The sequence below is a fragment of the Triticum urartu genome, chromosome 7A (genome assembly GCF_056163025.1).
Source record: "Triticum urartu cultivar PI428250 chromosome 7A, HENAU_Tu73, whole genome shotgun sequence".
Taxonomy (NCBI): Eukaryota; Viridiplantae; Streptophyta; class Magnoliopsida; order Poales; family Poaceae; genus Triticum; species Triticum urartu.
This window is the reverse complement of record NC_141879.1, coordinates 403821953-403894041: the sequence shown is the minus strand read 5'-3', so window position 1 is coordinate 403894041 and position 72089 is coordinate 403821953. Positions and strand designations below refer to the sequence as shown.

The following is a 72089-nucleotide window of genomic DNA, read 5'->3' as shown; positions in this document are numbered from 1 at the left end:
CAGCTTTCCATGCCTCCGGAGGTGGAGGTGGTGGTGGCGGATCAGGATTCAGAGTCGTGCGTGTTGGAGGAGCCATCCTGGAGAGGGTGACATCCGTTAGCATCTTGACAGACAAATATTCAAGTTGAATCAAATGGATCGAAATTGCAACATATAGTCTTCACATCCGAACAAAATGAACGAACGCATTCCCATCGACATGGTCACACTTCCATAAATTGAGAAGCCACTTAGACAGAGGTAGAAGAATAAAACAACAAGGTACGGACAAGAACAAATACTTGGTGAGGATTACCCAATCATAAACCAAATATTTGCGGAAGAAATACTAGAGCTACAGGAATTCCCACCTATGAAACTCCCGAACCTTTCCGGTTATGCAATCAGGTGTTGGGGATAGAGGGGAAGCATAATATCTCACCCAAAGCTAGCAAATCCTACATCCAGCTGTATCCATCCTTCAACACATAACCAGGAAACCTTCGGAAATCATTTACCTCAACCTTCGAAAAGCATCCGTTATACGAGTTATGGCAATACTCCCGAACTCCCGCCCCAGTACTGGGTGGCGTCGAGGTTATCTCACCAACAACTGCATAAAAGAGATTTTCGATGTCGGCGAAACTCAGGTATTCCAGAATCTTAACGATAAAATTGTGACGACAACACCTCGGAGCTCAACTCCCCGGGACACTGCCACAACCCCAAAATGTCAGGAGGCACCAAGAACAATGTTCTCGTCACAAAACCATTGGAACGATTCCAAGATACCCGCGTGATCCTAAAAAATAATTAGTGAAATTTGAGAAGAGAAGAGTCAAAACTCTACGTCAGGATGCCTCACCAGAGCGACGAAGGGACTGAGGAGTAAAAAGAAGTCCTACTCTCCGATATATATATAAATCCTAAATGACTCAAAACATTTTTTCTAGACTCAACAACGCCAACGATTCGATCAAGCAGGGGGCTCCTAAGGTCGAGGAAGGCTCTGATACCAACTTGTAACGCCCTCGATGCGGCTATATCTCCCACGTGTCGAAGCACGACTTAGAGGCATAACCGCATTGAAAGCAATGTCGCAAGTGAGGTAATCTTCACAACAACCCATGTAATACATAAAGGGGAAAGAGATACATAGTTGGCTTACACTGGCCATGTCACACAAGTACTTAAATAACATCACATTCATCCAAATACACTCAAGGTCCGACTACGGAACCAAAATAAAGATAAACCCCAAATGCAACATAGTCCGTGATCGCCCCAACTGGGCACCACTACTGATCATCTGGGAAAGACACGTAGTAACGACGAGAGTCTTCATCGAACTCCCACTTGAGCTCAGTTGAATCACCTGGAATGGTATCATCGGTCCCTGCATCTAGTTTTGGAAGGAATCTATGAGTCACGGGGACTCAGCAATCTCGCACCCTCGCTATCAAGACTATTTAAGCTTATAGGTATGGTAAAAGGTATGATGTGGAGCTGCAGCAAGCGACTAGCATATATGGTGGCTAAACATACGCAAATGAGAGCGAGAAGAGAAGGCAAAGGCACGGTCGAACAACTATGATCAAGAAGTGATCCTAGAACCACCTACGTCAAGCATTACTCCAACACCGTGTTCGCTTCCCGGACTCCGCCGAGAAGAGACCATCACGGTTACACACGCGGTTGGTGCATTTTAATTAAGTTAAGTTTCAGGTTATCTACAACCGGGCATTAACAAATTCCCATCTGCCCATAACCGTGGGCACGGCTTCCGAAAGTTCAAATCCCTGCAGGGGAGTCCCAACTTAGCCCATCACAAGCTCTCACGGTCAATGAAGGATGGTGCGCCCCATGCCTCGTGGGCCCCATGGGACTCCACCGACCTCAACCCCAACTCCATATATTCACTTTGGGGGAGAAAAAAAATCAGAGAAAAGGACTCATTGCATTTTACGATACAGAGCTACCTCCAAGCCCTAATCTTCCTCGGGAGGGTTGATCTGGAGTCCGTTCGGGGCTCCAGAGAGGGGAATCCGTCGCCATCGTCATCATCAACCATCCTCCATCACCAATTTCATCATGCTCACCGCCGTGTGTGAGTAATCTCGTCGTAGGCTTGCTGGACGGTGATGGGTTGGATGAGATTTACCATGTAATCGAGTTATTTTGTGAGGGTTTGATCCCTAGTATTCATTATGTTCTAAGATTGATGTTGCTATGACTTTGCTATGCTTAATGCTTGTCACTAGGGCCCGAGTGCCATGATTTCAGATCTGAACCTATTATCTTTTCATGAATATATGTGAGTTCTTGATCCTATCTTGCAAGTCAATAGTCACCTACTATGTGTTATGATCCGGCAACCCCGAAGTGTCAATAATCGGGACCACTCCCGGTGATGACCGTAGTTTGAGGAGTTCATGTATTCACTAAGTGTTAATGCTTTGGTCCGGTACTCTATTAAGAGGAGGCCTTAATATCCCTTAGTTTCCAGTAGGACCCCGCTGCCACGGGAGGGTAGGACAAAAGATGTCATGCAAGTTCTTTTCCATAAGCATGTATGACTATATTCGGAATACATGCCTACATTACATTGATGAACTAGAGCTAGTTCTGTGTCACCCTATGTTACAACTATTGCATGAGGAATCGCATCCTACATAATTATCCATCGTTGATCCATTGCCTATGAGCTTTTCACATATTGATCTTTGCTTAGTTACTTTTCCATTGCCACTATTACGATTGCTACAAAAACTACTACTATTACTTTTGTCACTGTTACTGTTACTTCCATACTACTTTGCTAATAAATACTTTGCTGCAGATATTAAGTTTTTCAGGTGTGGTTGAATTGACAACTCAACTGCTAATACTTGAGAATATTCTTTGGCTCCCCTTGTGTCGAATCAATAAATTTGGGTTGAATACTCTACCCTTGAAAACTGTTGCGATCCCCTATACTTGTGGGTTATCAATGTCCCACTCAGGGGAGGCGAAGACCCTATCGAGGACTAAGAGAGTCGGCTCCACTTGGCGGTTGGTCCAAGTGAACCTGGCCCTGACTCGATCGAGCTCATGAAGCCCCATGACTGTGATGCAATCATTAAACATCTGCATCCGGGGGAAGTTAACCAAATTATTGCTCTTGTCTTCTTCCGTCCGGATGAGGTTGAAGTCGCCGCCCACCACAACCGGTAGCTGGGCGGCCGCCACCTTCCTACAGAGTTCAGCGGGGAAGGCCTCAGAACGGCGGTGATTGGTCGGGCCATAAACCGCAATGATCTCCCATTTGAAGTTTAGGGCCCGCTCGAAAATCTCCATGCTAACGAAGAACTCGCCCCGGTCCATGCTTCCCACCTCAAAGGTGGCATCCTTCACCCCTAGGAGGATGCCACCCGAGTGGCCCGTACTCCCACTAGAAGGGAGCCAGTGCCAAGCAAATAGGTCAGAGCTCAAATGCTCGAGCCCCGACAGGGAGAACTCCGTACGCATTGTTTCTTGTATGGCCACAATGTCAATTCGTTCGGTCCGCATGTACTCTATCAGTTGGCGGCGTCGGCCATCTTGGCCGAAACCGCGGATGTTCCAGAAGAGGGTCCGCATCACGAATCCGCCAGGGGGCTGCTTGACCCCAATACTCGTGAAGCGCTCTGGGCACAGAGGGCCGCGGTGCGGGAGCGGGTGCGGCCCCAGATCTCAACCGGATTGGCCGTCGTACGCGGCGGGACGCTCGGGTAGCCCCGGGAGGGGCGCCCGAGGAGGTCGGAAGGCATGCACGGGCCTCGGCAAGGCACCCATCGAGAATTTACCGTGCACGGATAACCTCGATCTGAACTAGCGGGGAGGGCAACCTCTCCCCGGAACACTATGGTTGAGTCCGCCGCCACCTTAGCGAGGTGGCCAAGCAGATCCGACTCCAAGGTGGATAATGAGCATGTAGTAGAGGTGGTTGGGATGGATGGGGTACCTGGCTCGAGGTTTCGGGCAGCAGCCCGGAGCTCCGCCTGCTCGAGGATAGGCAGAGTAGGGCTACCCACCGGTCTACCCGCCTCGATCCGAGCACTGCGGTGAGAAGAAGTCACCGGGGTCGAGGTCGATCTGCCCCGCCTGGAGTAGGCCGTGGTCCGAGGGGGAGGTGGGGTGGCCACAGGGGTGGTCATCACCACCAACAGCCCATCAGAGGCAGTGTACAAAGGCACCAGAGGCGGGGCAGGTGGCGCCGTGCAGCGGAGCTCAGAGGGGGCCAGGGGAGCCGGTGTCCCAGCGGCATCCAGGGGCAGATCGGGCATCCCCTGGACCGGAATGGTCGGCTTGTAGGGAGGCGCAGGGAGGGATGGGACCAGGTCCGGCCCCATCTCCCCCAGAGTCTCCTCCATAGGTGTGTCTGTTGAGGGTGAGGGCGGAGCAAGCGGATCCAGGTCGGCCTCGGCGAAGAGGGAGGTGAAGGTGCCAAGGGCGGTACCGTCGGGGAAGTGAGGCGATGACACCGGGAAGACCAAAAGGCTTGCGTCCGAAGCGTCGAGGCCGTCATCGGGCAACGGGGTAGCCGTGGTGTGGGATTAGCCGGCCCCAGAATCGCCCCTGACAGTCGAAGCGGGAGGCTGGTCATGGGGGGACTGTCCTCGGAGTCATCATCGTCCCCCTCTGAGCCGGAGTGGTGGTCGTGGCGGGAGTCACGGTCGCTGTGGTGGCCCCCCGCGCCACCCCCATCAGGGCCACCCCCCAAGAAGCTGTCGTCGGGGATGCGAGGGTGGCCAATGTGGTTGGGCGGCTCGGGGGAGATGCAGAGGTCAAAGCCATGGTCGTTGAAGAACACTCGGATCGTGGCACGGAGCTTGGATGAGTCAAGGGATTTGACCTTGACCTGGAACTCCTCCTCCTTGCGGAGAGAAAGCTCATCCACCGTGACCACCTTGCCGAGGATGCGAGACATGTTCCGAATGACCCGCTCCGAGCGGGCGATGTCGGGGAGGCCGCCGATGAGGATCCAGGCCGTGTCCAGGACAGCGACCGCCAGGGGGTCCCGCACTGACACGGAAATGTCCACCACTAGCTTGTTGAGGGCTGGGGTCATGCCGCCGCTGCGGGTGCCGTAGTCGTGGCTAACCATGTCGGGGAACATGATCGAGAACTGGCCTCCTGCCAGCAGGGTGACCTGCCAATCCCAGGTGCAGTGGTAGAGGTGGTTGAGCTCGGCCTCGATCATCTCAAGCGAGGCAACCCCATCCCGCACGGTGACAATCGCTAGGAGCGATGGTGAGGGGGGACGAATGTCAGGCACCTCGATGTGGAAGTAGTCGAGGCCCTCTATCCCATGCCCGTACATCATCAACTCCTCCGCAACCGAGCGGTCAGGGTAAAGGAATGCCGGGTGGTCAGGGTCCGAGCACACGTAGCAGCACTGAGGGCGCGTACATGCCACCTGGGAGTGCCCGGAGAGGCCGCAGTTGAAGCGCTTGACGAGGTCGGAGATGCGGTCATCGGGGAGCAAAGCGGTCGTGGTAGAGGCCGCCGGGTCACGGGTGGAGCCATTGGCCAGGGTGGCGCCATTGGCACGCCCCAGGCCGCGCTTCTTCTTTCGCTTGCCCCCTGGACGGCCCCTACCCACACCATTGCCGGCGGGGGGGAGCTCGGTTCCCCCCGCGGGGGCTGGTACCGGTGCGCCGGGCCGACGGAGGGGGGGAGCCTGCTGGGCGGGGTGTTGGAGGCAATCAGGGGACCGTGACCGGCCGCTGCGAGCCGGGGAGCGGCTGGATTCCCGACGGCGAGCCAGGGATGGGGGCCGGCAGCGCTGGTTGTGCCAGTCCAAGGTCGGAGGTGGCGAGCGGGATCGGGACCGCCCTCGGCGGTCAGCCCGACCGGGAGTGCGGCGAGGTGGGGAGCGATGGTCTTCACGGGGAGGAGTCCGACGGTCCCCGCGGGCAGAGAGGTGCCGGCGGAGGTCCGCCTCATGCCAGAGCAAGTCGGGGGAGGGACGGACGGGGTCGCGGCGTTCGTCAGTGTAGAGGTCGTCGGATCGGCGATCGTCAGCGTGACGCTTGGGCGCAGCCCCGCGTCATTCTAGTCCCGCGGCATACCGGCCGGCGGCGGTTGTGCAGGGTGGAGCGAGGGGCGCTGGCGGCAGGGAGGGGCGCGCAAGGGTTAGGGTCAGGGTTGGGGTGGGAGGGATTGGATTGGGGGGATGGAAGCCATTCGGGGGCCATATTGGTCGAACAGGCGGGTAGGCCGGCCCACCGGAGGACCGGCCTAGATTGGGCCGGCATGCGAGCCGTGCGGCCCAGGCCCAGCGGCAACGTGGCCCGCTGCCATGCGGCCCAGCCAGCGATGTGGGGCGGCAACACCTAGGGTTTCCCCCAATGCTGCGGCCACCGCCGCGGCCGGGGCCGGCGCCGGCGCATGTGCCACGGTGAGCCAGGGGGGGCGCAGGGGACGGCCAGTGGAGAACCGCAGGGAGGATGATCCAAACGACGCGATGAAAGTTTGAAACGGGGATGTGCGGACGATCACGGGAGAGCACACCGGCGTCGAGGACGAAGCGGGCAGGGGCAGGGAGGGGCAGCAGAACACCAGGAGCACCAGGCACGGCCCAGGTCGGACCGCCCCGCGATGCCCCACGCCGGAGCGCGGCGGCGGCGAGCGGTCCTGGACCCAAAGGTGGCCCTTTGGCGCGGCGTCGGCGGGAGGGGGGTCGGGGCCAGCTGGTGAGCTTGCTGGGGGGGACGGACAGCCACGCAGAGGCGAGTCCTCCATCACCGAGCGAGGCATAGCGCGGCGAGCCATCGACTCTCGACAGATGATGGGACGGCCAGCGGCGGCGGCCTCCGCGACGTCGTCCCAGCGCAGCGGCGACTCCTCCATGTCGAGGGCGGCGGCGAGCGGGGTGGCCGGGGCCACGGCGGGTGGCTCTGGGGCGGCAGGGGAAGGCGCAGCGACGACGGCGTCCAGAGCAGGGCACGTCGGAGGCAGAGGCGGCGGCGACAAGGTCGCGGGCGGCGCGGCTCCATTGGGGTCGCGGGAGCAGGCCTCCATCTCTGCTAGTTGTTATCCCCCAATCAAGATTTCCTGAAGCTTTTTGTTGCTCCCCCAGTCTATGGGGATTTTGTTGAACTATTGTACTACTGATTTGTCATCTCCATGAGTCAAGGTATGACTGGGTAGAGGCAGGGAGGATGAGAAGGAGACAAGTAGGAGGAAGAGAGATTCTCGCCAGCTCGCTCACTCGTGGAAGTTCTTGTTTCATGAAGATCTAATCTGGAGGTCTGTTTTGGAGAGCTGCCAGAGGGGGATTCCATTGCCAGAGCCTTATTCATCAACCTTGCAGCCTCCATGATGTGTGAGTAGTTCCATTAGGACTCTCTTTTGCAATACAATGTTCCCGTGAGCTTTATCACATGATCGGGATCAATTCGATGTAATCGATGGTGTGTTTGTTGGGACATGATGAATTGCCACTTTATGATCACATCCTACAATGAAATCAATTGAATATTTTGAGGTTTTCTTGCTTTATAATTAAATAGCTTTGCATGCGAGATGCATCCTGGATAATGATTTTAGGATGGAGTATTAGTAGTAGATGCAGTTGGATTAACAGTCTACTTATTACAGACGTAATTCCTATATGATATTATGCCATGAATGATCATATAGTGATAAATATTGCAATTTGGTTGATTGCCTCACTGTAATTTGTTTATCATGTCATTTATCTGTTTTTGTGAGAGATGCCACTAGTGAACCTATGCCCCCTGGGTCTATTTTTCATTACTATATTCTTCTACACAACCGCCATTATTTCGCCATGCAATTTTGCTACTATCTATCTGATGTAGGGTGGAACCCTATACGGTCGATCTTTCACGAAAGGAGCGGATCCCGCGATGAACACGAAGAACACAAGGGGAAAACACAAAAGGAAACACAAGAGAATCACTCAAACCAACGAGATTAGGTCACACATATGCTAGATCCTTGAAACACAAAGAGATACACGATCCGAATCCAACAAAGGACGATACATAGGTAACCGGTTCTTCTCCGAGAGGAGGTCTTGAGGTCTTCCCGTTAGGGGTCTTGAATCCAAGTGGATCTTCTCCGAAGAGGTGATGGTCCCTCGCGATGGAGTAGATCCGGATGGATGAGCGAAGCTCTATCTCACATATGAGCTAACACAATGCTAACCCAAACTAGGAGGAGTAGGAGGTCTATTTATAGTCTTAGTGCAAATGGGATCAAAGTGAAGGGGTACATGGGCCTCGGGCCCGAAAATGTGCGCAAACAGGTACCGGACGTTCGGAGGGTTACGGTCGTCCGGTGGCTCGTGGGCGTCCGGACGTCTGGTAGTCGCCGGACTTCCGCTGGTTCTGGCTCGGTCAAGGTGGCACCAGATTTTCGGAGATGGCCGGTCGTCCGGTCGCATTGGACATTCGCTGTTTTGGCTCGGGTGTGAGGACGTCGGTCGTTCGGTCCGGGCCGGACGTCCGCTCGATGTAGCTTGCGTTGTCTGGGGCCTGGGTAGGCTGGGGCTTTAGGTGCCGGATGGACCTTCTGTTGGGGATATTACTGCTGGGCATAAACCGGCCTATCTGGGCCGGGTCAACTTCATCAGTAGTTCAAGAGTGCTAAAGCCCAAGAAGACAGGTGAGGGCCTAAGGCCCATAGTCGGTTTAAGACTTGTAGCTGTAAACCGGTATTTGTATATAAACTTGTATTGTGAGTTAGGAATAAGGAGAGACCAACCCGGATACGAATATGGACCGGTGTTGGGACTTTGTGAACAGACGGGTGTCACCCGTGTATATAAGGGGACGACCCGGCGGCAATTCAAGGACGACAGACAACAACTCGAGACTTAGGTGAAGCTTGTTTGCTCCCTAGTCATCGAAACCCCATCAATTCCATCACAACTAGGCTTAGGCTTTTACCTTCATCGAAGGGGCCAAACTAGTATAAACTCTCTTGCGTCCCTGTGTCCGCTTTAACCCCTTCAAGCTAACCCGTCGCGATGGCTCCACGACTAAGTCCTTTCTCTAGGACATCTGCCATGACAAAACCACGACAGTTGGCGCCCACCGTGGGGCAATCGCACGATGGTTTCAGGTTCTTGGAGGGCCGCTTTGAAGGACTCGAGGGCTACGCTGTAGGCCGGATGACTAAGAGTCGTCGCGGCAAGCTCTACATCGACGAGCAGGCTGGGGCCCCGAGGCTGGCTCAGTTGAGTACGGGTACCGGGTCCCCTTTGGTGGCATTCACGTTTTCATTGGCAAGATTGGTGAACCGGGCCCTGAGCCGGACAACTGCACCAACCTCATTGAGATGGCTCAGCGTGCGCGATCCGCCCGGGTTAAACCGGCCATGAAGCGTGCCTTCGTGGGAGTCATCCATGGAGCAAGTTATGAGGATGGATCGGAATCTCGCGGCGAGACCGTCGTTTGTTCTGATGACGAGTCATCGACCGGGGAAACCGAATCTCTTTATCAGCTACAAGATGGCCAAATTGGGGGCTGTTCCGATGGCGACAGTATTCCGGACCCCTCTGATCTGCCCAACCGAGTTGGAATATTCATGGCCGGTACACAAGCAGCGCTTCATTCTTCGACCGCTGTGGCAACAACCTCCGGTTCAGCAGCGGCGACGGCTGCTGGGGCAGGAGGCCCTGTGCGCCCGCCGGCTCAAGTTCTATCAGAGCTATTTGATGCATTGGTTGTGCTTATGGCGGAAGCTAATCCGGCGGATCAGGACGTCCACAACACGGAGATTGCAAAGATAAAGGAACAGATCACCCATGCCAAGGTGGATCTGGCGGCTAAGGACACCACGATGGCCACAGAGCGGGCCGCTTTAGACGCACAAGCCTACAGGCTCATGTTGGACCAGAGCGCATCGCAGGAAGTCATGAGGAGGAAGTACCGATCCCGTTTGCCTCTGGTTTTCGAGGCCAGAGACCTTTTCAACACCCCAGGAGCAGGAACCAGCAATCCGCTGGAGGGAAACCGGACGGAAGCTCCTGGGACCGGTGCACCGGCTCAGCCTCGTCAGATGGACCCGCCTCGTCAAAACGCCATTATACCTCAGGTTGTTTTAACACCTCCGGGTCACTACTCCAACCCAATGGACAATCTCGTCGCCGCTGCTGCACGGCTGGAGGCCATTCCAATTGAAGGTGACTCGCCGCAGGCAGTAGAAACGCGACGGGTCAAGGAGCTTCTGAGGACAGCTTTGGTCCAACAGGAAGCATACTCGTACAGCCGCGACCGGATCCACTCAACCCCCCGTCCAAGCCGGAGTTATAGCAGACATATGGATGAACCGGCAGTGTCGAGTAATGAACGACGTGGAGCACCCCGTGGCAACAACCCGACGGGTGGTGCTGATAACGCTCAGGAAGTGGTGGACCGGGCCCGAGCGCGCAGGGAAGCCGCGTTAGCCGCACAGCATCAGGCTCGGCAGCTCACGCCGGTTCGTCCAACTATCTCGATCGAACCTGGTGTTACTTCTAGTTCTTTGGGGTGCCTTGCCTTGTCCCCGCTTTACGCAATGTGCGCCTGCCCAAGGATTTCAAAGGCCCGCGCAAAGTACCAAATTACACGGCGGATCAACCTCCAGAGACATGGGTGGAGAGCTATGAGATGGCCATGGAGATGCTTGATGTGGATGACGCGGCGTGTGCAAAATACTTCACCATGATGCTTGAAGGAACGGCCCGTACTTGGTTAAAAAGCTTGCCGGCTAATTCTATCAGTTCATGGGCCCAATTACGAGCCCGGTTTATCAGCAATTTCAAGGATACATGTAAACAGCCTATGTCGATAGTGGACTTAGCTGCCTGCGTCCAGGAGGAAGGAGAATCAATGACTCATTGGGTGCGCCAGGTTTCACAAGTGTTGCATTCATCAGACCGCATCAACGCTGACACTGTTGTATTAACCCTAGAAGGCAACTGCCGGTTTGGGCCCCTAAAGCTGAAGTTGGGACGGATGAAGCGTCATTGCACTGACATGGGAACCCTCATGGCTGCTTTGGTAAAGTATGCTGATTCTGATAGTACCAAGGATCCCGAATCTGATGATGACAAGGCAGGGAAGGGAAAGAGGAACAGCAACTCCAAAGGTCAGCAGCATCACTGGGCAGGCAATGGTGGTGGAGGCAAGCGTAAAGCGGATGGTAACATGGACTTTGTGGCTAATACCAACACGCAGGACAATGGCCAGCAATGCAATGGTAAACCGAAAAATCGCAATGGGGCGCCCAATCCTAACCCGGACCGCCTGAACTATCTACTGAGCCAGCCTTGTCCAAGACATGGGACGAAGGAGGCGCCAGCAAACCACCTTTGGAAGGATTGCTTCATTATGCAGGAGTTCAAGAATTCTAATGCTTTCCGGTATGATCACGGCTCCGGCGGTGGCTCAGGGTCCGGGCCGGGTTACGGTGGAGGAAATTCCGGTTTAGGATTTAATGGTAATCCGGGCGGACATAATAATCAAAATAGTCAGAACAACCAGGGTGGTTACAACCAACAGCAGCAACAGTCAGGTTACCAGAGCAACCCAAAGCAGTTGAGTAGTGGGCAGTACCATGTCTTCACCACTAGCTTGGACAAGCGAGACCGGAAGGTTCAGAGGCGGGCGGTCAACTCTGTTGAACCGGCCATACCCCATTATCTACGCTGGTCTGAACAGCCAATCCTATGGAGCAGAGAGGATCACCCTCCCCAGGTTGATAATCCGGGTCAGTTGGCTCTGGTGGTGGCGCCTCAGGTGGGAGGTTACAAGTTCACCAAGGTGCTCATGGATGGAGGGAGCAACATTAATATCTTATACTATGAGACCTTCCGTCGTATGGGACTAACAGATAAAAATCTCAAACCGTCCAATACGGTGTTCCACGGTGTAGTACCTGGCAAATCAGCATATCATGTTGGTAAGATAGCTTTGGAAGTGGCCTTTGGGGATGATCATGATTCCAGGTCGGAGACATTGACGTTTGAAGTGGTGAAAATCCAAAGTCCATATCACGCCCTGTTTGGGCGACCGGCCTACGCCAAGTTTATGGCACGGCCCTGTTATGTGTATTTGCAGCTCAAGATGCTGGGTCACAAGGGGACAATAACGGTTCACGGAAGCCGCAAAATCGCTTTGGAGTGCGAGGAAGGAGATGCGGCCTATGCAGAGTCGGTTTGTGCCACCGAGGAGCTGAAGTATTATAAGGACCATGTTGATCCGGCAGACATGACTCCATTAAAGAAGCCAACTACGGAGCATGATCCGGCCCTGAAGTTCAAATCGGCAGCAGAAACTAAGCTTGTTGACTTCGTACCTGGCGATTCGTCCAAGCAGTTCAGCATCAGTGCCAACTTGGATCAGAAATAGGAAAGCTCGCTCATCGAGTTCATCCGTGAGAATCGGGACATTTTTGCATGGAAGCCCTCTGACATGCCAGGTGTACCGAGGCAACTCGCTGAGCACACCCTTAATGTGGATCCTAAATACAAACCGGTGAAACAGTTCCTCCGCCGGTTTAACAAAGAAAGACGCAAGGCGATTGGAGAAGAGGTAGCCAGGCTCTTAGCAGCTGGCTTTATTGTTGAAGTTTTTCACCCTAAGTGGCTTGCCAATCCGGTGCTGGTCCTTAAGAAAAACGGCACCTGGCGCATGTGTGTGGATTACACAGATCTTAATAAAGCTTGTCCAGCAGATCCTTTTTCCCTCCCCCGTATTGATCAAATTATTGATGCTACAGCGGGTTGTGAGCGTTTAAGTTTTTTGGATGCATATTCTGGTTATCATCAGATCAAAATGGCAGTTAAGGACCAGGAGAAGACGACGTTCATAACTCCCTTTGGAGCCTTCTGCTATGTGTCTATGCCCTTTGGGCTCAAGAGTGCCCGGGCAACTTATCAACGGTGTGTGCAAAATTGTCTTCAGAAGCAGATTGGCCGTAATGTACATGCTTATGTGGATGATATCGTGGTTAAATCCAGGGAGAAGGAGACTCTGATTGATGATTTGAAGGAAACCTTTGATAACCTGAGGACATACAAGATGATGCTTAATCCGTACAAGTGTGTCTTTGGTGTACCGGCGGGCAAGTTATTGGGTTTTCTGGTGTCCAATAGGGGAATTGAGGCTAATCCGGAGAAGATCACAGCCATCACCTCCCTGGCTAAACCGAAGTGTATCAATGATGTTCAACGCCTGGCAGGCCGGATTGCCGCGTTAAGCCGGTTTATTAGTCGTCTTGGTGAGAAGGCAATCCCTTTGTATCAGATGTTGAAGAAGACGGATCAGTTTGTTTGGAGTTCCGCTGCTGATGAAGCATTTGAGGACTTAAAGCGGCAGTTGGCCAATCCGCCTATGCTCGCCGCTCCCATTGACAAGGAGCCGTTACTGCTATATGTTGCTGCTAATGCTCGGGCAGTCAGCGTGGCTATTGTGGTGGAGCGAAAGGAGGCAGGTAAGGAGCATCCGGTTCAACGTCCGGTCTATTATATCAGCAAGGTACTCATTGAGTCCAAGCAAAGGTATCCGCATTGGCAGAAGCTGGTGTATGGAGTTTTTATGGCAAGCCGGAAGCTTAAACAATACTTCCAAGGGCACCCAATTACGGTGGTCAGTTCTGCTCCTTTGGGGGATATCATCCAGAACCGGGAAGCAACTGGTCGGATTGCCAAGTGGGCTATAGAGCTTGGGCCGCACGGTTTGAAGTATGTGCCTCAGACGGTGGTTAAGTCTCAAGCACTTGTTGATTTCATCAATGATTGGACGGAAATGCAAGCATCTAAAGAAAAGCCGGATCACACATATTGGACCATCCATTTTGACGGATCCAGGCAATTGGAAGGCTCGGGGGCTGGAGTCGTATTAACTTCCCCACAAGGTGATAAGTTTTGTTATGTTCTCCGCTTAATGTTCCCTTGTACTAACAATGCAGCTGAGTATGAAGCCTTGCTCCATGGTCTCCGGATGGCTAAGGAGATGAATCTAAGTCGAGTTAAGTGCTTCGGTGACTCAGACCTCGTGGCTCAGCAAGTGTCTGGCACTTGGGACTCCAAGGACCCACTCATGGCAGCATATCATCGTGAGGTGGATATTGTTGCAGGTCATTTTAAAGGCTATCAGGTGGACCACGTGGACCGGCGGAAAAATGAAGCGGCGGACGCCTTAAGCCGGCTGGGCTCTCAGCGCAAACCGGTCCCGCCCAATGTTTTTCTGGATGTGCTGCACAACCCGTCGGTCAAGATCCCTGGTGAAGCGGATTTGGCTATTCCTGATCCGGAGGCTCAATTGGTGGCAGCTCTTCATGTTATTCCGGATTGGACGCTTCCTTACCTGGCGTACAAGAACCGGGGCGAGTTACCAGAGGATGAGACTCTGGCCCGACAGATAATCCGGCGATCCAAGTCCATGACTATTATCAACGGCGAGTTGCATCATTGCAGTGTGTCAGGGGCGTTTCAACGCTGTGTGTCTCCTGAAGAAGACCGTGAAATTTTGCGTGAGATCCACGAAGGAGATTGTGGTCACCATGCCGATTCAAAATCTCTAGTGGCTAAAGCGTTTCGTCATGGCTTCTATTGGTTAACTGCCCATGCTGATGCGGAGGATTTGGTCAGACGATGTGACGGTTGCCAAAGGTTTTCAAGACGTGCTCATGTGCCAGCTCAAGAATTGAGAATGATTCCAATTACTTGGCCGTTTGTGACTTGGGGGCTGGATATGGTTGGGCCTTTCAAAAGGTCCAGAGATAAGAAGACCCACCTCCTGGTGGCGGTTGACAAGTTTACAAAGTGGGTGGAGGCAGAACCTGTTAGCAAGTGTGATGCGGCAACGGCGGTTCAGTTCATCAAAAAAGTGATTATCCGGTTTGGCTTTCCACACAGTATCATCACAGATAACGGTACCAATTTGTCCAAAGGTGCCATGAAGGAGTTCTGCGAACGGGAGCATATCCGGCTCGATGTTTCATCAGTGGCACACCCACAGTCCAATGGTCAAGCAGAAAGGGCTAATCAAGAGATCTTGAGAGGCATCAAGCCCCGGCTCATGGTTCCTTTGCAGAGAACGCCGGGTTGTTGGGTAGAAGAATTACCATCTGTGTTATGGAGCATCAATACAACACCCAACAGATCAACAGGATACACACCGTTCTTCATGGTTTATGGAGCGGAGGCGGTTCTCCCCAGTGATATCTGTCATGATTCACCTCGTGTGACAGCTTATGTTGAAGCGGACAATGAGACAGCACGGCAAGATGCTTTGGACCTGTTGGATGAAGAACGTGACATAGCAGCTGCCCGCTCGGCGATTTACCAACAGGATCTTCGTTGTTATCACAGTCGCCGAGTCAGAACCAGAACCTTTCAGGAAGGAGATTTGGTGCTTCGGCTCATCCAAGATCAGACTGATATGCATAAGCTATCCCCACCTTGGGAGGGGCCTTTTGTGGTCAGCAAGAATCTGCACAACGGGTCATAGTATCTGATCGATATTCGAGAGCATAAGGACCCACGTACATCAGAGGAGGAGACCAACAGGCCGTGGAACATAGCTCATCTTCGGCCTTACTATACCTGAGCCATTGGCTCTACTTATGTACATATTACGACGATGTATATATTATGATTAAATATAATAAACCGGAACCTCAGCTAAAGCGGGGTATCTGTTCTTTTACATCATGTGTGGTTACGCGGAGTTGTTCTAAAGCGGCCTCCGGTTTACCCCTTGAGTTAGCTTTTTAAAAGCATCATGTTATATCACTTGGGGGTTTGGTCGTGTCCGAACCAATACAATACCTCTTGATAGGCAAGAGCCACCAGATCACTTGGGGACTTGGTCACGTCTGAACCAGTCATGCCTCTTGATCGGCCTAAGGCCACAGAATCACATGGGGGCTTGGTCAAACCCGAACCATTGCCATGCCACTTGATCGGCATAAATGCCACGGTTTCATTTGGGGACCTGGCTGACTAGAACCATAGTTACACCTATCAGGAGCTTGGTCGTGTTCGGCCATGGTAACGCCATCTGATTAGCTCAAATAAACCTTTTTTTTGCAAACGGTTTTGTCATTGCCTTTGCTTCACACTTTTCTTTGAAAGGTTTTTCTTTCTTTTTATTGCGTTTTTTAAACCGACAAAGTTTTCAACCGGTTCACACTGTCAATTGACGGAACACGGTTCATTTCAATCCGGAGACTATTTGCCCGGTTGGTTCTTTTTTGTTAACATCCTCTTATGGAGTAACACGGTGTTTATTATAACCCGGCACGGTTTACATGGTAAACCGGTGTCATATATATATGGGAGCTGCTATCTCCTCCAATAGTGTGGGTTTATAAAACTCCGCTTCAAGATTGGCCAAGCCAACTTCACGCTCAACGGTGGCAGGTATTATGTATCTCAAAAAGTTGGTCATGTACTTAAATTTTTTCCGGATGTTTTGATTTCATGTATGCAGACATCATATTCCGCCTGACGGTACAACCGTGGTGGCACTTGAAGATTTTTTTTTGCATAAAGTACTTTGGAAAGTTCATCACCCAAAGGAAGAGCAAGTGGCAGCGATTATGCACGAAGGCATATCAACATCAAAAGTATCAGCTAGCCTATTACAAGGCAACACGGTGCCCACAATAAGATCATTGTTTTTCGCAAAGGAGAAGCAGTTTTAAACCGGCTTCCGGTTCAAGCTTGGTCACCAGCCTGGCCTGATGGTTGTGGGTCATCCTGCGCCGCTTCAGCTTCAGTTTCTCTACCCAGCGGCTGGAAATCAACAGTTGTCCAGTCGATTCCCATTAATGCTTGAAAAACAGCTTCATCATGGATCAGCAACGACGGGTAAATATCGGGAGCGTAAGTATGCTTACGGATTGGAGGGATAAGATTTTCCGCTTCATGAATTGGTGCAGCTATTCACTTGTTTTGATTGTCATATTGGGCTTGATAATGAGACAAGTCTGCTTCTTCAGCCAATTGACAAGCTAGCGGACGCACCTCCCGGTTTATTGCTCGCAGATCCGCTTCACCAAACTCTGACCCATCTTCCTTCAAGCTGGGATAGCCCTGAGCCGCTTCAATAGGATCAAAATCCGGCACCCAAGCTTTTTCCTGGATTAAGGCATTGATCGCACCGGTTCGAGCAGCAGATTTCTTCAGCTCTTCAACCCGGGCAGGAAGCACCGACAGTTTCATCAGAGTGTCCTGAATCAAGGTGGGCGCCGGCTTGTTGTGGGATGCAGTACAGATGATCCGCTGTGCACCAGTGTACAGTTGTTCGACCAAGTATAGGCGGCTTTCAATTTCTTCCGCACATCTGACCCCAAGTGACCAATGCGTGTCCCTGAAATATCATCAAGGGTTAACAAACCGGCAGCTCTGTAAGACGACAAAATCAGTTCAGAAGTCAAACCAGCTTACCAAAGATAGCAGTGGTCATGGCATGCACGTGCCGCTTTATGCTGGTCAGTTCATCCGCCACCGATTTTAGTGCAGCCTCGGCATCTTCTGCTCGTTTGATTAAAGCAGATTTTTCAGTGGCCCAATCCGCCCGCTTCTTCTTGAAGTTCTCCTTAAGCTGTTCCATGGCGCTTAAAGCACTGGTTAATTCCTCTTTTGCTTTGGAGGTTTCAGCTTGTTGGGATTTCAGATTATCTTGGAGATCGGCGACTTGGCTTTCTTTCGTCTTCAGCTCAGCCTGCATGCAGACAGTTACATGATTCAACAAAACGGTACAAGGATTGAAGTACCAACCACATAACAAGTTATGCACTTGGCACTTGGGGGCTAATGCATATTCGATCTTCATCTTTCAATTGCTTACAAAGTCCCAAGACCAATACAAGTATTCAACTTGGCACTTGGGGGCTAATGGCTCTTTGCTCGTATATATTCTGATGTGGCAATCTCAATTACTTAAAGTCCTGGTTTAACTACGCTAAGTTGAACCGGCCCTTGGGGGCTACATTAGCGAATTTCAAAGCATTAAGATTTATATTAGTAAGTCCCGGTTTGAAAGAAGATTACAAACCGGCCCTTGGGGGCTAGGAGAGTCAGCAAGAATTGAAGCATACAAGCAGGAAAGAGCATATGGAAGTTACCTCATATTTATCTTTCATCATGTTAACCAGACCGGCTTCATAGTCACGGCTGGTATACAACCGGTTCAGGTAGCCAGAATGGATATCTTGGGCGTTCAGAGCAGCGTAAGTCGCCAGATCAGCATTCCACTTGCCTTTGCCAAAGGCAGCAAATTCTTCCTTAGCAGAATGTTTGGACAAAGCGATAGGATTGCTTGGCTCTGTATGGCCAGTGCCAGTAATGACAACCTCATCATCCTTGGTATCACCGGTTTGCACTGGGGCTATTGGCTTGTCAGTAGGCTTTGTTGGACCGGTGGATTTCTCAATCCGGATGGAGCTTGTGGGCTGATTGACAGGATTTGAGGTATCAATAGGTCTCTCTTCAGCAATAAGATCGTCGTCTTGCTGCGGTGGATCATTGGGTATATCCTCAGGAATAGCCGCTTCAAGATCTGGTGTTTTGCCCGGTTCAAGGACGGCATCCTCTTCGGCCGCTTTGTCCAGGCGAGCCTTCTTGCTTGGCCTAGGCTTGGCCCTGAAAGGAATAACAAAATCAATACAGCATATGTTCTAAGGCAATGTGCTGCAAATATTATGATAAGTATAGCTTACCCAAGCACCGTTTTGAGCGGTGGCAGCTGAGTAGCCGATGACTCGCCAGAGGATGAGTAGGAAGTAACCTGGTAATCGGAGTCAGATGGATTAAGAGGTTGAAGAAAGCAGCCCGCTTTAGGACAAGCACTGACAAGCAAATTAGAGACCTCTGAACGGTGTTTCCGAACCGGACTGTTCGGTAAACCGGCGGAGGTAACTACCTGGCCGCTGTGCCGGGTTGTGCGACGAGCTTCGTGCTGTTGGGTATTCATAAGAAATTTGGGATCCAAATAAGCAAGAGGATGAGAAAATTTAACTTTCCGTTTTGCCTGACGGATTTTTAGTGAAGGCAAAAGTTCTGAATCGGAAGAGAGAATAATTACGTCTGCAGCATCAGCATGGCTGGCTTCGGCATCATCCTGACAAATATCATCATCAATAAGACGCATGAAAAATAAGCCAAGTGAGTCAAGCCCTACCTTAAGGTCCAGATTATCCACATCATCATCAGGGACCGGATTAGAGGATGCAGTGGTTCTTTTCCTGTGGGCAGTCTTCTTCACAGCTTTAGTCTTTTGCCGGGTTGCTCTTTCCGATTTGTCTGGTTTTTCTGGTTTCTCCTGCGGCAGTTTCTTGCTCCAAAACGGATCATTGCCCTGATTACACGAACACTGATATTAAACAATGACCAGATATATCAATAACAGATTCAGCAAAAAGAAAAATCAAAGTCTTACAGCTGGCGGTTTGTTGGTGGCACAGATGGGAAGCAGGCCGTTTTTAGCATAGATGTGTTCCGGTTCATTCAGCATCTTATTCACAGCCTCTGTGATTTCTTCATCGGTGAGATGGATGTTGGAATGTCGCAGTGGGTCATCAACACTGCCAGTATACTCGCACATTAAACCGGAGCACTGACTAAGAGGCAGTATGCTCCATGATATCCAACAGCGAGCGAGATCAACCCCTGTTAAACCGTTGGCCATAAAGGCTCTGAGCTTCGACAGTTGAGGAGCATATTTGCTTCTCTCCTGGGTAGTCAACCTTTGCGGAAAGGGGTGTGTATTGCTGAGCCGCTCCGGACGAAAGCCAGGCAAGGGATTCTCACCAGCAGGGGAGGTGTCTTTGCAATAGAACCATGTCTGATTCCACTCTTTGGGGTGGCTGTGCAGTTTGGCGTGAGGGTATGTGACCTCTTTCCTTTTCTGAATCGCCACGCCACCCAACTCCGTATTGGAGCCGTCAGTAAACTCAGTACGGCGGTTTAGATGGAAAAGGTCTCTGAACAATTCCACTGTGGGCTCCTCTTGAAAGAATGCCTCACAGAGCACTTGGAAGTGACACATATTTGTGACAGAGTTGGGGCCAGTGTCTTGTGGATGGAGTTGGAAATCGGCTAAAACATCCCGGTAAAATTTAGAACCGGTCGGCTTAAAGCCCCGGGCTAAGTGATATACGAAAACAACGACCTCTCCTTCTTGAGGTGTAGGGGGGCATTCTTTGCCAGGAGCCCTCCAATGGATGGTATCTTTGCTGCCTAAAGCGCCGATCGGGACTAAATCGTCCAGTTGAGCCTCTGTGACGCGAGAAGGAACCCAATTGCACTCATATACTTGCTTGGCCATGATGAAATCTACAAGGTAGAAGATCCTGGTTCAAAAATGCATTGATCAAGGTACATTGGTATGTGCAATATTAAACCGGAGACAGATCTATCTAAACCGGAGTTTTATGAAGCAACAACATCTGGCGGTTCAACAAGGGGACTAATGGTATATACCGGTTTGGTAATTTTTTCTACAAGGTTAAACCGCCTGATCTAAGCATTGAAACAGCTGAGATTGCGGATGGATAAGTATGCAGAAATAGATTTCACAAGATTTCTCTACAGCGTTGGATCTGAAGCAAGTTCAGAAAATAAGAAAAATATTCAAAAGCTCAAAGCAGAACAGTATTGAATCAATGGACAGGAATATATGTGAGATCTATGGTCTTGGGCATGAAACTAAAGGCGGATACTAAAAGCTACCGCTACACAGAGCAGGGGTTCACAGATGCATCCAGGAGCTAGTATATGAACAGGAACAGGTGATGAACACTGAAAGAACACGAAACCCTAGAACAGATCTGTGTTGAGAAGAGCAGAAGGCTTACCAGAGTTGAGGAAGACGCGGAAGGTTGCCGCGGTGCTCTGGTGCGTTCAGGTTGATGCAGCGGCCAAGGTTGATGCAGAAGTTGACGGCGGCGGTGGAGCTCCGAGGCTGGCGACGCGAGGAAGACGAAGAAGAAAGGCACGAAGGGGAGAAAAGAAATGACCCTTCGGTCCTATTTATAAGGCAAAAGGACATGTGTCAGGCGCGACAATCAAGGGGCCACGAAACGGAGCTGTCGCCTCGATTTCCGCAGATCTATTAAACAAGGAAGCATAATGGATAGCTTTGTTATGACAGGTGACGTCACTCCGATTTACAGCAATCAAAGAAGATGACATCATGGCGGTTTACCAATTTATGAGAAGATTTTGAAGATGAAGTTTTTGTTAAAGGATTGACATGAACCCAAATCAATCTGGGGCCTAATGTTGGGGATATTACTGCTGGGCATAAACCGGCCTATCTGGGCCGGGTCAACTTCATCAGTAGCTCAAGAGTGCTAAAGCCCAAAAAGAAAGGTGAGGGCCTAAGGCCTGTAGTCGGTTTAAGACTTGTAGCTGTAAACCGCTATTTGTATATAAACTTGTATTGTAAGTTAGGAATAAGGAGAGACCAACCCGGATACGAATATGGACCGGTGTTGGGACTTTGTGAACCGACGGGCGTCACCCGTGTATATAAGGGGATGACCCGGCGGCGGTTCAAGGACGACAGACAACAACTCGAGACTTAGGCGAAGCTTGTTTGCTCCCTAGTCATCGAAACCCCATCAATTCCATCACAACTAGACGTAGGCTTTTACCTTCATCGAAGGGGCCGAACTAGTATAAACTCTCTTGCGTCCCTGTGTCCGCTTTAACCCCTTCAAGCTAACCCGTCGCGATGGCTCCACGACTAAGTCCTTTCTCTAGGACATCTGCCGTGACAAAACCACGACACCTTCCATTGATGCTGGCCTTGGTGTGAAAGATATGGCATCTTTGGTCTTCTTCTTGTTGATGTTAAAGAGTCAAGACCTTGGAGACAACGAGAGCGGGGCTTGAGTCTTCATCACAAAAGACTTGATCTTCTTCATCGTCATTCACTTGCCGGTGCATGGCCACTTGGTCAAGGGCTTCCATTTCTCCTTCGCTCATGGAGTCATATGTACCATCGTCGTTGAAGACCATGGTGCGCTTGTTTGTGCATTTGAAGGACTTGTGACCTCAGCGCCGCATGTAAAACATTTGAAGGAACTTATCTTGATTGTCTCATCGGTTGGGGTAGATGATGATGAAGCTCTCGGCTTGAAGTTGCTTGTAGTAGGAGGATGACTTGAGGTTGTCGAAGTTTTCTTGTAACTTGATTTGTCGCCATTGCTTGTAGATGGCTTGGTTGAGGTCGAAATTGTTGGAGTTGTTGAAGCTTGATGGGTTGGAGAAACCATAGGACTTGGATGAGAACTTGGCATATTTGAAGTCATCTTGCACTTGACATTCCGCCTTGGTAGCTTGATGCACTATCTCGATGAGGTTCGAGTATGGTTGGAAGTCGGCAATCTTCTTGATTGGGTGATTGATTCCATTCAAGAAACGTGCCATAGTTTGCTCATCATCTTCCATGACATTAGCTCGTATCATGGCAATCTCCATTTCTTTGTAGTATTCTTCAACACTCTTGGTTCCTTGCTTGAGAAGTTGGAGTTTCTTAAAGAGGTCGCGATTGTAGTATGTTGGCACGAAACGTGCTCTCATGACATCCTTCATTTGCGCCCAAGTAGTGATGGGTGGTTCGCCTCTTGCCTCACGGCGCTCAATGACTTGTTCCCACCAAATGAGGACGTAGTCTTGGAATTCAAGGGATGCCATCGTGATCTTCTTCTCTTCCTCATAGTTGTGCAAGCGGAAGATTTTGTCAACCTTCAATGCCCATGAAAGGTACTCTTCGGGATCATTCCTTCCGTTGAACTTGGGCATGGTGAACTTAAGCTTCCCGTAGCGTTTCTCTTCATTGTGTTGGGGTCAGGGATGATGACGTCCTTGATGAGGAGGATCATCTCCCTCAACTTGCTCTTGTCTTGGAGGATTTCCATTGTCTTCTTGCTCTTGTTGAACTTGAGGTGCTTGTCGAGCTTATGGAGGAGCTTGAGGGACTTGACGATGCACTCTTGATTGAAAAATCCTCTCTTGAACCTCCTCGTGAAGCGCTTCTTGGTGATGACGACTTTGCCGATTGTGTGTGGCTACGACTCGACTTGAATCTCGGAGGGCACGTTGCGCCTCAAGTGCTTGAGCTTCACGTAGTTGTTGTTCTTGGCATTCTGCCTCGGCATCTTGTTCATCTTGATGTTGTCTCGCTTGTTCTTCCTCTTCTTGATGGCGTTGGCGTTGCTGTTCTCGTGCTTGCGTGAAAGTAGCTTGGTTTTGACGGTGTCGTTGCTCTTGAGAGTCGTTCTCGTGTAGAGGATTGCGGTTTGCTTGACGGTCTTGGCGCGCGGCACGTCGAAGAGTATTCGATGTCGGTGTACTTGAGCCGAAGATGGTGTCGTCAGAGTGTCGACTTGAGCGGCCCCATCTTGATTAGGACGAAGTGGAAGAAGAGCGGTTGAGTAACAAAACACGAATCTCGTCCATTCTTGCGTCATTCTCTTGTTTGTGATCGTCGAGCTTGTTGTCGAAGTAGTCTCTTGTACATTGCTCAGAGAGTTGCAAGTCGGTGGCGAGGTTGTCGATGTGTTTGTTCATTGATTGTTGCTCTTGATGCAAAGCACGTTGTGCACCAAAGAGGTGGCTCTTTGTGATGTAGGAGGACATGTCGTCGTCTTGCTCGATGAAAAGTGGGTTGGTAGAAGTACTTGGCCTATCCATTATTCCAAGCAAATATGTGAGCGGGAGAAAGAGAAGAACTTATACCAAATGTACCTTGACTGATGTTGAAGACAGATCAATGATCACTCAAATGTGGAACAAGGAAATAGCACAATTGGTACCAATTCTTGTCGGTTTCTCACACCTACACAAGTAAAAGCTTATGGTGGAGCTTGGTTAGGATGGTGACACAAAATTTGATGCAATTGTTAGTGGACTTCAATAATGTTGGAAAAGATTCACAAATTTGCAAATGCAACAAGTAGACCAATAGCAAGATATGGTACACGGGAACTCACACACGGAGAGATAAATGGGGTCGTGCAACCAAGGGATGAGCCAAAATGTGGAATCCATGAAAATGCTCTTGTTGCGCAACACTAGAGAGACGCTAGCACGATTGCACAATAGGTGGATACGAAGACTTGTGCGCAACCTACCAAGCAAGAATGCAACGACTTCTATCCCAAGTATGCTCTATGTATGGTGTTCCAATGATATGATCCTAGATGATCTAGTATGACAATCTTAATGTAGTAAGATGCTATGGTTCTTGCTTAAAAGCTCTTCGCTTATCTTTCCCTTTTGCTTAAAAGCTTGTTTGGCTCTTTCTCTTTTGAGCTCTTTTCTCATGTAACGCTTCATGAACCAAGATAGCAATTGTGTATGCGATGACAACCTTGTGACACAAAAGATGATACCAAGATATGGACCAAGATGATATGGTATGTATGCTATGGTAAGTATGACCACTAGTGTGCACAAGTGACGTTACCGACAATACTCAAAGGCTAGTCTCGATGGGTAAGATACGCAAAATTGGGCTATGGTGGTTATCAATGCAATGCCAAGGTTGTAATGATGGTGTATCGCGATACCAAGAAGAGGTTACCGTTCTTACTTACGGTATGGTGTCAAAATGGTGGGGTGGTTGTTGTCGATGACGAATCCATGGCGAAGATGAGCGGCGGTGATGTTGATGTCGAACCGTCCCTAAGTAGCCGAAACGCGTTAGGAAACGAGAACCGCAACTCAAAGTCTCAAAGCAAAATGTAGAAAAATTGTGCCAGAGTGCGAAACGAGTAAGCAATGGTGGTTGTGCAAAGCGATTGTGGTATTTGGGGTGCGTATGCAGAAGGGGAAGGGTTAATGGAGTGCGTATGCGGAAGTGGAGGTGGAGAGGTGGTGGTGGTCGAACTGAAATTTCTCAGTTTCGTCAGGAAACGTCGGACGTCCGGTGGTGGAGCGGTCGTCCGGTCGTCAGGTGTCTGGTGGTTGGCGGACGTCCAGTGCCTGGGCGATTTCGGGCACGGGATGAACAACTAGGGTTCGTGGTGGTGGAGGCAAAATTGGTCAAATCCGGGCGATTTTGTGGATGGAAAAGGTGGGGATGATGGGGGAAAGCTAGATCCACTCGTGGCAAAGCAAATCCATGGATCAAATCCAACAAAACTTCATCACACCAACAAATCACAAAAAAATTGGAGCTATTTTTGGTGGGGATTTTCGAAATTGGGGAAGAACACAACAAAATCAAGCTAGAAAACGAAGAGGGGAGGCTCCGAAATCGTGATCAACGTGGCTCATGATACCAAGATGATGTAGGGTGGAACCCTATACGTCCGATCTTTCATGAAAGGAGAGGATCCCACGAAGAACACAATGGGAAAACACAAAAGGAAACACAAGAGAATCACTCAAACCAACGAGATTAGGTCACACATATGCTAGATCCTTGAAACACAAAGAGATACACGATCCGAATCCAATAAAGGACGATACATAGGTAACCGGTTCTTCTCCGAGAGGAGGTCTTGAGGTCTTCCCGTTAGGGGTCTTGAATCCAAGTGGATCTTCTCTGAAGAGGTGACGGTCCCTCGCGATGGAGTAGATCCAGATGGATGAGCGAAGCTCTGTCTCACATATGAGCTAACACAACGCTAACCCTAACTAGGAGGAGTAGGAGGTCTATTTATAGTCTTGGTGCAAATGAGGGCGAAGTGAAGGGGTACATGGGCCTCGGGCCCGAAACTGTGCACAGACAGGTACCGGACGTCCGGAGGGTTTCGGTCGTCCGGTGGCTCGTGGGCGTCCGAACGTCCGGTAGTCGCGTACTTCCGCTGGTTCTGGCTCGGTCGAGGTGGCACCGGATTTCCGGAGATGTTCGGTCGTTCGGTCGCGTCGGACATCCGCTGTTTTGGCTCGGGTGTGAGGACGCTGGTCGTCCGGTCCGGGCCGGACGTCCGCTCGCTGTAGCTTGCGTTGGTTGGGGCCTGGTTAGGCTGGGGCTTCAGGTGCCGGACGTTCGGTCCCGACCGGTCGTTCGGTGGCTGTAGCTTCAGTGGCAGCTCTTCTTCTTGTCCTTGGCACTTGGTGTCCTCGCCGTTTTGTCCGTTGGATGCAACTGCTCCGTGGCCTTCCTTCAAGTACTTGAACACACATAGTGTTTTCGCTTGAGGTAGTAGTCATGTCTCATGTATAGAAAGTGGTAGTTCGAAGAGGAGCGAGTTCACCTTATCTTCGATAGCCTTTACTCGGGCTCTTGTCATTGGTCCAAGTGGTGTCGTGGGAGACGGAGGTAAGTCCATGAGGATGACCTTGGGATGCTCCACATCACTATCTCTATCACATGCGTTTAATCTTGTAACTAGCAAGACAAGGGGACTGACAATCCTCCTACCGTGTTAGGGACGAGTGTGTGTGTGTGTCTTGTGCGTAGGTGCTGCTTACGTTGTTAGACTGAGATACTTTTACTTGATTGATAACCTCGGTTCTGTAAATGAGAGAAATACTTATTATCATTCTGCTTCATCCTTATTCTCGAAGGAATCCCAACAACCCTTGCAGGAGCAATAATGGCTCTAGCCCTACATTCCACCGCCTCTCGGCCCCCTACCTTTATATTCTTTAGAAAATCTTGAAAACACCACCTTATTGTTCCATGCCGATCAAATTTAAAGATTTTTCAATTCTTCGCCAGAGGGGGAATCCATCATAGCAACCATCATCAGCGAAACAAGATACACGCAAACACGATACATTTTTCATTTCTCTAAAATAAGACAACTTTTTTTTGAGCAAACATTTTTTCGAGAGAATTTTGAGCAAACATGATACACGCAATTGAAAAATCGCAGCGAAACCAGAACCGCGAGCAAAGTGGGCCGGTTCGGTCGGCGATCAAACACACACATTCCGAACTGGGTCGGTTACCGACATTATTGGGTCTGTGGCTTGGGATTGCGTTCCTTTCTTCACGCAGAACAAGAAAGAGAGTCGTGGTGGTGAAGTGTTGAGAGGAGAGGCAGAGCCTCGCCATCGCCATCGCCATCCCCATCGCGATTTCATCTTCCCGTCGCAGCAAATGCCGCCGCCGTGCCCGACCCTCTGCCGCCTCCCCGCGACTAACCTCGGCCTCCCTTGGTGCCCCCGGTCCATACCTCTCCCTCGCCTCGCTCTCGCCGCGCGCCGCGCCAGGGCCGTCGCTGCCAGGGCCTCGTCATCCTCTTCCTCGCCGGACTCCTCCTTCGGCTCGCGGATGGAGGACTCTGTCAAGAAGACGCTCGCCGACAACGCCGTCGTCATCTACTCCAAGTCGTGGTGCTCGTAAGAACCTCACCTGAACTCCAACACAACCAATTCGTTCCACGATTTGTTTTCTGCGATGAATTCATGCGAGACACTCGTTGGTTCCCTTCGTCATATGTGCTGGTGCTTACACTATACCGCAGGTATTCAATGGAGGTCAAGGGTCTCTTCAAGCGGATTGGCGTGGATCCACATGTCATCGAGCTCGACCAGCTCGGTTCGTCCTTCTTCTTCTTCTTCTTCTACTCGTATCTCTATCTATTATCTATTGGCTATTGCTATTGGGTGAATCTTGTGTCGCTTCTTGCAAGGCATGGCTGTGTCCAAACTGTTTTTTGTTTTTTGAAAGGAACATGCCGTGCATTCCGTTACGTAGTTACATATTAGTGCTGGGCAAATCGCCAGCTACATGGTTCAGTGCAAATCCTGGGAGTTGGCCCAACAAAGTCTCACACAGACCAGCTTCCAAAGTAGTTCCATGCGCAGCTAAACCATGCACCAGCATATGCCCGAGGGCTGGACACAACGCTTACAGCTGAAAAGCCCACACGCAGCTGGAATTTGATACTACTGACAATTGCTCATAACCCAGCAAAAAAAAAACCCCAAACAAACAGACAATTGCTCCTAGTTCCGCTAGATCATAGACTTCAGAGTTCACTGCCCTCATCAGTTGCATTGAATCAGTTTCAAACATTACTCTGTCGCGCCCCATCGACATTTTAATAGCATATAACAATGCCAAGGTTTCCGTTACCCGCACCTGCAGCCATCGCCTTGCATTGGTCATTTCTGATAATGAGTCCCCAGCCGCCAGAGTTGGAGTCCCTGTGGAAAGCGGCATCAGTGTTAATCTTGAGAATCCCAGCCGGTGGCCGAGACAATTTGTGGTTTAGCTGCTGCTTTTGCCCTTTAGCAGTCTTTTTGTTCTCCATTACATTCATAAGATGATAATTAACAGAAGAGCAAATATGCTCAAGCGAGATGGGGCCTTCGCCCGAGTTTGCCTTATGGCGTTCACACCGCCAGCTCCAAAGGAGCGAGCAAGATTTTATTTTATCCTCCTCTGATGATGTAAGGATCTGTTCTAGGGTGCTTATAGCACTGGTACAGCCAGCTAAAAGCAACCTGATATGCTCCTGTAAGATACGAGCTACGGATTCGAGATCGATCTAGGAATTTAGGTGGAATTCATAGCTGTTCTTCCCAACCTCCCTCACAGCGGATTCGAATTACAGAGTGGTGCCGGCCGAAGCCTCATCTAGTGCCAAGCCGAGGAAGAACTCCTAGCTCACCTACTTATACACGCTAACCTATTACACCCTTATCGGGCCCAGTTCGGGCTTGCAAGCCACTGGGGAAGCCTTTTCTCGAGAGTGGGCTGCGCCGCTGGCCCAGGAGCGTTGCCTTTGAATCTTCCCTCCTTCTCAGCACTGTTGGCGTTATCCATGGAAGTACTAGCGCCCCAAGCCGGAGCTCTTGGAAACTTTTGCTTCAAGGAATCAGTATCCTCCCAGGTGGCCTCCTGGGGCGATGAATTACTCCACTCCACAAGTACTTGAGCAACAGTACGGTCCCCTTTGCGCCTGATTCTCTGTTGCAACACTCGCACAGGAATCTGAATGAGTGAAAGATCAGAAGGAAGTGATGATTGTACCTGAGAAGGAAGCTTTATGTATTGCTTGAGATGAGAAGCATGAAAGACTGGGTGTATCTTGCTTGATTCTGGAAGTTCCAATCGATAAGCCACCTCTCCAATATGTTCTAAGATCTTATATGGTCCATAAAACTTAAATGACAGCTTATGGTTGGCCCTGTGAACAACAGAGGACTGTACATAAGGTTGCAATTGCAGAAATACCTCCTGTCCAACCGCAAACTGCTTGTCAGTTTGATGTTTACTGCATAATTCTTCATTCGTTGTTGGGCCCTAAGGAGATGCTGTCTCACAGACTGATTGATGACTTCTCTCTCCTCTAGCCATTGCTGGACATCTGGTGGATCAATAGTATCAGATGGAGTGATTGCAAAGTATCTAGGACTGTGCCCATAAAGCACTTCAAACAGAGTTTTTCCACTGCTGAATGCCAGTTGGTGTTGTACCATAATTCACACAAGGAAATCCACTTTTTCCATTTCTTGGGATGAGCACCAACAAAGCATCTGAGGAAACATTCTATCTGCTGATTCACTCTCTCAGTCTGTCCATCAGTTTCAGGGTGATACGCTGTGCTCATATTCAAGACAACACCTGTTCTTTTGATAAGATGCTGCCAAAATGCACTGGTAAAGACTGGGTCCCTGTCAGACACAATAAACTCAGGCATGCCATGCAGCTTATACACATTCTCCAAGAAGATCTCAGCAATTATAGGAGCAGTATATGGATGTTTGATTGGAATAAAATGACCATATCTTGTGAACTTGTCAATGACAACCATCAGACAATCAAAAGCTTCAGAACTGGGCAACCCAGAGATGAAATCCATAGTGACAGTTTCCCAAGCCTTCTTTGGAATAGGCAATGGAGATAACAATCCTGGGTAGTTAATCCTTTCTGGTTTGGCCTTTTGGCAAATTAAACAAGATTGGACTCTCTGTTTGATGTAACTTTTCATCCCTTTCCAACTGAACAGGGAATATATTATGTTATATGTAACAGGGAACCCTGAGTGCCCCCCAATTGGGCTGGAATATTTTGTCCTGAAGCAATGTTTGTTCACCAATCCAGATGCAGCCTTTGTGTCTAAGTAGACCATTAATCAATGTACATGGGGGTTTATATTTAGGATCCACAGCCAGCTGCTGAATAATGTCCATGGTAGAAGCATCAGAGGCATAACCTTGAGCTATCTCCTGCAACCAACTTGGCAAAACACCAGATATTGCAAATGACTGGGCTGCTTGATGAGGCTTCCGGAAAGGACACCAGCTGCTGTATTATCACTTCCCCTTTTTGTAATGAATTTCATAGTCAAGACCCATCAACTTTGTGTAAGCCTTATGCTACCAGGGAGTGTGTAATCTTTGATCAGCTATATGTGACAAACTTTTCTGATCGGTCTTGATTATAAACTGCTGCATTTGCAGATATGGCCTCCAAGTTTCTACAGCTAAAAGTATTGCCATGTACTCCTTTTCATGTACAGACAAACCTTTGTTTCTTGGACCTAAAGCCTTACTCACAAAGGCTAGAGGATGCCCTTTTTGCATTAGAACTGCCCCTATTCCAGTGTCACAAGCATCTGTCTCAATCATGAAAGGTTGTGAAAAATCTGGCAGGGCTAAAACTGGAGCTGAGATCAGGGACTTCTTAAGTGTAGAGAATGCTTCTTCAGCCATTGGATTCCATACAAAAACTGTACCCTTCCTTAGCAATTCAGAAAGAGGTTTACTGATCACTCCATATGATTTGATGAATTTTCTGTAGTATCCTGTCAAACCCAAAAATCACCTCACTTCCTTGGTATTAGAGGGAGTTGGCCAATTATCAACAGCTGTAATTTTACTGGGATCAGTAGAGACTCCTTGAGCACTAATGACATGCCCTAGGTAGGATACTTGCTGTTTGGCAAATTCACACTTGCTTAGTTTAACCTTCCGTTGTTTTCTTCCATAATTTGCAATACAGCAGACAAGTGTTCAATATGTTCTCTGAGAGTCTTGCTGAAGACATGAATGTCATCGAAGAAGCACACTGCATACTTCCTGAGAACAGGGGACAAATCAATATTCACTAGTGGCTGGGGCGTGCTATTGGCACGCCTCCTGAGCGTTCATGTGCGCACTTATCTAGTTTATGCACCTCCGCAGGTTTAGGTTGATCCTTAATGGCACTTATACACAAGAGTAAGGGGCTGTTTGGTTCTAGGCCTAGCCATGCCACACTTTGCCATACAATGTTGCCATACTTGCCTAAGGTTAGTTCTTCAAAATGAGAGCCACAAGTTGGCAAGCCTAAGGGAATCTTGCCACACTTTTTGAGAGTATGTGATGTGGGACCCTAGTGTGGCTTGCCTAAGGTGTGGCTTGAACCAAACACCCACCTAAACTGGTCAAACTTGCCTAACCTTAGGTGTGGCAACCTTAGGCAAACTTAGTCTCAAACCAAACAGCCCATAAGTAATTTGACTACATAATTATAAAAAAAAGTGTTTTGACTACAATGATTTATTACAAATATGCTATTATGAGGATCACATGTGCTCAAACAAGTGTTTTCATCATTCCAATTCCCATTGAACTGATCCTTGATTCTTTTTTTAACGTCATGTTGAGTAGGAGAGTCTCCTGTATATTTTCATCAAGTAGCTGATCCTTGATTCTGGTGCATGCCTATAAGAAAGAACACATATTTATGTATATTCCATCAAGTATATGCCAGAAATATCAACAAGCAAAGTTGAATGTAAACCTGTGCAGTTTGACCTCAAGTCCCACCATCCTAGAAACAGATGGATCATCATCCTTGCGGGTGTGTATGGAGTGCTTTCATCCTTGCTCTAGAAACAAATTTGTATATGTCAATTTGCTAGTGCCAATCATATGTGTAAAGACAAGGGTAAACATGAACCGGATATATGATTTTATTTCCAGCATACTGCCCCTTGATATGTTTTGCTTATGTAGAAATGCTTTAAAGTAAATAAAAAATACTCATACAGATTTCGTTCTTTATGTGCTGAAGTAAAAGTAGCTAGTATCCATATAAACACAAGTGATTCGGTTCATCTAAAACACATCAGGAAACGTAAACAAAACACATATAGTGTTGAAATTTAGATCTTAGACTGAATATCTGAAACGGACAACAGGAGCAAGTCTCAGTCCAAAAATACTGCCTACGCCTAACATGTTACAGAACATTAAACTAACACATACACCTAATCAAGTGGCCACCTAGTCAAAGTAGCTCATGTGCTCATTCCTGGAGAAACAAGGCATCCACTTTAATAGTAAACTCACACTGTTTATTTTTTCGAAACATGAGCGCTGCTCATATGAAGTAGGATGCATGTACCACAGTAATTCAATGTTCAGTTAGTCGAAGGAGAGAGAATGTCAGTATAAATACAAATAGAATCCTATCGGTTCTCAATCTTCTGGAGAAAATGATGTTGGCAGGTTGCTCTCAACATCATTATACAGATGATGTTCTCTATAAGACCTCAACCATCGAGCGAGATTAGCAAATGTTGATATTTGGATTATTCTTTATAAAAGTTCTTTGAGACCCCCCACATTCAAATTCCCATGAATCATTCAAGTAACCTCTGACCGATAAAATTCGAAACGTTGAGATTAGAAATAAAAACAGTAGAGCAAGGCATTAGATTGCAAAACTTGATAACGGAAACATCATACAAATTACGACACCTACAGGGTGGAGTAGGAGCTCACCTGGAGCTTAGGTGTTTTGCCCGCCATCTACACTCTGAATAAAATGGATGGCGATGAGCAAGGGGAGGGTCGAGAGGGTGAGGACAAGCGGAGGAGCACGCGCAAGGGATCAGACCTGCTGCAAATTCCTGCACAAAAGGCGACCCTCTACTTAGTTTCTCTAGATCCAGGTTCTGAAGAAAGTCAATGCACAAACCAACTGAGACCATCAGTTTCAAGCTTACTCGAAATAAGAAAATGGCACGTGAATAATATCTCTTACAATATATCTATATTAGTCAGATCCACCAATTGATCAAAAATGGAATATGTTTCAGTTAATGATATCGATAGAAACATTTCTTTGTGTGTGCTCAGTAGGCAAAAGGATACGCAACATACATGTCCTCTGAAGCTAATATGAAATCATCTTGAGTAATAGGCAACCACACCATAACTGGATTAATAAATTTTGAAGCAAGCTAACAAAATCTGTGAATAAGTATTATTGTTCAGACAAACTAAATAGGCTCCATGTACTACATTTTCTATGCATCAACATATAACCCATTAAAAACAGAGAACACTTGATGTGCATCCACATATACTTGCTAAAACACAAAGAGAATGGTAACTATTCCTCTACTGTCTGAATGAGTTCACATACACTTGTTAGGAAAACAGAGAATACTAATTGCTCCGGAGAAGATTTCGTTTCTTTGCAGGTTTAATGCTAGAAAAAACGAGATTCGCCTAATCATTTCAGTAGATGAAGTAGTGGGAGGTCACGAAGGAAGTAAGGGGGCATGATATGTCAAGCAGTACAGATAATGCCATAAGTGGAAAATTAAATAAGCTCCATGTACCAGCCAGATAATCCAGAATGGAAACCACCATATACATTTTCTATGTATCACATATACTCGTTAAAAAGGAGAGAACACTTTATGCACATCCACATGTACTCGCAAAATAACGAAGAATAATTTATGCACATCCAGATGGTAATTGCTCCTCTACTATATGTATGCATCCAGACACACACTCATTAGAGAAACATAGAAGACTAATTACTCCTCTAACCTCTGCAGACCTCAAGAAACAAGAGCTAAAAATTGATCCAGTGAAACCTAACACCAGCTCCTAATCTGTCAAGTACGGAAGCAATTCCTCTAAACAAAACACATAACAAAAAATGAGCAAATGTAATTATATCAATGCTCCAGGATGACTTTAATTTGTCACTAAATCTGCTACAACACACTAATATGTAAAGAACACCAGATGTACAAGAAACATCTCATACCTAGATTTACATGAGATATATTTAATTTATCCGATAAGAATGGATAGGAAGGCCCATCCTGAAGATCCTACAATTGATGTGTGTGTGTGTGGGGGGGGGGGGGGGGGGCATCAAGCAAAGGAACAAAAGCACCGTAAATCAAATCCAAATGCTCAAAAGGTCATGTGGACATCATGAAGGAAAATTAATTCATGGCTGCAGTCTACAGTATCATGTTCATATGATTTCAGTGAAAGGTTGCACTGAAATCAATCCTCAACGCAACAGAGAACGATGTATTCAATTTTCTGCCGCTTCTTCTATACCTGTATCACATTGGGAAGACAAGTAATATGTTAGTATGATCGTTAGGCATTTCGCTCAAGGAAGCATCACTAATTTTTTTTGGACATCAAGCATATCCAACCTCGATCATAGGAGCACAGCACGGACTTTGCATCAATCATCATAGAATCTGTACCAAAAATCAAGCCCGATTCAGAGAAAATAGAAGTTAATTTTTAATTCCTCTCTTCTTTCAACAAAGTATACAACTAAAAATAAAACAGAGAAATGCAAAACCTTTGAATATGTAGACGCATTTATCAAACAACCACAGCAATTTAGCAATATCATAAGTTCTAACCCTTCTCATAAGAAAAGAGAGAGAGAGAGAATTAATGGAGAGCAGCAGACTACGTGTGCAGGCATACAAGCGAGATCTGGGTATGGGAAAAACCAGGGGGTGCCACCACTGACCTGCGGAGGCTACTGCTCCTTGGCGTTGATGGGAAGCAGTGGTTGGAGCATCGGGAGGCTTTGTCGGATCGCGCCTCCACGTCCCGCATCGAAGTGGACCACAGACCGAACACCCCGCCGCCATCATGTTCTTGCTCCTCTCTCTTGAAGAGCCACTGGTAGGGACACCCATCTACGTCGCTGACCTTGAGAGTTCAGGGCTCGTGGATGAGCTTCAGGCCGGTGGGCGCGCTCTCGACCTGGGCGACCTCGGCCAGCATCCATTGGTTGACAAAGTATATCGCGACCTCAGGATCAGATGGACACCACGCGAATGCGACAACAACCAATCACTGAATCTAAGCTTGTAGAAACAGTCACACATAGATTGCAGGAGTGAAAGAAGTACCTCTGAAGATTTTCAACACGATGCTCGACAGTCTCGGCCAGTCCATGACAGGGCCTCCCTCAGCAGCTCTGCAGGCATAGTTTAATTTTGTAAAGATGGCATTTTCCTATAAGGTTTTAGAATCCATACTAATACGGATAAATCATGACTGTAAAATCTTGCTGCAGAGCATCGCGCAATGCATCCTCTGTAAGGTACCAAACATAACGAATATCTTTTCTTAATCTTATGCTCCTGAAGAAAGGAAGCTCGGTACTATCAAAATCCTCAAAACATCAGACCAGTAAATGGGAGAGAAAATTTGTATATCTTTAGCCAAAGCAAACAATCTTTTGCCGATTCGGTGCTATTTCAAACAAATAATACTTAGAATTTCTAGCCCACTCATTAAAGATCAGGTTATCGTATCAGCATTAATTTAGTGGTATAATTTGAATATGAGTACGAAGGTCAGGCAATGCAGATATACATCATAATTTCAATTTTCCATCAATCCCAATGGTGAGTATCGATCTCTTTGTAGCTTCATATAAACAAGTGTTAACACGATCCATTTTACAAAATGAGTCCAAAAATTCAGGTACTCACCTCCATCCCATTTATGAAGATGGTCATGTCAGTCAGACCGATGAGCAAGGGACGTGGTACTGTCCTGCTCGTCGAGGGCACCCTTCCACAACCCCTCACGGCTAGGCCCATTTTCCAAGGAAACTCCAGCTGCCATGCCATGACTTATGTCTAAACCCAACCAGCTATGAAAAGATCATGAAAAAGATTGAGGTGCAGAATGTTGTCAAGCATCTTGTGTACCTGAGCGAAGGGCCTTCCTGTGGGTGTAAAACACAACAACCAGCCACACCGTGTCTGATGCTAGAGGCAGCGCCGCCGTTGGATAAGCCTGCGTCATGATATAACCAAAAAACACCTCAAAAGCAACCACATAATAGGTGAAAGGAATAACAAACAATTTAGAAGATCAGTAATAGCAATAACAACTTGTAAAATCCACACAACCCTCTCAGGCAATTTTACAAACACCTTGTCTCCATGGATATACATCACCTATAAATTCAACTCGGAGTATGGGCAGAAGCTCCCATGGGAGCTTTTCTTCTGTAGGCCCTCACCAAGCGGAGAAAGCCAATCCTAAAGGGAGAAGAAACAAGCTGAGCGAGAAGGGGCTTCCACGAAAAATATCAGGTCGACACTACACGAGCTGCAGCGGCGCATCCATGACCAGCGGCGGCACGAGCTCCTCCGGCCTCGCTGCTCCTTCCCCCACTGCCGTCATTCTCACCCTCCTCATCTCCTCCGCCCGACACACCACAAATGCCCGCCGCTGCTCACCCCGATGACCCGACCGCCCTGTGGCACTATGGATGGCAGGTGGAGGGCTAGTATGGGGGAGGGGGAGGAGGAGGAGAAGCGGCGGCGGCAGGGGAGAGAGAGGAGGAAGAGGAGGGAGGTCGACGAGGAAGCAGGGTCGCGTGCGGGGGTTGGAACGGGGCGGCCGTATCTGGGACAGCGCCCCATCTCTTCCTTCTGGTCGAAGGAAACGACGAGTGGTGGGGGCAACGACAAACGAAACGAAAAGGTGGAACAGTGCCATCGCCATCCCTTCATGTCCACGTGGCATAGCCCTTTGTGCGCCATTGTAGCGACAGTTAATGGGTTTAATGGTGCCTTGGAAAGTTCCAGGACCTCCAGTCAGACCAAAAGCAACCACCAGGAATTCAAAGTGTCCATTATGAGTGGAAAATGCAGTCTTATATTCTTCTCCTGGTGCTAGTCTTATTTGATGGTATCCTGCTCTTAAGTCAAGCTTAGAAAACCAGGCAGCTCCAGATAATTCATCCAACAATTCATCAATAACAGGCAAGGGATATTTACTTTTGAGAGTAAGAGCATTGAGGTGTCTGTAGTCTACCACCATTCTCAAGTGCCATCCTTATTTCTCACCATGAGAACTGGGGATGAAAAAGGGCTGCTACTTGGCCGAATAACTCCAGACTGCAGCATTTCAGCAATTTGTTTTTCCAACTCATCCTTCAAATGAGGTGGAATTCTGTAAGGTCTTTTTGCCACTGGGCAAGCTCCAGGAATTAAGGGAATTCTGTGATCACAATGCCTCCTAGGTGGCAATTGTTTAGGAGCTGCAAAAACTTCTGAGTATTTCTCTAGGACTTGTTTAATTTCTTCAGGCAGATGTTGGGATTCCTTTTCTGGAAGGTCTATACAAATAGACAGCACTGTGAGAGCAAACTCTTCTGGAGCAGTTCCTTGTAATGTTACTCGTTTTCCTTGATATTGGAAGGCCATCCATTTCTGCTGCCAATCACTTGCATAGGACTGTGTGTAGCCAACCAATCCAGACCAATTATTCCATCATGCATGCCAAGGTCTAAGAGCATGAATTCACTAGAAAACTGATGATCATCACAGCTCCACTTGCACTCTGGTATGGTTTGTCCACTGATCGAAGTGGCTCCATTAGCAATAGTGACCTTCATTGGTCTGACAGTCTTAGCATCTGAAAACAGTTATTTGTATTTGTCATTGATGAACGAATGAGTGCTCCCTGAATCGATCAGAAATATCATAGGAGTGTTCTGTTGGAATAGTGACTTGTATTATTAGGAGGCCAATGCCAATATATATACATATGCATGACGATGCCAAGAGGCTACAAGAGGATGCCAAGAGAACAGCCTCTTAGGCGTAATCGCGCGGCTTGATCCCAGATCCTGTCTGTTTTCCTTGACCTTCTCGATTTCGGCTCGTACCTGGTTGATCTCGCCGGTGAGATCCTCCCGAATTGTGTCGACTTGCTTGGCGATGACCTCTTCCAAGCTGGCAGATGTTTCGTCGAGCATCTTGCGGACGGCCTGAACCAAATCATTCCTCTGCTCCCGAAGCCGCTTGTTGATGGTTCCGGCCATGTCGCCCTTGAGCAACTCGTAGATCGAGCGCCCTTCCTCCGATAGATCCTCCATCACTTCCTCTCGCTTTCTCTCCTTGAATCGAGTGGGGTACTGGTGGTGGTGAAACTCCAGGACGAACAGCTCTGATGCCAATTGTAAGATACGAGCTATGGGTTTGAGATCGATCTAGGAATTTAGGTGGAATTCATAGCTGTTCCTCCCAACCTCCCTCACAGCGGATTCGAATTACAGAATGGTGCCGGCCGAAGCCTCATCCAGTGCCAAGCCGAGGAAGAAGAATTCCCAACTCACCTACTTATACACGCTAGCCTATTACACCCTTATCGGGCCCAGTTCGGGCTTGCAAGCCACTGGGGAAGCCGTTTCTCGCGAGTGGGCCGCGCCGCTGGCCCATGAGCGTTGCCTTTGAATCTTCCTTCTCAGCACTGTTGGCGTTATCCATGGAAGTACTAGCGCTGCTGACAGCTCCAGGTTTAAACTTCTCCACTCCTCCTTGACTTTCTTACACATAAAAAAAAAGAATGTCCCCCCTCTTCTACTAATCTGAAACATATAGGACAGCGAGGTTCTACCTCCATGCCTCTGCTTTGTAGCTCTGCCATACTAGTAAGCTGTTTGTAGGTAGACTCCATAAGTGAAGCACTTTATTTGGGAGGGTGAACGACCATAATTTTTGCTGGTCAAATTCGCCGGGTTCCTCATTTGCACTTGAGGGCGATGTTAGACCTGTTCTGGATTCCCGGGCAGCACTATTTTTTGCTACTCTATAGGCAGATTTAACAGAAAAGTACCTCTGTCATAGTGCCAAGCTCATGAAGTCATCAACGTGTTCTTGAATTGGAATTTTAAGTATGATTCTTGCATCTTCTGGAACAGAAGTCGGCACACCAAATCCTCATCCCAACTGTTCGCAATAGGATTAATCAGGTCACTTACTCTATTGATCAAATTATTTCCCTTATGACTGGTGGCCTTTCTTGTGTTGTTTCTTGGAATCCACGGGTCGTCCCATATATTTATATATGCTCACCACTGCCAACTCTCCAAATGACCCCCTTTTTCAAAGGTTCCACTCCCTTAAGAATGGCCACAGGTTGGGACTGCCTCCAGTATTGAGCCATCTGGGTACTATCTTGCTGAGAGAACTTGTGCACATAAAGAAGAGGGTTTTGAAGCAGCCTGAGCGCTTGCGTTTCCAACATGGCTAGGTTGAAAGCATGGAGCTCCCTCCAGGCCCTGATTGTTCTTCATTCTCGTCAATTTTGCCTAGCGTAACCAATGCACTTTATTTTTCTTGTCAACTTGATTCCATCAATACCTGTTAATCATGGGATTCAGTTCTTCACACATGTCTTTAGTGATGTCAAAACAAGCCATGGTGTAAACAAGATTTGTTTGTGTTATGGCTTTTATTAAGGTTTCCTTCCCTGGCTTTGAAAGCGACTTCTCCTTCCAGCCTTGGATCTTTTTCCAAATTCTTTTCTTCACATATTCAAAAACCTTCGCTTTCGCTTGCCCTACATATGTTGGAACGCCCAGATATTTTCATCATAGACCCACAACCGAGATCTGCAAGATGTCCCTCATTTCTTGTTTTTGTTGTACCTTCGTTTTTCTACCAAACAAGATAGATGACTTAAGTCTTTATTAATCACTTGACCAGAGCAGACTTCATATGCGTTCAAAATGCGGTTAACTTCTTGGGCATTACTTGAATTTGCCTCCATCAACAGCAATGAATCATCTACAAAAAGGTGGCTGACACTAGGGGCTCCCCTACAGATTTTGATTCATGTGAGTGAACCATTCAGTTCAGCCTTGTGATGCATGGCCAAGAACCCCTCTGCACAGATCAGGAAAAGATCTGGCAAGAGAAGAACTTCATGGGGTATAATTGTCTCAGTGACATGTTGACTTTGATCTGGTAGCACAGCCCCTGACGGCGACGCTCGAGCTGCTCGGCCGGGGTGAGCCGACGGAAGGGGCGCGTCGGGCGCCGCGGGGGCCTGGGCTGGACGCCCCGACGCTGGTGGTGTTGGTTGCGGCCGGGCGGGCTGTCGGGCGCCCCGGGACGGTGACGCCTGCTGCATGGCCACCACGCGACGCTCGAAGGCGCGGGCATAGTACATGGCCGTCTGGAGGTCCTGTGGTCCCTGCATCTCCACGTCCAGGCGGATATGATCCGGCAGACCGCCAACGAAGAGCTCGGCCCGCTGGCGAGCCGTCACGCCGGGCGCGTTGCACGCCAGGGCCTGGAAGCGCTCGGCGAAGTCCTGCACCGTAGAGGTGAAGGGTAGGCGCCCAAGCTCCGCCAGCTGGCTCCCGCGTATCGGCGGCCCGAAGCGTAAGAGGCAAAGCTCGCGGAAACGCTCCCATGGGGGCATGCTGCCCTCGTCCTTCTCGAGGGCGTAATACCACGTCTGTGCAGCGCCTCGGAGGTGATAGGAGGCGATCCAGGTGCGGTCGGACGCGAGCGTGCGTTGCCCCCTGAAAAACTGGCCGCACTGATTGAGCCAATTCAGGGGTCCACGATGCCGTCGTAGGTGGCGAACTCAAGCTTGGAGAAGCGCGGCGGCGTCTGGCCGTGGACGACGGAGGGGTACACCTCATCGGTGCGGAGCAGCGAGGACGCCGCCGCCGAGTAGGTGAGCTTCAGAGGGCCACCCTGGAACAAGGGCTCGTTGACGCCGGCGTAGGGGTCAGCGGAGCCTGAGGGCCCACCGAACTGGATGGCCGAGGGCGGCACTGGCGGGGGCAGCACGTGCGGCTGTCCGGAGGCCGTCGTGTAGACAGGCTCGAGGGACCCGGCGAGCCAGGCCGGTAGCAGTGATGGCGATGGAGGGAACCAAACCTGGTGGATGGGCACCCCCTGAGCCGTCGTTGGGGCGCCCTGGGTCGAGGTTGCCGGTAGCGGTGGCGGCAGCGCCATGGTGGGAGCGATGGAGGGCTGTTGCTGCTGCTGCATGGTGGAGGCGCCGATGTGCGCCGCGGGTGGCGGCTGCTGCGCGGCGGAGGCGAAGGGGGTCGCCGAGGGGGGCGGCTGCCACGGCGGCAACTGCGGTGCGGTGGCGAAGGGCCTAGGCGGCTGCGGCCCGTAGGGGCTCGCGAGGAAGGTGTGGATGCCCGCGACCGCCTGGGTGAGGTTTCAGAGGGCAGCCGTCATCTCCTCCGGGGTGAAGACGACGGGGGTGGCGATCGGCGGCGTCCAGGCGGAAGAGGACATCGGGCCCGACAAGGACGGCGCCCCAGCCGCGGAGGTGGCCGGTGGCGTGGTGGTGGTCGGCGGCGGGAGCGTGGCGGTGGGAAGAGATGTAGACATGACCGATCCCGAGACAACTGATATCAGATTGATAGGAGCTGGGATCCTACCAGGCCTAGCTCTTAGGTTGTAGGGGTGGAAGGGAGGGTGGCGAGGAGCTTGGCGCGACGGCGTCGTGGTCGCGCTGTGGAGGACGAGATGGCGCAGGAGGCGGGTAGGGTTAGGGTTCCGGCTCCTAAAGGGAGCCGGGCAATAGTTATGACTTATTGCTTAATTCCAAAACGTGGCCTTACAAGTGTTTATCTAATCCTTGAGGTTCTAATAAAAATAAAGATAAGTTGGGCTATGCCCCTAACTAGACGCGCCATTGGGCCTCCTTCGGCTATAAGTGATGCCGGTCATAACAGGCGCATTCTCTAGGAACTCTAGAGCGCTCCGCCAAGGACGCATTCACCTGATAAGTCCCGAAACTACTCTTTCACCTCAAGTGCGCTTTGTCAATGGCGCATTCTCGCCTACAGCTATGAACATACACCCACCATTTCCATGAGTCACTCGGCACCCAAACCACGTCTACCATAACAAGGCTAAGCATGATATTACATAATACAAACAGTACACACATATGGCGACAAGGAAATGCATAGTAAATATAGGATGTGTATCGTCAGAAGAGAATTTGCTTTTGGCCGATGAAGAATTAATATCTCGTTGATGTAGTAATGCTCTCCGGAATTTACTCGCGATTTATACTGGAAGTGATTGCAATCAAATAGACCCGAAATTCAAAAAAGAACCAAATGAACAACAAACATTATATAATATAGATATTCAAAAGGAATATGATAGATGGAACTCTTACGGTGTAGATACAAAGCACATTGATTTGGATCAATAATATAGATAATCTCTTGTTGACAAAATGGAGCAAAGAGAAATTTTGCTGGGAAAGTGGACGGCAGGCCTCTGGATTGGATTTGCAGTTGAAAAATGCCTGTTTTGAATGAATGACATAAGTGGATGTGCCTCGTGAAACGGATCATGATAATATCCTCGATTTTGCCGGAAGTGCACCATCTTTGAAATTTAGATGGCTCTGGTGTAGGTTGGCTCGAACTAGATAGATCCAACTGCCCCAAACAGAAAAGTTTCAGCATAAACATTGTGTAGATCGTTGATTTGAAGCTACTCGTAGAAGGAATTTGAAAAAGAACAAACAAGTGCAACAAATTTGATGAATTCGTGTGGAAATACCTCTGAACTAGATTACAAAATTGGAGAGATATGATTGACGAAACATGAATTTCTTTCTCTGAATGGATTTGTCTTGATGAGGAGAAACTTCTTCGTATTGAAGTCCTCCCTATCCGATGAAGTTTTTTAGGTCGATTCGTTGAATCTCTTGTCCAGGAAGCGCTGGGTTTCGGCTGTGCTGAGAAGACAATGGAGCGGCTACAGATTGTTTAGGTGCCGAAAAAAGGGACAAAAGTAGTACATGGTCAAATATTTATTGGTGGAGGAGAGATGGATATGCGTGGCTTGCATGAAAGAAAACAAGGCGGTGGCACATCGTGTTCTTACAAGATTTCCTGAGAAGGAAGGAAAGCAACGAGCCTACATGAGCTCGGGATACTGTTGGGCCAGCAGCAAGCAGCCCGATAGAAAGAAAATAAAAAAGGGAGAAGGACAGTGGGCTCAGCCCAGTTAAAGGATAGAGAGAGAGAGGCATGCCTGTGCTGCGCGCATAGTGTTGGACTGTTTTCTTATTACTAGATAATAGGAAATTGACTGGTTAAATAAAATACCAAATCACTTTCAGAAATATTACAAAACTATAATTACTAATATAGAGCACAGAAAAGATATTTCCACCTCAAATATTAAATATACCACATATAATATTTCTATAAGCTACATTTTGTGCTTTATCAATATTCCTTAAAATTAATTTAGGGTTCTAGACAATTCCGTAAATATTTTCTAAGTCCAAATAAATAGCCAAAAAAAATTAAAGTATTTGCAACCTATTATTTTGAAGAAGTCGTATTATCGCCTCTCGTGATTGTTTTGAATATTTGTAAAGACCCAATTTAAAATCCAAAAATAAACTTTTGGGAAAATCCTTTTATTCCCTTTCATTTGAACATTCATTTAACTCCAAGAAAATGCACATCCTAGTCAAAATTAACTAAAAGCAAGCAACACAAGCAAGTTTTAATTAATCCTATTAAAATAAATAACATTCCAAATTTGAAAATTTTGGGATGTTACAGTGCAATTCCACTCAAGTGTGTCAACAGTTTGGGGATTTTGGATGGATATAAGTTTGTGCCTTCCAAACTATTTGAAAGTTCTGTATGCTGTGCTCCTGCTATATTCAATCGGTATTCCTTTAACAGGTTTAGAGAATTAGCATGACACATGTTCCCAGGCTGCATTTATACACCATGTTCGGCTTCCCTACCACGTATTCCACTTTGCTCTTCTTATTTTGGTCAAAATTTTCGTTCTACTCTGAACCATAATAATTGTACTAGCAAAAGTTGCCTGAAATTCCAAAATCCACACATCGCATGGTATCTCTTCGCCAGACTCACCTGAACTAAGAACTCTGCCAGCCGCACCATGCGTGGATTTTGGAAGTTCACGTGACATGCGCATACAGATACACCACCTGTCAAATAACTACTTAAATATCTGCATGTGTTTCTGAAATTAGTCAAGACACGTGCCCTATTTTGTGAGGACTTGGCCCTTCCATGGTTTTGGTGGTACAAACTTAGCTGCTCATGCTAGCATATTGAAACTGGCACGAATCATCACTCATTTTGTGTCTTTGTATTTTAGGAAGTTGCAACTATGATTTTTTCCTAATCATCTAGCACCAGGAACAGTGTGTAGATTTTAGAAGGCAATGGTTTTGGATGTTAATGTGCACCTTGGTATTTTCGTGCAACTGACATTTTTTCTCCTTTCAGGTGCTCAGGGACCACAACTGCAAAAGGTGTTAGAGAGGTTGACTGGACAGTCCACCGTCCCTAATGTTTTCATTGGTATGTAAAGAAGAAAAAAATCAACCTTGTGTTTTTCTCCTTTGTTTATCACCTTAGTATCGTAAATACTTTATGGTTTCTCCTCAAATTAACAAGGAATATCTCTAGTGGATGTGTTCAGTAAGCATAGATAGACATATGCACATTTGCCCTTTGCCTTGCCTGTTACAATTTGTCTTGCTGGAATTCACGTACATATATGCTGTGATTTCAGTTCAGGTGTTGCGTGCAGATTTCTGACCAATTGTTTTATGTTGTTTCAGGTGGAAAGCACATTGGTGGCTGTACAGGTACTTATGCATGTGCTGTGTGTTGAATTCTGATCAGTCTTTACAGTCATACTGCAAATATGTCAAGTGATATCTGTGTCCCTGTATAAATAGTTCAGATTGTATTGTGCATGCTAACTTCAAGATATGTTCCAGTGCTCCTAAGGTATTTTTGTGTTATGTGAAAAAAACATGGTTCCTTTTCTTCCTTGCTTCTGTCTTTGATTCAGTCACGGTTGCATATTCTGCTCACGTTCAGAGTACAACCACAGTGGAAGGATATAAAGTAGGTGATCATGAATCATGCTCTGTAACTAGTTCAACAAGATTACATTTGATTTTATCTGCTGGCTATCTGCATTGCAAGGTGGGTCACTGGCAATTAGCACCCATCTCCCGTGAAGGCTTTATCTTGCATACTAGGTTGCATCTATTTAGCAGAAAAAAACTCTAAATACAAGGATGACATATTCTTTGACAGCTCGTTTGGCACCCTTCTTTTCATTTCATTTGGTAGAAATGGAATGAAATGAAATCTTTGCTGGGATTTCATTTGGTGGAATGGAAATCCAATTGCAAAAAAACATGTTTGGCTGCCACAAGGATTTGTACATTGAAATGACTCCCAATAGCATGTGTAGTTTCAATCTCACTGTACTACTCAGTAATAGCGTGTTGTACATGCTAGTAGAAAGGAGGCGCTTTCTTGGCTGGTGGTCAGGAGCCTTGTAGAGTGACATGTTTGTCAGGAGCACGTGTCAGGCCCGAGCTAATCTACCACTCGATTTAAGACAGTATGTGAAAGAAATCAAGGTAGAACTCAGATCTGAGGTGTATTATAGCTGTATGAGGAGCAGTGGTGATGTAGGGTGGAACCCTATGGGCCGATCTTTCACAATTTGGAGGGGTATTCCCGAAGAACATGAAGAACACGATGAACACAAGAGAGGGAAAACACTCAAATCAACGAGATTCAATTACACATGTGCTAGATCCAAGTACAAAAAGAGAGATACACGATCCAAATCCAAGAAAGGAGGATACACGGTAGCTAGTTCATCCCAATCCGTGAGGAAAGAGGTCTTGAATCCACGAGGGGATCTTCCCTAGACGGGGTCTTGAATCCACTTGGGGAATCTTCTCCTCGGAGGCCTTGATCTCCAAAGGAGTAGGTAACAGGTGGATGAGCAAAGCTCTATCTTTAAAAGCTATCACAATGCTAACCCTAAAATGGTGGAGTATATATAGTCTAGGGGGGGCGAAGGAGTACATGGGCCTCGGCCCAAATCATGCACGCAGGCACCGTCCGGATGATCGGGATGTTGGTCTGGATGATCCGGGCTTCGTGGTCTCGATGGTCCGGGGCAGCGTCCGGATGATCCGGACGTGTTGTGCTGGTTGTCCGGATGTCCGGGTCCTGGTCCGTCCGAATGATCCGGCTTCGTCGGGGGTCTTGCTGTTCTCATGTCGCGTTGTAGCCGGATCGTCCAGGCCGGGGTTTGGATCGTCCGGTCTGGGGCTGGATCATCCGGACGGCGGTCCGGATCGTCCGAGCAAGTCCTGACTTGGCCTTTTTCTCCTCCGTCTTCGTGATTGCTTCTCTCCTTCAATTGTACTTGCTCCTTAGCTTCTCCATGGCTAGCTCCTTGGTACCTGAGTATGCAAAGTGTTTCCGCTTGAGGTAGTAGCCATGTCTCGTGTGATTCGAAAGGGAGTTGTGAGAGGAGTGATGTCACCTCGGTCTCGAGAGGTCTTGCACGTGTACGTGTCATGGGCCCACTTGGCACTTGGTGAGACGACGGTAGGTCCATGGGGATGACCTTGGGATGTTCCGCATCAAGTGGTATCTAGGGTTCTAGCCCATAGTTGGCAATTGGAAGAATTCAAAATAATCCCCACGCCAGCCACAACCCGGCTGTTAAGTAGGCTGAGCTTTAGAGCTAACGGTGAAAAGTAAATGAAGGGGTACAGTAAACGGTAACATATCCAATGGTGGCGACTGGACGCAGTGAAGGAGCTACCGTAGGCCGTCCGATACCCTGAATCGGTATTTGCCAGCTAGGCTACACCTAACTGAACTGTTAACTGAAGATGCAGGTTCAGAATCTAACAACGAGCTCATCATCTCGCAGTCTGAGCCGTGCCATGGTGTCAGCAGGCACGCGCACGAACCCCTGCTAGGTGACGAACTTGAGCATGCCGCAGCGGGAGGTGTGCAAGGTGGCAGCGTTCTGGACCTGGAACGCCAACAGGTACTCCACCTGCACCCAGCTAATCCGGTCCAGCGCCAACTACGGCATGACAAACCGGTTGTCGTCGTCCGTGCCCTCCATGCCCAACAGCGGCATGGGCCTGCACCTGTAGTACTGCACGAACCGGCAGCGCAAAACTGCTGTTGCCCGAGGTACGCCTGCCACACCTTCTCCCTCGCCTCGTCCTCCTTGTTGTTCCAGTTCGATAACAAGGAGCCGCTGCCCGCGCCCTTGCCGGTGAAGGTCACCACCACCTGCCAAGACAGCGCCTCCTTTCATTCTAAGGAAAAGGGAAAGGGTGTGTGAGAGAGAAGGGATGGGAGGAGAAGCGGAGGAGGAGAATTACCTGGGAGGCAAGGTGAATCGAGCTGTGAAGCTCAGCGGCCGTGAGATGAGATCGCAAAGCAACAAGGGGGAGGGGACGTAGCAACAGGGGTTTGGGGTGGAAACAAGAGTCAGTGAAGGAGAGGGACGTGGAAAGGAGGCTCGAATCAGGGGAAGGCTCGCCGTCGGCGCCTGGTGGCGGCAGCTGTGGTGGCCGTCGGGGGAGGGTGCGAAGGGATACGAGGGTGTCAAGATGAAGGGGGCGAGTGAAATCCAAGAGAATGACGAGTGAGGGGCTGAGATTTGTGTTGGCAAAGCTTATGTTAGATTGTGTAAAATATGTAGCCTTCGTACAAGTCTTGTATTCTGTATTGTACACTTTCATGTACCCCTTATATATATGAGATAGCCACACCCGTGTACCCCTTATATATATATGAGGTAGCCACACCCGTTAAGGTTGTTGAGCATTTTCCCAAACCCTAAGTTTAACATGGTATCAACCCAGATTGGTCCTATGTCTTCCGCTGCCGCCCCAAGCCCGATCGCCGCCGCCGCCGCGCCGGCCTCTGCCACGGCCACTCCTTCGCCGTTCCTGTCTTCTCATCCGCTGGCCTTGGTCTACTCTGGCCCGTCATCAATGGCCGGCACTTCCTCAGATCAGTCGCCGCCGCCGGTTCTGTTCGCCCCTCCTTCGTCTGGGGCGGGCTATGGCAATTCTGCACCTGCACCACTGGCGTCCTATGGCGCTTTCTACACAGCGCCCGTGGTGCTGTACGCGGCTCCGCCTGCATCTCCTCACCACCTCGCGCCCGCGGCTCCTTGGCCTATCCATGCAACGCCCGGGGGCACTACGCGGCTTCGCCCACGATTCTGCCTGCGGCGCACTACGCGGGTCCGCTCGCGATTCCATCCGCGGTGCCCAACGCGGGTCGGCCCTCAATTCCTCACAGCGCAGCGCCCACAGTGTCTTACACGGCGGTGCTCGTGACTCCCTCCAGCGCTGCTGACGCGGCTCCCTTCAGCGCAACGCCGCCGCTGGTCTTTGGCGGGTACCAGCCGATTCCTCCGACCACGTCATATCACGGCGCATCTGGTGGTGCTCCGCATCAGGGCTACTACACGCCGCCCTATGCTGCTGCGCCGTCTTTGCCGGATTATGTCACCGGTGCTGCACCGTTCTACTTCGCGCACCTCATCCCGGTGAAACTCACGACGGATAACTATTTGTTGTGGCGTGCGCAGGTGTTGCCGCTCCTTCGCAGCCGCTACCTGGAGGGTTACATTGATGGCACACTACCGTGTCCTCCGCCGCATCATCCGGCGTATCATGCATGGGTGGCTCAAGATCAAGCCATCCTCTCTACGATTCAGTCCTCTCTCACCAATGGGGTTTCGTCGCTGGTCCTCTTCGCTGCCAGCTCTCGGGAGGCGTGGTCTGCTCTGCACACGAGCTTCGCGTCTCAGCAGCAGGCGCGTGCTCATGTCATCCGCATGGAGCTTGGGGAGACCAAGCTTCTTGACCTCAGCATCAGCGACTACTTCGGCAAGATGACGCGCTTCGCACACTCTGGCCTCCATTGGCCAGCCTCTTCGTCCCGAGGATTTCACCACCTTTGCGATGAACGGGTTGGATGACGACTATGATAACCTCGACGAGAACATCAATGGTTGTGACACCCTGCTCCAGCCTTGTGAGCTCTACTCACGCCTCCTCGCCACGGAACAACGCGTGAAGTCCCGTCGTCCCAACCCAAGCTTTGCTTCTGCAAATGCCGCCACTCGCGGCAAAGGGAAGCCCTACAAGCCACCTGCTGGAGGCAAGGTGGTGCCTTTGACTCCACCGACCTTGCGCCCACCTGCGGCCGGCCCCATGCCCACGACCGGGGGTGGCCGTCCGTGTGCTTATTGCCCCTCATGCGGGGTCCAGCTCCCTTGCCAGCTCTATGGTCTTCCGGGGCACATCGCCTCTCGCTGTCATTGCCGCTTTAAACGGGACTTCCTTGGCATCGACAACAACAACAAAGGCAATGATAAGCAGGCTGCCTTGGCCACTCATGAGCATGGACACACTCCATATCCGTACATGATACATGGATACGGGCGCTGCTCATCACCTCACGAGTGAGATGGGCAAGCTCTCCACTCAGGAGCCATATCGTGGTCATGATCAGGTTCGCACCGCCAACCGAGCAGGTATGCACATATCACATGTTGGTCAGGCTTCTCTTCTTACTCATAAACCTAAACAGTTACATCTTCGCAATGTCCTTCGAGTTCCTTCCGCTACATGTAGTTTGTTGTCTGTTCCTAAGCTTACTCGTGATAATAATGTTTCACCGAGTTTCATCCTTTCCATTGTTTTGTCAAGGACCGGGACACAAGGGACGTTCTTCTTAGAGGTCGCCTGCGCCATGGACTTTATGCCCTTGATGTGTTGCCTGTTCCTCAGGCTTTCAGCGGTGTGCATGTCACCTACTTACTGGCACCCGCGGCTTGGTCACCCTGCCATTCCCATAGTCCATCATGTTCTTCATCTCATGACCTTCCAGTTGTGTCCAATAAAAATACCGCAACCGTTTGTCATGCCTGTCAGCAAGGCAAGAGTCATCAGCTTCCGTTTTCAGAGTCGAGTCGTGTTGTCAAAACTCCACTTGAGCTTGTGTTTTCTGATGTGTGGGGCCATGCCCAAACTTCTGTGAGTGGTCATAATTATATGTCAGTTTTATTGATGCTTACAGTCGCTTTACTTTGGCTTTATCTTATCAAGCATAAATCTGATGTGTTTGATGTTTTTCTACAATTTCAAGCACATGTTGAGCGTTTTCTTAAGCATAAAATCATCCATGTCCAATCTGATTGGGAGGGGGGGGGGGGTTGGTGAATACCACAACCTCAATGCATTCTTCAACAAGCTTGGGATTCATGTGCCTTGTCCTCATACGCATCAGCAAAATGGCACTGTTGAACGTAAGCATCGTCATATTGTTGAAACTGGCCTTGCTTTGCTTGCCCATGCATCGGTACCTTTTCGTTTTTGGAGTGATGCTTTTTCCACCGCCTGTTTTCTTATTAATAGGCTTCCTACATGATTTCTTGGGATGAAAACACCACTTGAACTCTTACTTAATGAAACTCCAGATTATACGTTCCTCAAGGTTTTTGGGTGTGCATGTTGGCCTCACCTTCGCCCTTATAATAAGCGTAAGCTTGAGTTTCGGTCCAAACAGTGTGTCTTTCTTGGGTATAGTTCTCTTCACAAAGGTTACAAGTGCCTTCATGTTTCGTCTAATCATGTCTACATCTCTCGCGATGTTGTGTTTGATGAGAATGTGTTCCCATTTTCATCGTTTTCGCCTGCTCACCCCACTCCACCACCTTTGCACTCTACCTCTCCGTCGCCTGGTCAGTTTGTTGATATTGCATACTCTCCTGCGCTGCTTCCTAACCATGCTACAGGTATCGGTCGTGGAGCTCGTCTCGAATTGCTGGAGAATCAGGAACCTGCTGCTGCACCTGGCTAGGGTGATGGGCACGTGCATGCCCCATGCACGCCTCGGCCGACCTCCCCTGCCATGTCGCCCGGGCTGGCCTCCCCTGCTCCGTCGTCGGACCGGCCTCGCCTGTGCCAGTGTCCGGGATGGCACGCCTGCCACGTCGCCTGGGCTGGCCACGACTGCCTCGTCGCCTGGTCCGGCCTCTCCTGCCCTGTCGCCTGACCCGGCCTCGCCTGCCTCGTCGCCTGGGCAGGCCTCCTTGGGTCCCTTCGACAGGACTACGACACCTGGCTCATCATCGCCGGTAGCCTTGCCGACCGCGTCTCCGGACGCATCCTCCGCCTCGTTGTCACCATCTCCGGTGCCACCGCCACCTCTGGTGCCACCAATTGCTGCTGCTTAGTGGCCTCATACCCGCAGCCGGTCCGGTATCGTTTGTCCCAAAGAACGAACGGATGGGACTGTTGCGTGGCTTGCAGCTTGTGTGGCGCACTTGCAGGATGATCCGGCTGCTGAACCACGACACTTTCAGGCGGCTCTTGGGATTCCTCACTGGCGTAGTGCTATGGAGCAGGAGTATCAAGCACTACTCAAAATGGTACTTGGCAGTTAGTTCCTCCGGTCTCTGGTGTCAATATCATTGATTCCAAGTGGGTCTTCAAGGTTAAAAGGCACGCTGATGGTTATTGAGCGCTATAAAGCATGGTTAGTGGCAAAATGATTCAAACAGAGGTATGGTCTTGATTATGAGGACACTTTTAGCCCGGTTGTTAAGTCGACTACCATCCGCCTGCTGTTGTCCTTGGCTGTTACTTGTGGCTGGTTTCTTCACCAACTGGATGTGCAGAATGCCTTTCTACATGGTGTTTTGGAAGAGGAGGTTTATATGCGTCAGCCACCAGGATTTGTTGATCCTGCTCGCCCTCACCATCTGTGCCGTCTGGTCAAGGTGCTATATGGGCTGAAGCAGGCTCCTCGTGCATGGCATGCTAGGCTTGGCTCCGCGCTTCGAGCTCTTGGTTTTGTTCCGTCGACTGCTGACACATCACTGTTTCTTCTTCAGCGACCTGAGGTTACGATGTATCTGTTGGTCTATGTTGATGACATTATTCTCATCAGCTCTTCCGATGCTGCTGCTGATCATCTCCTGTCTGCTCTGACTGGTGAGTTTGCTGTCAAAGACTTTGGCACTCTGCATTACTTTCTTGGTTTGGAGGTTGCTCGGTCCTCTGCTGGATTGACTCTTTTGCATCACAAGTATTCTATGGACCTGTTGCACCGTGCTGGTATGCTGAAGTGCAAACCTGCTGCTACTCCTATAGATCGTTTGTCTGCTCTTGATGGAGATCCTCACTTCTGATGATGCCACTGAGTACCGCAGTATTGTTGGAGGTTTGCAATAGTTGACTATCACTCGACCAGACATCTCCTATGCAGTCAATCGTGTGTGTTAGTATCTTCATGCTCCTCGGACTTCCCATTGGTCAGCTGTGAAGCGCATTCTGCGCTATGTCTGTCTCACTGCCTCGTATGGTCTACTTCTTCAGCCCATCCTCATGTGAGCTTTCAGCGTTTTCAGATGCGGATTGGCCGGGAGTCCTGACGACAGGCGATCCACAGGGGGATATGCAGTCTTTCTTGGTCCTAATTTGATCGCCTGGAATGCTCGCAAACAGTCTACGGTGTCTCGCAGTAGTACTGAAGCTGAGTATAAGGCGGTTGCCAATGCCACAGCTGAGCAAGGTTTACGAGTCGACGAGTCGTTCCGAGGTTGAGACTCATAGGCTAATCGTGACTAGTCTAGACTAGTGCTGGACTAGTCGACATGGTACTGTAGTACTCAACTATTGTTAATAACTAGTAGTAGTATGTAGTATATATAAACAATACAATATGCTATAAACAATACAATATGCAATAAAACCAGAAGTGTTAGGCAACGCTCGCCAGGCCTAGCCCAGCATCACACAACACCCCCCAGCTGGCCCATTTGGGCCCAATTGGCCAGCCTACTTAGCTCCCGTCACTGGAACCCTAGCTCCCGATCAATCCCATTGCCGCCGCCAGCACCATCACACACGGGAGCACGCGTGCGCGACCTGCGCCTCCAGGCGCCGGCCCCGGCTGCTGCCGCCGACCACCTCCATGCCTCCTCCTCTCCTCTCCTCTATCTCTCTTCCTTCTCTCTCGTCTTAGGGCTGCGCGCGCCTACCTGTCACGGCCATGGCTGCCGCCCGAGCATGAGCTCCGGCTAGGCTGGGTGACTTATCCCCTCAAAATTTTGAGTCGCTCGACTCAAATAGCTCGACTAGTCCAGACTAGTCTACGACTAGTAGACTAGTCTGTCGGCTGCTCGACTAGACCAAGTAGTCTACACGAGATTTGTAGTCGACACTCAAGTTGCGACTCGTAGACTAGTCCCTCGACTCGTAATCAGTGCTGTTGGGATCATATGGGTACAGTCCTTATTGAGGGAATTGGGCATATCTCAAGCTCAGCCACCTATCCTTTCGTGTGGCAACATCGGTGCAACATACTTGTCATCTAATCCAGTATTTTATGCCTGAATGAAACATATTGAAGTTGATTTTCACTTTGTGAGGGAACGCGTTCCACAAAAGCTACTTCACATCAAGTTCATCTTCTCTAAAGATCAACTTGCTGACATCTTCACAAAGCCTCTACCACAGCCACAGTTTGTAGGTTGTAGGCGCAATCTTAACTTGCTCTGTACCTCAGGCCACAGTTAAGATTGAGGGAGGGTGTTAGACTGTATAAAATGCATAGCCTCTGTACAAGTCTTGTAGTCTGTATTGTACACTTCCGTGTACCCCTTATATATATATATATATATATATGAGATAGCCACACCCGTTAAGGGTGTTGAACAGTTTCCCAAACCCTAAGTTTAACAGCTTACACCCCCTGGAATCTTAGAATGAAATCCTATCCTTGATTCACGGGCAGCCAAACGAGTAGATATTGGATTTCGCAAATGAAATCCATCGATTGCAACCCAAATGATGGGTACCAAACAGGCTGTGAAAGGAAATGTACAACATTCTCTACCTTGTGCATTTCCGAAAAGGCTTTCGCCCCGCTTTATATATAAAGCAAAGATCATCAACAAACCCGGTACAAACGCACGCCAACACAACACACACACCCAAGGCAGGATACAAAGATGCTGAGCGCAGCAACACCACCCCTAGCACTACAAGAGTAACCGGAGATCTTAGCCGTGAACACGCCACCGCCAAGAGGTGAAGCCGCATACGGCGAACCGAGGGCTCCAAGGCGGCGCCTTCAGGAAGGGAACGACATCGGAGCGCCGCCACCGCCCGACATGAGGGTCAGGGTTTCCCCTGGAGCAACCTGACGGGCAATGAAGGCCGCGACGACGCCTTCAAGAAGGGAACGATGCGCCGCCGCCGGTCCGTCCGAAGATAGAGCAGGTTTTCACCCCGGTCAACAATCACCACCTCCGAACGCTACACCCCGGCAACCATGCCTGCCACACGGCCATGATCACTAGGGAGCACCAAGCCACGGGCTCTGCCCATGAGCACCGCGCTACCACCTCCAGGGCCGCCGCCCTGGCATCCAAGGCCTTGACACCACCTCACCCGAGACCGGCCGCTACTCCAACCAAAGAGACGAATGGAAAGGTCCCGTCTTTCGCACCCCTGGGCGACCCCCAGCACCGAGACCTAAGAGGCCGGCCGAAACGGGCCTCCATCTCCTTGTCCTGCTGCCCCGGGCGTGAGACGGGCTCAGTCCTGCAGCCGGGCACGAGACGAGGTCGGTCCTGCTGCCGGGCGTGAGACGAGCTCGGTCCTGCTGCCGGGCGTGAGACGAGATCAGTCCCGCAGCACCGGGCGCGAGACGGGTGATGGACCGCAGCTGGGAGAGGGCCAGCCCTTCGACGAAGGTAGCGTCCGAACGACGAGGAGAGGAATCGAAGGCCAAAACAGGCCACTTCCCGACGAGCCGACGTCGGAGATGTCCGGCCGCCGCCGTGAAACGACCCAAACCACCGCCATTGCCACCACCACGCCGTGGCAGCCCACATCCATGCAGTGACCCGACCGGCCGCTGCCAGCACCCCGAGCCGCCCGTCGGCGAGCAGGGCCAGATCCGGCCGAATCTGACCATGCCGCAACTGTTGGAAGACTACCGTTGCTGGCTCAACTAGAGGACCGAGTCCTACGTAGTTCATGCACCGGATGTGCCCTCCTTTTCTGTTACACGATGTGCATGACCCTTGACCTCCTGTATAGCTGGGTTGTTACCAGCCTCTGTACCTATATATTAACCCCTTCGTGGGCATCAATGAGAATCACCAGTGTATTCATTCTCCATTTTGGTAATCAGAGCTCTCTTTCCTGTCCCTGTCTCTCATGGACACTGGCGGCGGCTTCGGCGGCCTTTCGAGCGGCGACCTGACGGGACCACCCCTCCCGCTCCCGCTCCTGTGCGCCCCCACCGCTGCGCCCACTCCCGCTGGCCCACCACTCACCCCCACCACTCCGGCCACCAATCCCGGACCCCACCACTCGGCGACCAGCTCGCCTACTCCCACACTCGCGCCATGCAGCCAATCGCCTGCGCGCTCGCCATGCAGCCAATCCGCGACGTCCTCGCCATGCACGTCGCCCCGCGCTCTCCCCCCGCCTCTGGCTGCCTCACCACCAACCTCCCCGCCTCCCCACCCTCTCCCTCCACGCGCGGTGCCCGTTCTACCACCCAAAAACATCCACCCAATGCGCACACGAGCCAAAGCCAGATTCCTCCAACCAAAATCTCTCTTCACCCTCACAGCCGCCACCGATAGCATCTCTCCTCTCCCTTCCTCCTACAAACACGCCCTCAAAGACCCAAACTGGTACCACGCGATGCTTGAGGAGTACACTGCTTTGTTACAAAACGAGACTTGGTCGTTGGTTTCTCCCCCTGCAGGTGTCAACGTGGTGACGGGGAAATGGATCTTTCGCCACAAGCTGAACCCCGACGACTCCCTCGCTCGGTACAAGGCACGGTGGGTCTTGCGCGGCTTCACTCAACAACACGGCGTCGACTTCGCGGAGACCTTCAGCCCTGTCGTCAACCGGCGACCATCCGCGTTGTCCTCAGCCTCGCCGTCTCCGCGGGCTGGGCCATCCATCAACTGGATGTGAAGAACGCTTTTCTTCACGGCCACCTTGACACCGTCGTCTACAGCCAGCAGCCATCCGGTTTCGTCGACACTGCGCACCCGTCTCACGTGTGCCGCCTGCATCGCTCACTCTACGGGCTCAAGCAGGCCCCCCGAGCATGGTTTCAGCGCTTCACCACCTACCTCGCGTGTCTCGGCTTCGTTGCATCCAAGAGTGACACTTCCCTCTTCATTCTTCACCGCGACGGCGCCACCGCTTATCTCCTATTATACGTCGATGACATTATCCTCACTGCCAGCTCCGCCTCCTTGCTCCACCACGTCATCTCACAACTCCACAACGAGTTTTTCACGACTGACCTAGGCGAGCTCCATCATTTCCTGGGGATCAATGTCACACGTAGCTCCCGCGGCTTGTTCCTCTCGCAACACCAATACGCTCTCGAGATCCTTGAACGCGCCCACATGAGCAATTGCAAGCCCATCGCCACCCCCATCGACACTCGCGCAAAACTCTCCGCCACCGATGGTGCTCCTGTCTCTGACCCGTCCCTCTACCACAGTTTGGCCGGCGCTCTCCAATATCTCACTCTCACCCGACCCGATATCACTTACGCCGTCCAACAGGTTTGCCTCTTCATGCATGATCCCTGGGAGCCGCACTTCACCGTCCTCAAGCGCATCTTGCGTTACATCCGTGGCACACCGCAGCTCGGCCTTCACCTCCGGCGCTCCTCCGACCACCGCCTCGTCTCATACTCTGACGCCGACTGGGCGGGTTGTCCTGACACCCGCAAGTCCACGTCGGGCTACTGCATCTTCATCGGCGACAACCTCGTCTCTTGGTCCTCCAAGCGGCAACAGATCGTCTCCCGGTCCAGCGCGGATGCGGAATACAGGGCGGTGGCCAATGCCGTGGCCGAGGCGTGCTGGCTGCATCAACTTCTGCACGAGCTGCGGCGTCCTCCGGATCGAGCGACGACCGTCTACTGCGACAACGTGAGCGCCATGTACCTCTCCACCAACCCCGTGCAGCATCAGCGCACGAAGCACATCGAGATCGACCTTCATTTCGTGCGTGAGCGGGTTGCTTTCGGCGATGTACGCGTCCTTCACGTCCCATCCGCGTCGCAGTTCGCTGATATCTTCACGAAGGGGCTGCCCTTGACCGTCTTCCTCAACTTCCGGTCCAGCCTCAACGTGCTCGACGACCCCGTTGTGGCTGCGGGGGGCTGTTGGAAGACTACCGTTGCTGGCTCAACTAGAGGACCGAGTCCTACGTAGTTCATGCACCGGATGTGCCCTCCTTTTCTGTTACACGATGTGCATGACCTCCTGTATAGCTGGGTTGTTACCAGCCTCTGTACCTGTATATTAACCCCTTCGTGGGCATCAATGAGAATCACCAGTGTATTCATTCTCCATCTGCAACAAGCACCCAAAAGCCTGGATGATCGAAGTCAATTACATGGTAGCCTATGTAAATGCTTTACCGAAGGTGTAGCTGCCCATAAGCAAAGCAAAAACAAAGCAGTTGGGAAGGGGGGGGGGGGGGGTTGGTGGTGGTTTTGAAGGTGAAGAGTAGACGAACAAGAGAGCAGATGTGGAACTAGCCTATACTAAATTCTTTATGTGGTCTGCTATGTCTTTGAAACGGTCCAGCACTTACTGTAAAAGATCCTTGCGTTCCGGGAGCCTCAGAGATACCGCACAGGCAGCAAGAACGACTTGCCATAGCCGATTACGAGCTTCGCCGAGCAACACGGACATCGCAAAGTCAGGAAGGCTGTTTGAGTTGGTGATGATGTCAAGGATTTCTGGTCGACCCCAAACTGTGTCGGCATGCTTGCAGCATAGCAAGATATGGCTGATGGTTTTGGCAGCTGGGCATAAGTCAAAGCCGTTGTGCGGGGTGAGTTCAGTCCATTGCTTCTTGGCCATGTTGTCTTTGGTATGGAGCCGTCCACGGAAGGCAAGCCAAAGAAAAACTCGGTGCATGTGTGACGCAGGTGGACACTGTGGCTGGAGTGATGCACGGTGGGGAGATCGTGAAGGACAGTAGTGGGTGCCGCAGCCGGAGTGGCTGGCGGTGGGTGACTCGTGCTCTAGTGCTCTCACGCTCTCCCGTATTCTTTGACTCTCCCCGCAGTGCCTCTCCCTTGCTTGTTTTCAACACGATTGAAAATTCATTGATTGGAGCAAGCAATGTATTTTGCTTGAAATTTCAGTGTTAAAGAAAATAAATCCTTTGGTGCTCACATTGGCTTTGTCCTTGTTTTGTAGATACAGTGAAACTTTATCGCAAAGGGGAGCTAGCAACAATGCTGACGGAACTGGACATCAAAGTGAATCATCATGACAAGATTGAGCATGACTAGATTTCTGAAGTACCGGAGCAGTTTGGGTTTATTGGTTTGAGACGTTACTAGCAAATTAATTTTTTGTCGCGTATATCTGTTGCTGAAACTGTGAAGGAAGAAAACCCTCTGAATTCGACAAAAAATCCGAGTTGGTGTAGTGTTATCGTGAATCTGAGTTCCTATACTGTCGAAGTGTCAATGCATATTCTGATTTGATTTCTACACTGAAATGCAATAACATGACCGTGTGAAAAGCAGCACTTCCATGGATGATTGGGTGATGGCATGTCTGCATGCAGTTATTCACTGATTTGTTTGACTCCGGGTTTCTATCTATCCTATGGTATGCAATGCAGGGCTGGGCAGGCGGGCAGCCATCAAGTAAGAAAAGGGGAATCTTGGAATCTTCTCTCTCTATATATACTATGTTACTATTCATCACCCAAGGTGCAGAATAAGTTATCATCACCTAGGGTGCAAAATAAGTTATTATTTACCCGAGGTAATTTTATGATTGTTCCATAAATAAATTATGTTTGAAATAAAAATAGTTACATTCATCTTGATTCACTACATAAAATTTGGCATAAGAAAGCAAAAATATACGTCATAAGATTAGAAAAATGCATTTATGTATATTTAGATTATGTTTTTACATTTGTAATAATTTTATGTAACATAAAATATTTTTTACGATGACTATATATTTTCTTATGATCTATTTTTACGTATAAAATAAGATAAAATTTACGGAATGTAAAATTACCGTGCATTGCTATTAAAATAGAGAGGGATGAAGAATAACTATTTCTCACTCAGGATGACGAATAGTCAATCCCACTCCTTTTGTAAACAAATAGTACTATAAGGCGTTTTAGATCACTTAAGGAGAGAAACCTGACAATTACATACTCTTATCGGAGGGATGGCGTGCGACGTAGGCGGCGGACTTCGAGGCCACGTGGCGGATCTCACTGGACGACGTCGTGATCTGGCTCGACAAAGATGCGCTACGCCTCGTGCTACTCGATGACCGCGGGGTTACGGTAGACGTGCTACTCGATGACCGCGGGGTTACGGTAGACGCACGATATCTTCGGCAAGGTGAGCTGATCGATCTTGGGGACCTCATCTTGTTTCCGTGCCATTTTGCTAGGGTTTGAGAGAGGATCCCAACAGATGATGGGCGTCAATGATGGAAACACGTCGGAGCTCCGAGCGGCAGCGTCCTCGTCAACAGGGGCGGTTGCGGTACATGTGGCGCACGGGAGCACGTCTGCCATGTGTGGCGCACGTCGGCCCCCGCCACCTCTGACAGGTGGGCCTGGGATTCTCGGGCGTGGACCAGTCCGCCATGGGGCTGATGCTTGACACGTGGAGGCGGGCGGATCGGACCGCCATGAGCCGTACGTCTCTAGGGTTTTGCTAGGAGCTGCAGGTATTAAACAGGCTGCGGGACGCCTCCTCCCCTCATTTTGGATCTTGACGAAAGCCTCTCACATTTCTGGGGTCCCGTTGGGCACCAGATCTAGGGTTCCTTAAAATTTTTTGTAGTAGGAGGGAAAAATTCATGGCGACGCTAGATCTTTTTCTCAAGTAGCTGGTTCTCCTTCTATACCCCCCCCCCCCCCCCCCCCCCCCCCCCCTGATACGATTCATGAGAGTAAAGAGTAACAAGATGAGAGAAGAGGGGTTCGGATCTGGACGGCATGGTCGGGGCGCGAGCCGATTCGATCGAGGTCGCGGGCGTGGCTTTGACACCAACATGTGGAAGTGCAAGATGGAGGCGGGGAACTCCTCGACGACGAGCGCCTCCAGATCCGGTGACGCTGGTGCTGGAAAGTGGGATGAGGCGGCTGGGGGGAAGCAAGTCGCCCCTTAGCACCAGGAGCAATGGGGGGCAGACGATGGGAGCACCATCGAGCGGGTGACGCTGGTGCTGGAAAGTGGGATGAGGCGGCTGGGGGGAAGCAAGTCGCCCCTTAGCACCAGGAGCAATGGGGGGCAGACGATGGGAGCACCATCGAGCGGGCACAGCCGTAGCAAACCCCACACCTTCTAGGAAGCGTGATCCTCCCATGCACCCTGGTAACATCAATCTTCCTCCCGAGCTCTACCAGATCCAACTGCTAGATGTCCACTAGTGTTCTGTGAGAGATGCAAGAAACGAGGACATCTTTTTGTGATATGTGTTGAATTTTTACCATGGGAATACACTCCTGTTATGTGTGCTTTCCAAGAGAAAGGGCAGGGGTTCTTCTATATTCCTGATCACAGTGTGGACACACAGACTAGGGAGAGAAATCACAATGTAATAGTCACCATCATAGAGGGCTGTGCTCCCACTAAAGACATCGTGTATGTGGGGCAGGGTGTTGTTGCTCTGCTAGATTCTTCGTTGCTCATAAGTTTGTGATGAGAATGTCCAATCCCAGGGAGGTTGAGCGGGCTTTGTTTGTTGAACATGTTAAGCTTAAGAAATGTGGGGTGTCTGTCCAATTTTCTCCTTGGTCTGAAGACGTTGATTTGGAAGGCCTTCTGGAAATAGTCTGGGTTAGAATTGGGAGGATCCCTTCAAACAAAAGATGTGATAAAACTGTGGCGTATGTGGGAGGTTTGGTGGGGATAACTTTAGAGGTAGATATGTCCACCATAAACCGTGCTTCATTAGTTTGGGCTAGAATTGGGTGTTGTTCTGTTGACCAGCTGCCTGCCACGGCTGAAGGTGTATTAGGGGGACGCTTTTACAAGTTTACTTATGAAGTGGAGGAGGTTCTTGTGACAAATCCTGTTGAGAACAATGGTGTGACTGTCGCAAACACGGAGGGGGGAGGGGGGGGGGGCTGCTAAACATGATTAGACTCCTAAGCGTAAAAGAGTTGATCAGGAAGGGGGGGTCAAGCTGAATCCTCTGATGCCGCGAGGGGCGACAATGATGTCCCTGGTGGCAAGACATGTCGTCTGTCACCACAAGAGAAAGAGAAAGAGATGCCAGTATCCTCCGAAAGTGAGGTTGACTCGTCGCTCCTAATCGAATCCATGGCTGAATATCCTGAGGTGGAAATACAGAATGCCTTGGACTGAATCGTGACGACCCCTGGTTCGATGGGTGCTCTTACGGCACCTGTTGTGATACCCAAGGAGGTGCAGGTAAAAAAGAATCCTGTTGTACGTCGTCGTTCCTTGTCTTATGCTACTGCTGTAGTTTCTAACTATGAGCGGGTTGTGGAGGTGGAGGGCGACGTGGATCTGGGCTTGAAGACCTCCCATGATTATATGGTACATCTACCCTCACCTAATTACAGTGATGAGATTATTCTTACTCCTCCACTTGCACTCGAGGCGGTGATCAGATTCAGCAAGCGTAATGTTCAAGAATTCTAGGAGAACATTGATATCAAGGCCATGCATCGCGCACAACAGAAAGATCTAGAAGGTACTTCTCATGTACCCTGTAAGAATTCCTTTGCTGCCCTAAGTAATAATGAGCTATTAAATAGGGCCAATGGGATGGGGGTTATCATTCCTGATGATGATTTTACAAGTGTTGATGTGCTTAGAGAGCTGGAGAGGGTTAGAGAGAACCTTGACAAGAAGAAGAGAGCTAGGGATAATATCCAGGACCTTACTGATGATATTCTTGTGACCAATGGGTTGGGTAAAAAGACTCATGTTAACCTGACTTGGCTGGATCAGGAAGAGGTGCTGTATGAGGATATTTCCTCCAGGAAAAATAAAAAAACAAAAAGAAATCTGTGGTGAAGCTGCCTAGGCCTATGACTAGGAGCCAGAAAAAATAGCCACAACAGAAAAACTGAGTTGTAGCCCTACATTACCTCGTGGTAGGGCTACTAGGTCCCAATTCCACAAGAAACGTTGGAACTGCAGGGGGCATGCAAGAAAGGAATGGCCACCTGCCTCTCGGACTTGATTAGTGACCATTCCCTGGATTTTATTAGGCTGGAAGAAACCATGAAAGACAAGTTTACTCCTAAATGTCTTAGAAAGATTGATCGTTTCTCTACATTTAGTTGGGAATGGATCCCATCTGTGGGGAAATCTGGGGGATCCTATGTGGTGTAAAGCAAGATCCTCTGGATATTGTTTGCTGTTGTAAAGGTAAATATGTCTTTCAACTAATCTGAATGACAAGAAGAGGAAAGTTAGTTGGGGGCTATTGGTAGTTTATGGGTCGGCCCACGAGGAATATAAAGAAGACTTTCTAGTAGATCTTGCTGCTATGTGCAGCAATATGAGCGTGCCTTATATAGTGGGTGGGGACTTTAATATCATTAGGCATGGTGGTGATAAGAATAAAAAGATGTACAACTCTAGGTCTTCTGACCTCTTTACTTTCATTATTATTGCCGTGGGTTTATGGGAGATTCAGACGAGTGGGGGGAAATATCTGGACAAACAACCAGGCACACCCCACTCTGGAGAAGTTAGACCGCGTACTTATGTCTGAAAGCTGGGAGGATTTGTTTCCCATGGTCTCTGTGAGGAAATTGGTTTGTGAGATTTCATATCACAACCCTTTGTTGCTTTCCTCTGTTCAGGAGGGACGCGAGGCCCCTAAACCTCGCGAGTTTCGCTTTAATCTTGCTTGGATTAAAGACGAAATGTTTCTGCCCACTGATGGGCAAGGAAAGTGCAGCCGGTAGACCCGATTGATATTCTTGACATAAAATTAAAAAGGTTTAAAACTTACTTTAAAGGCTAGGGCTCCAACAAATTTGGCCATGATAAAAAAAGAAAAGAAGAGCTCAGAGTGGAATTGTCTTTGTTGGAAGAACCGGAGGAAAATGGTCCCTTGTCCCATGAGCTTTATGGTATCAAAATGGATGTGTGCCATGAATGAGATTTTGGTGAATGAGGAGATTTTTTGGTTACAAAAATTGCATGCATGCTGGTTATTGAAAGGTGACGTGAACACTGATTACTATCATAAGATAATGAACGGTAGGAAGAGGAAAACACTATTCATTTGTTGAAATTTGGTGAAGTGGAGATTGAGGGTACAGAGAACTTGATAGCGCATGCAACTGAATTTTATAAAGACCTTTCCAGTCCCGCCCTTGGTAACATGTTCCATTTGGACCCTGACACGTGGTCTGACAGTGAAAAACTAAACAAGACTGATAATCTTGACCTATGTCGGGAGTTCACAAAAAGAGAGGTGAGAGAAGCTTTATTTGCTATGGCGTCGAATAGGGGCCCATCGTGATAATATCCCAACTGAATTCTATCAGGCATGCTGGGACGTTGTCAAGGAGGACGTTATATCTCTTTTTAGACACTTTCACAAAGGGACTCTAGATGTGCAGCATCTCAATTATGGGGCGATAATGCTATTACCTAAAACTTCTGGCGTTGATAAAATTCAGCAGTTTAGACCCATATGCCTTTTGAGATGTCCATACAAGCTTATCACGAATGTTCTAGACCGCTGCGTAGAGTGGTATGCATGTAAGATGATTAGTTCTACCCAGAATGCGTTTGTGAAGGGGAGACATATCATGGATGGGATACTCTCTCTTCATGAACTTTTGAACTATACCCATGCTAAGAAAAGGGTTGGTGTACTGTTGAAGCTAGACTTCGGAAAAGCATATAATAAAGTGATTTGGGACTTCTTGTTGGAATGCCATAAACTTAGAGGCTTTAGTGACACCTGGTGTGGGTGGACCAAACAGATTCTGTATAATGGTACGGTTAGTATCAAACTAAATAACTGTGTTGGACCTTACTTTCAAAGTGCAAAAGGGGTTCGTCAAGGCAACCCACATTCTCCTTTTTTGTTTAATCTAGCTGCTGATTGCCTAGCTAAGATGATTACTAATGCGCAAAAAAACCTGTTAGTAGGGCTAGCTCTTGATCTCATTCCTAACGGAGTGGCGGTTCTACACTATGCAGATGATACGATCATCTACTTAGAGCATAATGTGGATAAAGCAATCAACCTGAAGTTGTTGCTGTACATATTTGAGATGATGTCTGGGTTGAAGGTGAATTTTCAGAAAGTGAAATCCTCACAGTGGGAGGGGATGATAACACCATGAGAGAATATGCCGAGTTGTTTAACTATGATGCAAGAAGTTTTCCTATTAAATATCTTGGTATGCCTGTTAGCTATACCAATCTCAGGAATTCTGACTGGGAGTTTATTGTGACTAAATATCTTAAACATTTTGGGGCCTGGATTGGGAATGCTGCTTCGTTGGGGGGTAGTCTTGCGCTGATGGATTCGGTAGTTATTCAAATCTCCTCGTATCATATGTCTATGTGGCTTATGAATAAATCATTTATTGAGAGGCTGGACAAACACATACATAGATTATTTTGGCGGGGGTGCAATAAGAAGAAAAGATACCTCTAGTAAAATGGAATAGGATCTGCAGATCCAGGGAGAAAGGCGACCTGGGGGTTAAAGATCTTAGGAAGCAGAATATAAGCCTGATGGTCAAGTGGTGGTGGAAACTTGGGACCCAACAGGGGTTGTGGCAAGATATTGTGCGGGCACAATATCTTAAAAACAAAACTGCAGCATCTGTGATGCCCAGATTCTCTGCCCCCCTGTTGGAAAGCTCTTTTGAAAGTAAAGGCACTATATATGGCTGGTAGGAGGATTAAAATTGAATCTGGAAATATGGCAGAGTCTGGAAAGATTCGATCAATGGTTTGTTCCCATTTCAGGAACAATACCTTGTCCTTTTCGACATGTGCAATAACCAAGACTGGACAATTGATAAGTTTGAGTCTCTGAATGTTAACTCCTCCTTTAGAAGAAGGCTCACTCCTGAGCTAATGTGGCAATGGAAAAAAAATGAGGAGAACCTTTTCTGGGATCAAGTTGCATGGGGGCTGACCAGGTGTTTTGGGGGCTGAACAACAATGCCAGATATTCCACCAAGTCCATGTATAAATGGCTTGAAAGCCCCCTCAGCGGGTGCCATTATAGATGGATTTGGAAAGCGAAAATTCCCCTCAAAATCAAAATCTTTATGCGGTAGCTGGCTCAAGATGTTGTTCTTACTAGACAAGTCATGAAAAGAAAGCGCTGGCTAGGAAACCCCTGTTGTTCGTTTTGCAATGAGCTTGAATCTTCACAACACTTGTTCTTTACTTGTCCTGTCGCTAGGGTTGTATGGCCATGTGTGGGGGTGGTTCTGGGCAGGGACAATTGTCCTAATAACCAGTGGCAGTACTTTGCTTGGTGTTACTCCTTCCTCCCTGTTGGAGTGAAGTTGTATATGACAGGTCTTGCTGCGGCATGCTGGGCCATCTGGTTGGCTCGTAATCGGGCTACTTTTGAAAAGAAATAAATAAAAAATCCCGTTTGAATTTGTCTTGTCTATGTGCCTGTTTCTTATATATTAGGCAAGTTTACAACGATGGGATGATGCCGAGGAGCTACGCATGGGAGCTGAGTTGATCAGGTCGAGTACAATGCAGCTGATGAAGATATGCAATGTGGTGAGATGTCCGATCGCAGGCGAATAAATATGGTGCTCCTACTTCGTCTCTGCCTAGTGGTGAATGGTGTTCCGTTGTGCGTCCTGTTGGCGTTGATTTTGGTGTGTGCCCATGTTGGTTTCTTGGGGTGTAATGGAATGTATCCTTAGTAGACTTTATGTTGGTGCTGTCTAGGTTTTCGCCCCATGGCATTCGTCTCGAGGTCAGGCGAATGCAGTAGGTTTCCTAGCAGTGCTCGAACTCACTCTACCTCTTTTCCCTCCCTAAATGTTTTTGGAACTGTTGTATTTCCGTTCATTTGCAATGAAAAGGGGTTCATCCCGGTTCGAAAAAAGATTACTTAAGGAGAACATAAGGTTTCATCTTTCACTTGGTTTTATTTCCCTCATCCTTTCGTCCAACCTTCCACGGTTCCACCCTCCACCGATGCTTTCAGTTTTTACTCCTTTCTGGTTTTCATCAAAGTAATCTGATGAGGAACAATAAATGAGGAAAATGAAAATATAATCATATGTCAAATATGTTTGGCTACTTTTAGATACTTCTATTGTGGTCTAGTATTTCTTTTTCTTTTCTTTACCCTACATGCTGTTTCTAGAGTTCACTAGTTATAAGTAGCTGTGAGTAGAATGGTGAATCTTAAATAATGTTTTCTAGAGTGTTCCGGCTATAAGTAGAAGTATGTGAAGACTTCCCAAAGCACTATAAGTAGAGGTCCTCACATCTACTTTGTACCTAGACTATGTACACTCACTACCTACAATAGAACTTGTTCGTATCTAAGATCTTGGACAAGCTTGTGCTCTAGGAGTTTTGGATTGAACTCTTGCTGCCATATCAGCCCTATCTCCGTCTCTAGAGCGATATCTAGCACCGCACGTTGAAGTAGTTCCTTCAACTCTAGTGTTGTACACTTTGTAGCAGCAAGGTGGAGTTGCTCCTCCACAACCTCCACTACCACAGGATGCTGCTAACGCGACACTACGATCAGAGACCCTTCGAGAAACTGTGTGCAATGCAATGATCGCAAACGGTGGTGTAGGAAAACCGTCAGAAATGTATAAAACGTTTGCGATGATGGATGCATCAAACACGGTTCAGGTTTTAGTTGCGTGTGCGATGAAGGGCATACGGTTCAGTTCAATTAACTGTTTGCGATGAGGAGGAACAAAAGAAACGGGTAACCAGATGAAGGTGTGTGCGATGTACAACATACGGTTCACTCGGATGAACTGTTTGTGATTAGGCAACACAAAAGAAACGGACAACCCGATCAAGGTGTGTGGGATGTACAGCATACGGTTTACTCGGATGAACTGTTTGTGATTAGGCAAGAGAACAGAAACGGTTCAATATAACAAGATGTGTGCGATACGCGAAAAACAAGTCTGTAATCAGAAATGTGTGCGAAGACCGATAATAATGCAGACGATTGCTTCTAATAAGACGTATGTGATATGCTCTGTCTACACAACATCTATTAGCCATTGTGGGATGAGCGGTCATCCGGATACGTGGCATACAATTGATCCATCCGACCTATTTGTGATGGAATAGGCCGTGTGTGTTGTGGGCAAACCCTTGCTAGTATTCAACCATTTGGGATTGATGAATTCATCACCGACGGGATCCCTAGTGTGGTTCGTGTTCATCTAATCATAATCTACTTCTTGTGCTAGCTCGATGCTAAGTTTCCATTAATTGATGACATTTTATAAACACGCCACCGTTTTCCGCCATTTCCTCACCTATTTCCTGCCATCCTGCTATATTGCGCATAGGGGGCGCGCGACGCACGGAGGCGACAAGCGCAGCCTGTAGCACATCCACCTTTTCCAAGCATGCCAACCCACCAAAGCGTTGCCTCTGCCATCAACCTCGTCGAAGAAGAAAACGAGCAGGCACCACGGCCCGTCGAGGCCGAGGCGCTCCCCAGCAACGTGATGGATGACGCTGTGATGTGTGTCACCGCCGGGGTTGAGCAGTCCTTTGGCGCATGGCGCTTGAGCGCCTCAGATCAAGATAGACATATCAGCGCCGACAGGCCGCAGCTCGCCGCTCAACATGATCGATGGCGCGTCCGCGCCGATAGGCTGCGGCTCGCCGCACGGCAAGACCGTTGGAGCGCCGCAGAGCGAGAGGCGCAGCGCGCCGCACAGCAAGTGCGGATCCACCGGCGCTTGCCTGCTGTCGACACGACGTCGCAGCTGTGTACACGTCCTGTCAGTACCCCCATTCCTCGCCAGGAGTGGGCAGAGGCCCTCAGCGCCGTACTTGCACCAGATGCCGGCCACGCCGTACTACACCGGACGCCCGCCGCGCCGTTCGCCTTGTCTGCGGCCCGCTGGATGCCCACGCGCTGGTCCGTAGGCTCGACCGCCTCACCTGGGCGCAGTAGAGGAACATGGCCGTCGCATCCTCGAGCTGATGATCTCCGATGAAATAGCCAACTTGAAGCTCGAGATTGCGCTCCAGATGTACCGCAAGCGTATCGACTGCTTGGACGAACGCCTGCATGAGTTCAGGTAGAGCCAAGAGCTACCCTAGGCAAGGGCTGCCGATCATGGTCTCATGGACACGTTTTATTTTGAAAAGTTGTTTCGACGTGGATAGCTTTGTATTCAGAGCAATCATAGTATTGCTCTATTTATTGCTCTGTTTCAATGTGTGTACTTTGTTTTCCATTCTTATATGTTCTGTTTCAATGTGTGTATATACACTTTCCATTCTGTATACGTGGATGATAAAAATTAGATTCAAATTAGCCTACAAAAATAGATAGAAAATGAAATTCATAATATATATATTAATTGTTCATTAGATCATCACAGAATATATATATATATATATATATAATATCATCACATATACGTGATGATACTTAACTACTAGGTACAATGCATAAAATTGAAAACGAACAATACCAAAACTAATAATCCCTCCTAGGGCCAGTATTCCGGTAGCCCCTCGCCAGCAGCTCCCTGGTGCGCGACGTCTTCCCAGTGCGGAGGCAGTACTCCGACTCCTTCGCCTGGCAGCGCTTGACGTAACGATCCGCCTCTTGCTGGCGGACGCGCGCGGCCGATCTTGCCATTTCGTTGGGCGCCCACCGGAGCTCCGCGTCGGTGGCACGCTGGAGCTTATCGGCCCACCTCCATGTAGCGACGAGGCGCCCAACGCCTATGACCTTCCTCGCGAAGTACCCGTCTCCGTACACCTCCTCGGCACGACGACGCACCCGCCCCCAAAGCTCCACCGCCTCCTTTTTTCAGGCGGCATCACGGGCTTCACAGGCCGCCTGGTACCCGGCTTCCTCCTCCGCCATCTCCTTCTTGAACGCCACTTGCCTGGCTTTCTCACCGGCGGCAGCGACTTCCACAGACAAAGATTGTACTAGCCCCAAAACCAATCCAAAGTTGGGGGGGGGGGTCTGGCGCAACCTCGTCAGGCGGCACGTACGGGTCCTCGTCGTTGCTAATCGAGTGAGCGTCCTCAGGGGGCGACGACTCCTCGTCGGTGCGTGGGCAGACCGGCGGCGCCATGGCAGAGATTTGAGAGAGAGAGAGAGATAGAGGGCGAGCGAGGGGAGGATGTAGATGAGAATGCATGCGGGACGATGTGAGCAAGGTAGTATTTATTGGTAGCCGGAATATAGATCGAAGGGGACAGTACAAACGCCAGTCACCAGAATTTATGAGTACTATAGTTTGAATTACACACGATTCCCGCAGCAAAATCCATGTGTGAACATAATAGCCAAAATCCGTGTGTGAGCATAATACCTGACGGTTTCCAATGCAGAACCGTGTCAGATTAATGATCCCCGTCATTCACCTATCAAACCTCGAGCCGCTAGATAGACTGCCAATCGTGTGGGGGCCGGTTGTCTTGCGAGATCTTTACATTTTCTTTTTTGAACACCAGATATTTATATCGTCTGATGATTTTTTAACTCGCACACAAGTACACAAAAATATGATTTTTCAAACCGTTTAGGTTAGGCGTTGCATGTAGATGTAGTTCAAATTTGAATTACGATCATTAAATGATTAGAAAATCACTTAAATGTCTTTAAAAGGTCAAATGACCCCTGAAAATTTCCAATTTTTCACATGACAGTTGTATTAGTGCACGTTAAACATAGGAAAAAATTTGAAGGCCGTAAGAGGAAGCTATCTCCAGTCCGTCAGCAAACATGCATTGTTCCCTCTCGGAACCACGAACCTTCTAGTGAGTTGCTCCGGTTTGTGAGGGGTGTGTGTCCAAACTTTCGTTAAACATGCCAATTTTTTACCACATCATCTTGGTGGCATGACATTAAATCAAGCAAGGTTTCATGTTTTTTTGATCATTTTTTAATTTTTTGGAATTAAAATGCCATGGCATGCACTCCATGCATGTGCCCATGCCTTGACACCAATATGTTTGAAAATTCATTCAAATTTACTGCACATGGAATTAACTCGCACACAAGTACACAAAAATATAATTTTCAAAATGTTTTGGTTAGGCGTTACATGTAGATGTAGTTTAAATTTGAATTACGGTCATTAAATGGTTAGAAAATCACTTAAATGTCTTTAGAAGGTCAAATGACCCTTGAAGTTTACCAAATTCTCACATGACAGTTGTATTAGTGCACGTTAAACATAGGAAAAAATTTGAAGGCCGTAAGAGGAAGCTATCCCCCGTTCGTCATCAAACATGCATTGTTCCCTCTCAGAACCACGAACCTTCTAGCGAGTTGCTCCAGTTTGTGACGGGCGTGTGTCCAAATGTTCGTCAAACATGCCAATTTCTTTACCACATCATCTTGGTTGCATGACATTACATTAACCAAGGTTTCATGTGTTTCTGATCATTTTTCTATTTTTTTGAATTAAAATGCCATGTTACTCCATGCATACATATGCATGTGTCCATGTCGTGAGACTAATATGTTTGAAAATTTCTTCTAATTTACTACGCATGGAATTAACTCGCACACAAGTACACAAATATGATTTTTCAAACCGTTTTGGGTAGGCGTTGCATGTAGATGTAGTTCAAATTTGAATTACGGTCATTAAATGGTTAGAAAATCACTTAAATGTCTTTGAAAGGTCAAATGACCCCTAGAATTTTCCAATCTTTCACATTACAGTTGTAGTAGTGCACGTTAGACGTTGAAAAAATTTGAAGGCCGTAAGAGGAAGCTATCTCTCGTTCGTCATCAAACATGCATTGTTCCCTCTCGGAACCACGAACCTTCTAGCGAGTTGCTCCGGTTTGTGAGGGGTGTGTGTCCAAACTTTCGTCAAACATGCCAATTTCTTTACCACATCATCTTGGTGGCATGACATTAAATCAAGCAAGGTTTCATATTTTTCTGATCATTTTTTAATTTTAGGAATTAAAATGCCATGGCATGCACTCCATGCATGTGCCCATGCCTTGACACCAATATGTTTGAAAATTCTTTCGAATTTACTGCACATGGAATTAACTCGCACACAAGTACACAAAAATATGATTTTTCAAACCATTATGGTTAGGCATTGCATGTAGATGTAGTTCAAATTTGAATTACAATCATTAAATGGTTAGAAAATCACTTAAATGTCTTTAAAAGGTCAAATGAACCCTGGAATTTACCAAATTTTCACATGACAGTTGTATTAGTGCACGTTAAACGTAGGAAAAAACTTGAATGCCGTAAGAGGAAGCTATCTCCCGTTCGTCATCAAACATGCATTGTTCCCCCTCAGAACCACGAACCTTCTAGGGAGTTGCTCCGGTTTGTGAGGGGTGCGTGTCCAAACGTTCGTCAAACATGCCAATTTCTTTACCACATTATCTTGGTGGCATGACATTACATCAACCAAGGTTTTATGTGTTTCTCACCATTTTTCTATTTTTTGAATTAAAATGCCATGTCACTCCATGCATTCGTATGCATGTGTCCATGTCGTGAGACCAATATGTTTGAAAATTCCTTCTAATTTACTGCACATGGAATTAACTCGCACACAAGTACACATATATGATTTTTCAAAACATTTTGGTTAGGCGTTGCATGTAGATGTAGTTCAAATTTGAATTACGGTCATTAAATGGTTAGAAAATCACTTAAATGTCTTTAAAAGGTCAAATGACCCCTAGAATTTTCCAAAATTTCACATTACAGTTGTAGTGCACGTTAGACGCAGAAAAAATTTGAAGGCCGTAAGAAGAAGCTATCTTCCGTTCATCATCAAACATGCATTGTTTCTTCTCGGAACCATGAACCTTCTAGCGAGTTGCTCCGGTTTGTGAGGGGTATGTGTCCAAACTTTTGTCAAACATGCCAATTTCTTTACCACATCATCTTGTTGGCATGACATTACATGAACCAAGCTTTCATGTGTTTCTGATTTTTTTGGGAATTAAAATGCCATGCCACTCCATGCATACGTA

The 72089-nt window shown here is 48.8% G+C and overlaps 1 protein-coding gene, 1 long non-coding RNA gene and 2 pseudogenes across 2 annotated transcripts; 3 read left to right on the top strand and 1 right to left on the bottom strand.

Moving 5' to 3' along the window:
• The first annotated feature begins 26895 nt into the window (after positions 1-26895).
• LOC125517984 (monothiol glutaredoxin-S10) lies at positions 26896-58451 on the top strand. Its single transcript, XM_048682949.2, has 5 exons — positions 26896-27274; positions 27400-27473; positions 44247-44321; positions 44585-44611; positions 58102-58451. Exons 1-5 carry the CDS (start codon positions 27033-27035, stop codon positions 58194-58196), a joined length of 513 nt encoding a protein of 170 aa, XP_048538906.1. The 5' UTR covers positions 26896-27032; the 3' UTR covers positions 58197-58451.
• Positions 39862-41538, bottom strand: LOC147959752 (uncharacterized; annotated as a pseudogene).
• On the top strand, positions 47659-49296 carry LOC147959751 (uncharacterized; annotated as a pseudogene).
• A 235-nt stretch (positions 58452-58686) lies between the features above and the next one.
• LOC125519920 (uncharacterized) lies at positions 58687-65993 on the top strand. The gene is made up of 2 exons (XR_007288377.2): positions 58687-61614; positions 65559-65993. It is a non-coding gene; the product is annotated as an uncharacterized LOC125519920 (long non-coding RNA).
• The last annotated feature ends 6096 nt before the right edge of the window (positions 65994-72089 follow it).

Coding starts and splice junctions, on each gene's coding strand:
- LOC125517984 (XM_048682949.2), top strand. CDS start 27,033: ATGCCGCCGCCGTGCCCGACCCTCTGCCGCCTCCCCGCGACTAACCTC. Junction 27,275..27,399: donor TACTCCAAGTCGTGGTGCTC/GTAAGAACCTCA, acceptor ACTATACCGCAG/GTATTCAATGGAGGTCAAGG. Junction 27,474..44,246: donor CATCGAGCTCGACCAGCTCG/GTTCGTCCTTCT, acceptor TTCTCCTTTCAG/GTGCTCAGGGACCACAACTG.